Here is a 71103-nt window from a genome sequence, read left to right on the forward strand (position 1 = left end):
GGGGCACTTGAAGATCTTCGATTTTTTTAAAAAGCAAGAGCAAAAATGCTTACATTCACATTCTTTGTTTGCAATTGACCTTCTCATCTATCCAGTAAGTAGGTTTGCCTCCTAACATAAATGAGAAGAGTTAGGCCCTGGGAGCTGAGCAAGGACATCTGACTTTCACTGAGATTAACTCAGTAAAGTGGTCCACGCCTGAGGTGGGGACATGTCTAGACCACCATGTAAGCAAAGGAGATAGAATGAAACAAGTGCTTCCCTTCGAGTCCTAAAGAGAAGCCTGGTCATTGAAGACTAGCCCCTATCTATAAAGACCTGCCCTTGCTCTCAAAAGTAATCATTTCTGATTTTATGAGATTTTGAAAACTGTGGCTTAGGGGGTGCTAAAATGGAACTATTTTCCCTTACGTGACTGCCATGGGAGCTGATTGTTCCCAATGTCACTGAACAATAATGATCGTGTTGACATTCCAGGAATAGAGTAGAGGGGATTGATGGGAAGTAGGAGTCATTTTCTTAAACACACTGAAGTTTCTAAGAAAAGTACCCTAAATTTTGAAATTTATTCTCTGTGTCTGTGTCTTTTTATGCCTTCGATGTGATACATAGCACATAATAATGTCCAATACATTGTTTTTGGTAAATAGGAACTTGATATTATAACATAATTTCATAATAGACAAAAGGGTGTATCTGCCATAACACAGCAAAGAATGGATGCTTGTTTGTTTTTCATTTAATTTGTCTTTCTTTTTTATAATTAATTAATTTATTTATTTATTTTTAAAAATTTATTGGGGTGACAATTGTTAGTAAAATTACATAGATTTCAGGTGTACAATTCTGTATCACATCATCTATAAATCCCATTGTGTGTTCACCACCCACTCAGTTCTCCTTCCATCACCATATATTTGACAATTTGTCTTTCATTGACAGTAAAAGGAAAAAAAGAAACTTTAAAATCTGAACTATTTTAATCTCAGTTTTGGCTGATATGGTTTAGGCAACTGCTGTGGACTTACTCAACTTTCATTCTCACTTCCTTCTCATGTGTCTTTCTATAGTAAAGGGTCTGCAAAATCACTTCTCCGACTTTCTGGTAGCTAGGGTTCCAGATAATCTAGGCTGCACCAATCAAATGCATTTGTGTAAGACTTAGAGTCAAGTAAGAGGAAAAGCATCCATTTTGCTGCCATGGATTGTGGCAGAGACGGGGTAGATGTGGAACCGGAAGACATGCTTCCTGACTCAGGAAGTTTCTGATTCTTCAGGGTCCTGACTATGGCAAGAGTAGTGACCCTATCGTGTGGCTTTGAGAGTCATTCCCAGAAACTCAGCAGAGGATCTGATTCTGTAAAGCATTGAATATTTTATTTTTTAAAATCCCTTTCTACTTAAAATAGGTAGACTGGATTTTGTTGTCTGCAACTAAAACTTAACTAATGCAAGTCCCAAGAAAATAGATGCTATGTTCCAGAGTAAGGCAGGAGACCAGTGTGTAACACATGCAAAAGGGTATCTAAACCTCACCCACATCAAGGGTATAAAGTTATGGGGATTTTGAAGATTAGGAGAGGGTTTTGACGACACTTTTGATGTACTATGACCTTGTGAACAAAGGGAAATGGATGTCTGCCCTTCACCTCAATCCTATGGAGAGGGGATTCAAGGTCACAATTTGGAGAGCTTGTAAGTGTCCCCTGCAATTTGGGAGACACAGCATACTGCTGTCTGAGAACGATAATGGCAGAGACTCCTGAGAGGAAGCTGTCCCAATGGTGGAGTGAAGGAGAAGTGGCTGCATGGGGATTCACCAGGTTTCCATGAGTTTGTCGGGGTGAATGAAATGGGTATTGTCATGCAGCATGGCCTGCGGGGGCTCTGGTCCCGCTCCCCACATAAGAACGCAGGATATGGTGAGGCCAAAAAGGAACACCCACGGAGCCATAGATGGGGGAGTCATACCACTATATTCTCGCTGGCGGCTGGATTCACACGATGTGCGACCAGCTGTCCACTTTCCTGCCTGCCAACTGACCGACTCTCTGCAATCGCTCTTGCTAGCTCAGCCACCATCTTCTTGCCAGCCCTCATTTTCTGCTAGCGTAGCCACGGCAGTTATATTAGTGGCCAATGGCTCACTGGTTACAGCTGACGGCCAACTAGCCACAGCTGATGGCCATTTACTACCTGAGCCAGCACCTTTCCATGTGAGGCCGAGAGCCTGGAAACTGCACTCCTGGTTCTGTCCCCACAGGTATTTACCATCGAGCAGATGTGAGCTGCACATATGTGAGTCCACTGGCATGGGTTGTCATAGATCTTGACCATAAAGACTTTGCCTAAAGGTGAAGGGACCTCAGTGGAAGGAAGCTAGAGGTTGATTGATATAGGGCAGGAAAAATTATTTTCCCTCTGCCCTTCTGAGTTCTTCACTGAGACCTTTGTAATAAAAGACAGACTAACAAGAGAAAAACAAACAGAAGTTTATTACATTCATTATCTCTTCATGTATACATAGGAGACGCCCAGGGAAAAATTAGCAACTTCCCAAGGTGGCTTAGAACTCTGGCTTAAATGTCATCTTCAGCTAAAGGCAAAAGAAAGGTGTGGGGAAGCCATGATGGGGAGATTACCAGGAAAAGCAGGGTAAACCAGGGTAAGGTTGGTTATGCAGATTCAAGTTGGTGATGTTGCTGCCATGATAAGATTTCCCTGTGACTTCAAGTCACCCTTCTCTTCCTGGTACAGAGAGGGAGACACCTTTACAAATGGAGATTTTCTTCATAAATGTACATTTCCCCCACATAAGGATGATTCCCACTCTCTCCCAAACTCTGGGTTTTCATAGTTTCTTTTGTGTCAGCTGTTTGTCAAAATAATTAGCTCAAAATAATCCTATTGCCAAAGAGGCATATTTTCAGGTGGCATATTCTGCTCCCCTTCACTACCAAAGGCTCAAAGAGGAGACTGAAAGAAAGGCGGAAGCAAACAGTCGAAAAAGAGATGCAATTGCTTGTGTCAAAGAAACTGCAGGTAAGAGACTGGCATTCTCTGAAAAGCCCAGAGCAGTGCCCTATCAGAGAGTCGGCTTTAAACCGACTGACCATCAGAGCAATGCCACCAGGTAAGTCCTTTCCTGCTCCCTTCCTCTCCTCCCTTCCACTGCCCCATGCTGGAGGCATCAGAAACTGCAGGTGGAGGTGGAGATGCAAAATAAAGAAAGAGAAGCCAAACTGTGCCTTTCTGTCCCTCTGACACTGGGACAAAATCTAGAGGGTGTGGAGAAGATTTTAAATGGAAACCTTTTTCTCCCTGCTGAACTTAAGCTAGTTTTGAAATAAACTTTTTACTGCTTCCAAAAGGAGAAGGATGCGGGAGAATCGACAAAGCACAGAGGATTTTTAGGGGAGAGAAATGTCGATGAAAATACATCCAGCCTAAGAGAAAGCTTATGAAAATTTATTTGAGTCAAAAGGACGTCAACTGCCGGGAAGCAAAGTCTCAATGGATTGAAAAAATGGCCTTTTTGAAACTTATTTTATACATTAGAATCAAAGGAGGAGGGTTACATGAAATCCATTGGTTGTAGGTTAAGGAGGTTAGAGAAAGCAAAGCAGGGAAATCTCTGGGATTGGATAAAAAACACATCTTTTACATTGGTGGGTACCCAATAGTTAATAGCATTTAACAAGATAACAATGAGGAATTTTGTAGTTTCCTCTTCTGGTGTAGCGGGTTGTACCCCCTGGCAGGTCCGGAAAAAGGGATTACTCTGACATTCCAAGGGTATGTTATCTGAGATGCAAAACGACAAACAGACAGGCTCACTTAAGGTAAAGTTTGACCTTTGTCAAGGAAGCTACAGGCCAAGGACATGACTTCCCGCCATGGCCCACCTTAGTTAGGAATTTTTATGTTCACACCATCCTGTGTGGTTATTTTTAGTCTCCTAAACTTGTCAGGTTTAACATGTGGCCCCCTTTCCATCCACAGAAACTAATCTGTACGCCATTATCATGGCAGATACATGTCATTATACATTTGACCGAATCCGTAGAATGTACACCACCACCAGTGACCCTAAGGCAAACTACAGACTCTGTGTGACAAGATGCGTCAATGTAGGTTCATCAGTTGTAACAAGCGGACCACCCTGGGGAGCGATGTTGATAGTTCGGGAGTCTGTGTGTATGTGGGCACAGGGTGTTACCGTGCTGAAGGTCCCGCTGCTCACTGCACAAAAGACAAAACTCGAGGGACGAGGTTGGTGGAAAGAAAAGCAGGTTTATTCAAAATGCCAACATTCTGGGAAGATGGCAGACTCCTGCCCAAGGCCATTTCCCCACCACCACCACCCCACCCGCCCCCACCCAGCGTGGCCAAAAGGTTTCATAGGCACAGAAGAAGAGGCAGAATAAAGGGAAAAGGATTGGGGTGTGGCTTTGGCCCACAGTAAACAGAGTCGTTGAAAAGGCTGTTTTGTTTCCAGGACAGGAGTGGATCTTATGCAGATGTGAAATCTTTAAGTCAGTGTTCTGGAGGTTTCCTTGAGGAAACAGGGTCCTTGAGCCTGGTTTGCATACGGTCTGGAGTAAACAGCATCATTGAAACTGGTACGCAAGTAAATGTACAGTAAACAAAATCATTGGAAAGAAGGAAAGCAAAGCAAAGAAAAAACTTTCAAAAAGTCTCAAGCTAAACTACACTGTTAAATCGAATTACACTAGAGTTTTAAATCGCAAAATAAAAGATACAGTGTTACCCTTATAAGGGGATATATGGGAACTCTGTACCGTCTCCTCAATTGTGTTGTGAACCTAAAACTGCTCTAAAAAATAAAGTGTTACTACGTTTTTAATGACCAAAAGAGTGATGGGTCTTGCCATAGGTTTCACCGGAGAACCAGATGTACGGAGCAGTAATTATGAACACAAAATGGACTCTAATAATTCTGATTGTTATGTTGGTCACAAAGAGACAGTCATGCCAGAGCACCACGTGAAAGGTGTACCAAGGGAACGCCCTAACCGGATAACTATAGATGCAGGTGGAGTGTGACTGATGAAGGAAATTTCTGTGAGTGCTGGGATTGTGTCTCGTGAAACTGAAGAATGGAAGCACGGACCAAGGAGTGGCAAGGAGCTGTAAAAAAGGATAGTTTATTAAAAGCAAAGGATCACAGCTCCCGAGTGGGAGGGGGTCCCGAATGGGGTGCCCAGCGTGGGGAAAAGGCTCTTATTATACCTTTTCTTGCCCTTTTGAAGAAGGGAGCTGGTGCCTTCTAATGAAATTCGTCTATCGGGTTTTCTCTGTTTGCCCGTCCTGAAGGGATAAACGAAATAACCCTATCAGATCTGCTCCATTTGTCCTGGAGTGAATGAGCCATTCCAGAACCTGGAGTTTCCGGATATGGCTGTCTTTGTTTATTCCACCAGGGATCTTCCTGTCTTCCTATCAACATGTTAACCTGTCTTATGACCATCTGGACGGCTTTATCGGACTGCAGATGGGTGCACCACACCCAGTCTTCAGCATAAAATCAGAGCTCTTTGATGGCTCATCACTCAGGTCTCAACTGATGAACTGACAGTCGCCTTTACACTCGTCCCAGGTGGAGCCCTTGAAGCCTTTCTTGCCTCCTGATGGTCTCACCAGTCGGACCTGATGCCCGAAGCTATGTATCCCAGGGCCGTAGACTCACCGCACACCAAACTCTCTCCCTTTCTCTCATCCTTCTTTCTTTGGTAAGACTGTTCGCCTTGTCTAACCCTATTGCTTGCAAACCTGTGTGACCCTTTTGTGTGACACCACTCTACCTCGACTATTGGAGACTATCCTCTGGCCAGAGCCTTAATGCCCATGGTAAATCGAGTCAGTAGGACTAGATCCATGGCTTTACTCTAAAAATGTCTGACATTATAGAAAGACACAAATGTGTGTGAGACTCCTACTTTGATAGTCACATCCTGCTCACGACAGCCAGAGAAGTCCCCAGCAAAGCAAGTCTGGACAGCAGTAAGGGGACGAATATAAGGTTCATTTGAATTATACTTTGTGAGTCCCAACTGTTGTATTTCCTTGGCCTCTGATTACTTCCCCGGGTCTCTGTCTACCCAGCTCTCCACACTTTCCAGCTCAATACTGTTTTTCTCCCTCTGGGTAAGAGAGGGGCCGGGCAGAGATCTCACAGGAGAAGCATAGGAAGCCTTTTATTTACCTGAGAGAGAAATTTGTTTGTTTGTTTATTGAAGAGAAGTGAAACGTGATGTTTGTTAGGGGAGGACGGCATACCCATCAGCTCCTGGAAGGCTGACTTTGCTGCTTTGCTGGGTTTGCCTCACCTGAGGTGTGAGAGAAATGGACAGTATTTGAAAATGACCCATCCATGCCAGCCCCAGCTTCAGTCTCCTCCCTCCTCTAAAGAAAAGACTGGATTACCTAGCAGCAAAGAATCTCGCCGGCCTCTCCCACCCCCAGGTCTTCCTGACCTGAGGAGCTCAGCCTAACTCCAGTCACAGCATTCCCAGGGCTGGCCCTGCCTCCTGTCCAAAGACTCCTCAGAACAGAAGTGAGAAAGGTCAGGGGACAGGCTCTGAGGAACCCCTGGGTCCCTCTGCACCCACATCTGCAGCTACCATCTGGGTCCCCTCATTCATTTCCACCCCAAGCCTGGCCCGAGCGCCCACTTACCTGAGACCCAGGATTTGCGGAGGAGGAGAAACAGAACTGAGGACACCAGGCCCTTGTTCAGGACGAATCCACAAGTCAGAACAATAGCCAGCATCAGCAAGTTGGAATGGTCAAAGGCAAGCAGCAGATCTGGAAGGTCCAGAGCAAGAATTGGTGTCCTAGGTTTCACCCTCCTAAATCCAAAAAGGTGGGTGTCTGCCAAGTGCTCTGCCCTGACGTTCCGCCTGCTCCCTGCCTCCTGGCCGTGACAGCAGACAAGCAGGGGTTCGCACCCTTTGAAGATGGGCCTTTCCCTTTCCCATGATCCTCTGCCCTGGCTCTCACCCTGAAGGATCCTGCCTGGTCTCCTGCCTCTAATATCTCCCTTTTGCACACCTCCTGCACACAAATACTGGGTCACTCTGCACTGAGCCCTCACTCTTCTCAAAGGGCTAGGGGAAGCCTTTCCTGGTCCCGTCTAGATTAAAGGACAAAGTGCACAAGACTCCATGGGATTCTCATAATCTGAATTGACGGTCCTGCTTTAACCTTACCTATCTCCTCCCTACTCAGCCAAGTGTCCGCCTTTGTAGCCAGCACACTCCGTATATGCATTCCCCTCACCCGTTCCTGCCATGGCGGTCAACCCCTCTTCTGCAGCTATTACTCCTCTGCTACCTTCAAAGTTTTTCTCCTCTAGATAGTATTCCTGCACCCACTTCCAGCCCCCACACCCCAGAAACTCTGGGTAGGGAAAAACTTCTGTCGATCCCTTCTTGAGCTCCAAACAAGAGGCTGCTGATTGCTCAGATTCCATTCACACCTGGGCCCCATTTTCACGGTGATGCCTTATTGGCAGGGGTGTAATACGCCTGTATGATGTTAGCTCCTCTCCTCCGCGGCTGGTGGCTGGGACTTCTGCTGCCTTAAAAGAGTAACATTCAAGGCTTGCATGAGGGCTTCCGGATAGAAGTACAAGTGAACCTCATTCTGCCTGCTGGGGTTCAGGTCTCCCTCAACCTGCCTCCTCTGTGTAGTCCAGCCTGGCTCTCTATAGCCCACATGTGGGGCATAGGCCAAGGGCCCGCTAATCCCAAAGTGTTATTCTGCTTTGCTGTGGACTCGGTGCAGTGACTTTCATTCACTCACAACTTACACTGAACCCAAATTGCCCTGTAGGGGTGGTTCTCTTTAGTAGGTGCTGATGTAGGTGATGTTGAATCTGCCGGCAGTTTCTGAGTGTGGGCGGTGATCATGTCTTGTGAGACCGAAGAATGGAAACACGGACCCGGGAGAGGCAAAAAGTTTTAAAAAGAGGTTAGTTTATTAGGCAGGTAGCAGCTCCCGAGTGAGAGGGTGTGGGGACAGAGCCCCAAAAAGCAGTTTCCAGGCTCTCGGCCTCACATAGAAAGGTGCTGGCTCAGGTAGTAAATGGCCATCAACTGTGATCAAATGGCCAGCAGCTGTGGCTAGTTGGCCGTCAGCTGTAACCAGTGAGCCATTAGCCATGAATATAACTGCCGAGGCTAGGCTAGCAGAAAAAGGGGGGAGCTAGCAAGGAGATGGTGGCTGAGTCTGCAAGCGGCGCAGTGAGGGTTGAGAATTGTGTGGCTCCTGGTTCCTGTGTCTCCAACCCAGCCGCCAGCGAGTATAATGGTATGACTCCCCTACCTATGGCTCCGTGGGTGTTCCTTTTTGGCCTCACCATATCCTGCGTTCTTGTGTGGGGAATGGGACCAGAGACCCCACATGACACCCTGCATGACAGAGGGGGTCCCGCATGGGGGTGACCCAGGACTGAGGCAAAAACTCTGACTTTTATACCTTCCCTTGCCTGCTTGGGAAGGGGAGCGGTTTGGAGAAGGGAACTTGTTTGAAGAAGGGAACTGGCGCCTTCTAATGAAATTCGTCTACCAGGTTTGTTCTGCTTGCCCATCTGTGGGGACAGAGCCAGGAGTGCAGTTTCCAGGCTCTCGGCCTCACATAGAAAGGTGCTGGCTCAGGTAGTAAATGGCCATCAACTGTGATTGGATGGCCATCAGCTGTGGCTAGTGGGCCTTCAGCTGTAACCAGTGAGCCATTGGCCACTAATGTAACTGCCATGGCTACGTTAGCAGAAAAATGGAGGCTAGCAAGAAGACGGTGGCTGAGCTAGGAAGAGCAGATTGCAGCTAGCCAGGGGTCAGTTGGCAGGCAGAAAAGCGGACAGCAGGTCGCACGTCTTGTGAATCCAGCCTCCAGTGAGAGTATAGTGGTGTGACTCCCCTACCTATGGCTCCCTGGGTGTTTCTTTTTGGCCTCACCATATCCTGTGTTCTTATGTGGGGAGTGGGACCAGAGACCCCGCCTGATGACTCCCTGCATGACACATGGCGCAGCGAGCAGGGTCCCCTGCACGACACCATCCTAAAGGAATTAGCAAAATAACCCACTCTTATGTATCAGGTCAGCTCCGTTTGTCAGGCCAGAAGGAATTTTATGATTAACCTAAGGCCTTGTTATATTATGTCCTGGAGCAAAGGAGTGATTTCAAAACCTGGAGTTTTAGGATATGGCTGTCTTTGTTTATTCCACCAGGACCTACCTCCCTGTCTACCTAGAGACATGCTAGCTTAACCTGTCTCAGTGCCACATCCCTGAAGAGATAAAAAGCTCTTGACGGCCTTGAGTGACACTGGGCCCCGACTCAGTGCCCAGAAACGCTTGATGAAGGTGGGACAGCGTACCCTGGGCATGCCAGGCTGTCACTATGACCTGGCTGACTTAATCTGAGATGGAGAAGGACCTCCAACATGTTTGGAACAATTTTTCTTCTACAGGCTGAGCAGCTCTCTCTCAAGCTCATTGCCATGAGACTGTACTCTTCTGAGGGGACAAAAGTTCACAGCATCCTAGAAGATCAAAGGTAAAAGGAGCATTCAACACCATCCAATCTAACCTCCCCAAGGAATAGGGTGGACAGGACACATCCAAGGTTACTCGGTAGAATGCAGCAGAGCCAGCACTGGGACCCATGGCTCCGGACTCCATCGCTGGGTGTTTCTGGGACATCTTGCTGGTCTCAGCCTTCAGAGCCTTGTTCAGAGAGCCTGGCCTAATTCCCTAACTCAGCACCCACGTGCCCCCAGCCAATCACAGTCAAACAACCCTCTCTCAACAACTCCTGCTTTTGCTTCTGACCCCTCACCGAGCTTGTCCATTAGGCAGGGACAACATGGCCTACCTTCCCTCTTTTAAATTCCCATTTCAAGCCTTTCTTCCTACAGTATGGTTGGGTGGAAAATATCCATCACCTCTGAATATCACCGCATTATGTATGTTTCTTTCTGTGGTTATCTGCTGCCATGCCCTCCCCACTTGGAAAAGTAAAGAAAACATGAAGAAGGATTCCCCACAATCTATTGAGGGAAAGTCTGTTTATCTCTGGGCAGGCCCAACGCCACTCCAGAAAGAAATCTCCATTCATTTGTTTTAACCTAATTGAAAAACAGTCCTTGGGTGCCGTTTCCTATCCATGGAATCTCAGTGTTTACTGCAGGTGTCCTTTTCAGAGGATTATAATTGTTTCCCCTGGGAGACCAATAAATTCTTTGGGCGGAAATAATCCTTACTAGACTCAGTTCCTAAGACACATTAACCTAAGTTTTCTCCAATTAATGGAGAGAAGGAATATCAAGCTACTGTCAAAACTCCACTGCCTGTTCTTTGTGGTTTGATGAAAATAATTATGTTTACACTTATCCTGTGTTAAAGTTGATATCATTCTCATTCAACCCTATGGGCTCAGTCATTCTCAATTATTTCTCTTGTCGTCTTTATTAAGACTTGGCATTAAAGAACCAGGCTGCTATTGAATGATGGATTCAGACCTGGGGGAACCTAAGCTGTCTGCTGGAGTGGACAAACTTAGCCAAGAGTAAAATATAAGGCCGTTGTTTCTCTGAACTTAATAAATACAGAGAAACCCAGAGAACTAGAGCCATGGAATGTCACAATGGAGAAAGCCGAGAAGAGGGTGACACACCTGCTCAAGGTAACTGAGTCAGTTCAAGGTAGAGAGGGAATGAAAATCCAGGCCGGTGCACCTCCCATTATCCCACCACAGCCCCACTTACCTTTGTAAAGAGCAACAGTTTTAGTACATACACCTGTATAGGTACTAAGACTAAATTAATAAAATGATCCTGAGTAGAGGGCAATGAAGCTGATTAATTGACTGCATAAATCAGTCTGTTAATTACTGGGTGTCACTGAATGTTCCGCAAGAACTGGGGGATTTTTTTCTAATACGTGGGCCCCGCAGCTTCCCTCCAGACCTGCCTACATCACTGTCATTGTGTTTGGTCAACTCTTCATTTCCAGACACCAGTATGAGCTCAACTTCAGCCCGGCCCTGGCCTGATATTCACATATTCGGGTTAGCTGTGGACGAGCAGTGTCCTACGTGGTGGGGGCCTGTCCAACTCACTGGCTCAAGACGTTTATTGAGAAGCTTGAAGCAGAGGTATTGGGCTCCAGCCTCCTAGCTCTGTCTCCCCATGTGGGTGGACAGGCTTTCTATGGAAGGAAGGGAGGAATTCCCACCAACGAGAAGCAGCTCAAGGACAGTGAAAGGCCCTTCGTTTTGCTGTCTAATATCTATTCCTCATCTGCTTCTTTTTAGATCCCAGAGAAAGGGGACAGTTTTCACTGGGCCCACTTCCAGGATTCACCAAGGACAATCCAATCAGGGGGGTCTCTGCACCTTGTATCAGCTGAAAGACACACTGAGTGACGTGACCGCTTTGAGCGTCTTCCCTTGGACACTGGAGACGGCAGCAATGCTGGGGCCTGGTCGATGCCGCGTTATCCAGGTCCGCTAGCAGGTTCTCTGCCACAGACTAAGAAGAGTTTTGAGATTACCTAGTCCAACTTGCTTGCCTTAACAGGTGAGAAAACTGAGTCCAGAGAGCAGCTGTGACTTTCTCAGAGTCACAAAGCGAGAGAGCAGAAGACCCAGGGCCCCGATTACAAGTGGAGAGCTTCTCCCATGACCCTGCGCTCTCTCTCCAAAGCAGCCCTCACAGCAGACGGGGCTGGGGCCTGGGGCTGAGGAGCTCAGCCTCCACAACCCTTTCCTGTCCGGGCTCTCACTGCTACTCACCTTCACACTGTACCAGCCGAATCCTAGGCAGCAGCACCAAGGGGCTCCGTGATGAGAGGTCAATCACACACTGGTACAGCCCCAAGTCCTGCCTCTGGAGCTCTGTCACTGTGACGCTGACGACGGCGATGGTGGGATCATCCTCCAGGAAGTATCTCCCAACCCGGGCCACGTTTCTGTCCGTGTTTCTAGTGTTCGTGCGTACCAGTGTCTCTGCGGAACCCTGGCTCCCCACCCGCTGCCAGGCCTTGAGGCTGGACTCATAGAGCATGATGTTGTAAACGCAAGATACGCTCAGGTTCCTTCCTTCTTGCAGGCATATTTGCTTCTCCTCTTCACCTACCGCTTCGAATCCTAGAATAAGAAGTCAAAGGGCTTCACTGAGCAGATGTTTCTCTCAGCATCCCCACACCCACACACCGCACCACAGGTACAAGGGCACAGGTGAGTCCTAGTAGCTCCATCGAGCTTTTAGGACTAATTTAGGATTTCTGCAAATTATTGTGAAATGGTTCAGCAGTTTCAGCAATATACACATATGTGGGGCAGATAGGGCAAAATAGCAATCATGGTTCAATGTTTGAATCTAGGTGAGGAGTTATGGTGGCTCTTCTATCAATATTTTGTAGATCAGAAAAATTTCATAATAAAAAGGTAAAAAAAAGTGAAAAAAATACGTAACCAGTTTTACCACCCATGTTCTACTCTACTTGGGGTTCCCCAGACATGTCCCTTGCTTTCCAGTATTCAGTACTTTATCCTAGCTCCTGGTGTCACCGAGCTGAATGCTTCTTCACTCCTCTCCACCCATGTCCATCCCACTTGGTCCCAGAGGGAATCTGCTGAACAGTTCCAGATGACACTAATCTCTTTCTCCCCACAACGTTCCATTTCACTGATCACCCTACACCTGCTTACATCAGCACCGTCATCAACGTCACCCATCATAACTTTTATTAAGCACTTACTAAGCCCGCAATACTGAGCCAAGTATTTTACATCAGCCTGCTGTTTATCGCTTAGGACAACCCTCTGATACAGGTACCTTTTACAAATGAGTACTTCTGAGTGGGGATGATTTACAAATGAGGAAATTGAGGCTCAGGGAGGTTAGGGGACATCTTAAGGTCACATATGTAGAAAGTGAAAGAAATGGGATCTGAACCCAGCTCTGTCTGGTTCCAGCACCCTTACCCTCTTTTCTACACTCCCTCTCTGTGCTGTGGTGGGGTGGCTTCCGTGGCATATCTGTCGCCATATTGTCACTTGGCCCTTTTGTCATTATTGACCTTTTCCTCTGCAAATGCTCCTCCACCTCAGTGCCTAAACATTCCGCTAAGGGGAGACCGTGCCTTACACCGCTTTACATCTCCCAGGGTATCAGCACAAGAGATTGTTTGGTTGATTTCACATAATTTTCTCAACTTCCAGCTTCTGCTTCATCACCCATTCCCGCTAGGTGAAGGTCAACCAGCACAGTCTACATTTATGGCCTTCCTTTCCCCGTTCCCGCCTCTAACACGTACCCGGATCCCATTCCAGTCCCTCTTAAAGAAGTGAGAGAAAACCCCTTTCAGGAAGTACCTCTCCTCGGCCATCTCCATCCCTCTCCCTGCCTCTCCTCACCTGAGACCCAGAGCAGCAGGAGCAGCAGCAGCAGCCATGGCCACCCCCAGAGTCCTGTCCTCTCCATTCTGTCCGCTTCCTGGACCCACTGTGTGCTGGCTGTCCCCAGGGCTCTAGCAGTTCCTGGAGGATTGGCCCACATAAGTGTTTTCTATTTTCCCTGACAGGCTTAGCTGTTACTTGCGATTGAGAAACACTGCGGGAAATGCAATGAGAGCAAACAGCTCAGGAAAATGCAGAAGATGAAAGAGAAAAGAGAGATCGCCACTCTTGTGACAGCTTCCTTCCTGCTTTCACTGTCATATCCCTGTTGGGCAACATTCGATAGCACCCCATTCTCTACCACAGCAAATCTAGACCCACCCACCTGATGTCCCACCTCTGCTCCACTCACTTCTGAGACATTCTCGTCACTGGACACTGGGCACTGCATTCCCGCTAGCCCTCCTGCCACTCTCCCTGTGCGGAAGGAACTATCTATAAATCCACATTTGGTTTGCCCTTCAAGGCCCGGTTCAAACCTTCCTGATGATGTGCCTTCTTTAGTCTTATGCCACACAATGATTCTCAAGTCTGGGCATGTGGCTGAATCACTCTGGAAGCTTGGCCAACATACACATGCCTGGGCTCCACCTCCAGAGACTCTGATTTGGTAAGTGTGGGGAGGGCCCGGAATCTGCATTTTAACAAGTAGCCCAGGTGATTCTGAGACGAGTGGTCCACATAGACGTTGCCTGTAAAAGCTCTGTGTGAGGTCGATGGGCCCACGGCATTCCTCGGGTGCTCTGCCTGTGTAGGAGGTGTGCGCTTCCCTGAGCCCCAGGCTACGCATAGCCATGGAGACCACACTTATCATGGTACTGGGAGTGGCTACCGTGGAGCGGAGGCCTACTGTGTGCCAAGTGCGTGAGTCAGGTGTAATGACCAGCAGAGAAAAGAAGGAGGCGGAACATATGCTGGAATGGGGCTAATTAATTTATTTAGCAATATCTAATCAATTTATTTACCAATATGCAATAGCAAAAGACAAAGGCAGTTAATAGAATGTGTTAATGACAGAAATTAAAGGTGGTTAAGACTAAACTATATACATTGATACCAATGTCACGTCAAAGGAGTACACACACTTATAAGTTTACGAGGTCCCAACATTCATTGCTGTTGATCAAAAATCACTTGGCTAAATACACACATAAGTAAGGAGTATCCAAAAGCAGTGATAAGCTCTATAGGATAGTAACTATTACAGAAGATGCCTAAAGCTCATCAAAGTGGGGGAGAACAGCACTGGAAAAGTCATAAATCAAAACCTTGCCAGGTCTGTAGCTCAGAGAAACTCAGGCGTCTCCCACACCGCTGCTTGCTAGTTCCCAAGAACGCTGCTGCTGTTGGCGTTGTTGTTGTTGTCAGAAGTCAAGGCGTCTTCTGATGTTATAAGCTGCAAGCTGCATACAAGTTCCCAAAGATGCTGGAATGATGACAATTCACCAGTCCATTGAGGCAAGTTCCGATCTCTTACTCTGAAACAATCCAATCCTGAAAAGCATTCCTGAAACAGCAAATCTTCTGAATAGCAATGTCTTGAAACGGCCATCAGTCAATCAATCCACCTGTGGTCTGTCTTATATATCTCTTTAGATTGCATCCCAGAGCCAAGTTTTATGTTCCTGCCTCCCCCTCCGGGAGTGGCCAGTCCCGGGAGGGTCCAGCAGTTACTGATATGAATGCTGCCCATCTGGTCAAAAGGCCAATTCATCCAGATAAGCGATATCTGCTGTTCTTGCTTGGGACCATCAGCCCAAGGTCTTCCAAAGCCTGGCAATGTGCCTGTCACGTCGTCCTGATATAACTTAGTGACCTCTTCACTTCATCTGTTGATGTGGGAGAAACAGACAGAACAAAGAGGGAATTCTCTCAACCCCTGATCGAACTAACCCTAAGCTAACCATCAATCACCTCGCAACACGGACAGGACAACAAACATCGTTTCATATCTCCCCTACTCGAGAGAAAGAGACCAAAGGGGTAACAGAAAAGCAACCTCATCCCATATCTCCCCTGCTCGGGAGAAGGAGCCCAAACGGGGAATTTACTCAACCCCTGATCACAGCACAGAAATCCCTTCATATGCAGGAATAGACAAAAGCTAATAGACAAAAGTTCACATCAACCAACAAAGGCAAGTTTTCCTCAGCCTCTACCCCACATCAGGTTATCTCAATTAATCCTGTCAGCTTTGAGAGGTTGTATAATAAATATTTGTCATCTTTTGGGTTTCAAGCAACCAATGCCTTTTCCATTTGGGGCATATGCCCCAATGTGTGCTTCTCTTAAGTATGGAGGCAGGTATTCTTCCTGCCCCTTTTCCCTGGCACCTATGGTACAGGTGTGTAACTTGACCTAAGCTTGGCCAAATGTGTGATTCTGCCCAGGATTCTGGATCCGAAGGGAGTGACAAGCAGAGGCAGGGCCAGCTGGAGATGACTGCACAGAGGCAATTTCACCAAGAGTCCAGGAATAGTCTGGTGGCAAGTATTTGTTGGCTTCAAGCGTGCAGGGGCATTGGCATCAACGCCAAGTTCATCACTTGACTGTCACGTTATAACCTCTGCTGCGGCCTCTGCTGTCCACTCTCCTTCGGTTTCTGCTGTTTTCTAAGCCTGGTCCTCCAGCCTTCTCATCAACTCTGTGAGCTACTGATACCCTTCTAAATTCCTTTGCTGTTTAAGATAACCAAAATTAGATTCAGTTTTGGTATCGAGAATCCTGACTGGTATTGGTTATTATGCCCCACGAGGAAATGAGGAATATCTCCAGGATGAGGGAGACAGAGACTAACCGAGTCAGTCGAGGTCAGACATAGCACTTCGAGGAAGTGGCTGAGCTGGGATTCAAACGCAGCTGCTGTTTAATCCCAAGGCCTGTGTATTTCACCACATAACACTATGGTATCAGTCAAGGTCCCAGCGAGAAACAGGTGAATCCCTGAAACTGGGTAACTGAGAAGTGTGTGATAAAAGTGTGGTAGAATTGGGGGAAACCTGTAAGGGGTGCCTGGAGTACCCTGAAGCCAGCGATAGTGGTGAGTCATTACCACCTCTAGGCCTAGGGGGCAGAGGGGAGGGAACAATTGCCTGAACTTGGAGATAGTAGCTGTTGGTGAGGAGCTTGAAGAGACCTCCAGTAGAGGAATGCAGCCACTCCACAGAGAGGGAGCCCAGAGGAGAAAGTCCCTGCCCTCATTCTCTTCCCATCCTCTGCTCTGCTTTCATGCGGCCCGCTACCTAAACGCAGCCAGAAGCTGGCAGGCAGGGGAGCCTATTGATTTAGCCCACCTCGGACAGGTTCCCAGGCAGAGAGCAGGAAGGGAAAGATGGAGACGGGGCCTATGGGTACAAACAGGAGAGCATCCAACACAACCACTTGTCTTCCAATGTAGTGCATATAATTTCTCAGGCCAGTTTAATGCATTGGACTTAAATTCGGCTTTGTCTATAATTAAGTTAAGCACGCAAGCACAGCAACACATGCAGGTGGTTACCTCTACAATGAATGTGTCCTGGGGTTTGGTAAGGAGCATGATGACTTCTCAGAACTTTATCCCCCAAATAAGCTTGAGAACCATTAAGAGAGAACCACATGCTGTGGTCCAATAGGTGTGGCCAGGCCCCCGGAATCTGCCTTGTAAACAAATACTCCAGGAGACCCCAATGCGGCTGGTCTAAGGACTACAGTGTGAGACACGCTGCCCTGAAGCAGTCTGCCTCTGCTCCATAGCATTTAACAATGGTACCTCCCTCCCCGTGGCCTTTCTGTCAACTTCCCAAACAGGGGCGACATGGGAACTGCAAAACTTCAGGTGCCACACAGGCAACCTCAGAAAGCCAACACCACATGCTCTGTGGTTACGGCCTCTGAGCCGCTCGGTTCTCTTAGGCAGGAAAATAGATGCACGGAGATGAAGTTTCAGGAACAAGTGTTTCTCAGAAGACATGAGTTCCCTTCACATGCCTGCTAATAGACTCAGAATTAGGGGATCAGAGATAATCTCTCTAAGGTCAGTGCCATCCTCCTGAGCAGATGTTCCGAGCAGCTGTTCTCAGGTTGATGAAAAAGTCCTAGTATGACGGCAGCGGGATCAGCACAGGAGGGGAGTGGACTGCACCTTAGCACTCAGGTACCTTTATTCACAGAACGGGGGGAAGGTCATGCTGGTAGTAGGAACACGTTTTCCTAACATGAGGTGGATTATGTGTGATAATGCCTGTTTGCTCTTGGGGAGTTTAGGATGAAATTGGCCTTGGCCATTGCTGAATTCTAATAGAAGGACCCATCATCTTTGCCCCACCAGTGGGGACCCTTCGCCTTTAGAGCCAAAAGAGGTGGGAAACTGGAAAGTCTTGGTTTAAATCCGTTGGAGTTTGCAAGACACAGGTGTGTCTGCACACCTATTCCATGGGGAATCATGGGAGCTGAAGGGGAGTTACAGGGCAGATCAAGGGAGAAAGAGGACGACAGTGGGGAACTAGGAGTACACATAAGCGGAAGCTTCCAGAAGCCTCATGGTGAGATTTGTCACCCACCGTCCCTGCCCCTTGTGTGATACAAGGAAAAGAGGCACGCAGAGGCCCCTTTATAGGCAGAAGCCCTGGCTATTCCAGTCTATGTGGCTTTGACGAGCTTCGTCTTCAGTAAAAGGAACTCTTCCGTTTTTGTTCCTGCCAGTAAGTGGTGGCTCACTACTCATGTGGCCTCATTCTAGTCACACTTCTCTGTTTTCACAGGGTTTTTCTGAGGATTCAGTGATGACACACACAGCAGACAAATGATATTCTCTATCAGTCCTAACCTTTGGATCCTAGCTCACCATCCCTGTAGTTTCCCAGGATGCAGCATTCTGGTTAACTGGGTTTCTCTTTCTCAATTATGGAATTCACTGCATGGTGTCATGTCTTCCCCTCTTACCATGGTTTTCACACCCTTTTCTGGGATTGTTGGAAAGGGTCACAGATCAAGGGAGAAACCCAAGCATCTGATTCTAGAAGAAAGGGAGGCCCCAGTGTCCAGGAGAGCAGGATGCTTGTGTCATGGAGCTCTGTCCAGGTCAGGCCAAAACGCTATAGTCCAGGGCAAGGACCAAGGCAGATGTAGCAGCTGTGCCCTCTGTACCTCACGATCCCCACGAGACAGTGACAGTGAAAAGCATTGTTTTTATTTAATGCAAATCCTGAGCCTCTGGTGGCATGGAGGTCCAGGCATGCTAGGGGCTATATCGTCTCTTCTGATGGGGCAAAGCACACACCCAAGGTTATTAGTGAAATGGGGGGACTTCCTGGGGCCAGGAAGGTGGGATCCTGAACCTTCGAGACAATCTATGTTACAAACCCAACTAAGTCATTGTCTCCCCCGACCCCTTTCCTTTTACTTCGCATTCTTCTTCCAGCACAGCTGTCAGATGGACATGGATAAAGGTCACAGGTCATTTTTGTGGGTTCACGGGCCTCGATCCAAATGACCTCTGCGTGACAACCAACAGGACAGTGAAAACCAGGCTCTTACTCAGGATTCCACACACCACGAAGACAACGATGCTGATCAGAGAGATCCTGGCAAAGAGAGAAGAGTTAATGCTGCTGCCGGCAACGGCGCTCCTTCATGCTTGAGTTTTACGCTGCAAAAGGCCTTCACACCCCTTACTTTACCTGCATAGATCCTTCTGGAACCTTTCCCCATACTGACGGCCCTGTGCTTTTACTTTGCCCAACAGCCTACAACGACTGGTTAGAAATATATTTAGTAGAGAACACAGGGTCCAGAAGAGGCAGTGGGGAGAAAGGCCAGGCTAATTAAGCTCCTCTTGCTCCACTATGACGAGTAGAGAACAGAGGCGGTTTCCAGAGCCAGGAAACCTAGTTTCTATTCTCAGCATCGGGACCTGCTTCCTGGGAGAAGTACCTCACCTCTTTGGCCAGCTATCAACTGAGGAGAATCCAATCTTTGTCAAAATCCCACCATGAATTTCTATAGATTTTAGCAAAACTGATTCTAAACGTCCTGTGTAAATGTCGGTAGATAACCTAAGAAAGGGACTAAAATGAGTGAGGATACTTGACGTGTCTAGACTCAGTAGATACGGAAATGGATTACAGCACAACCAACCTGCACGACAAGATACGGGGACAAAAAGGAAAACAGGTAGCAGTGAAACAAATTGAAGTCCAGAGACAGATCTAATGTTACGTAAGAATTTAACATCTAAGGAAATCAATCGGCAGCACAGTAGGTGGACAAGGATTGCTTAGTAAATAGTCTTGTGCTACCTGGATAGCAATATGAAGAAAAAGTCATCTTTTCTACAATTCCTACCATATAGCAAAATAATCCCCTTTCCAAAGATGGACTAAACATTGAAACAAAATTATTTAACATAATAGAAAAGTCACCAGGAAATAGAATCAAGCACAAGAAAGGAATAAAGCAAAGCATTAATTTTAAAAATCGACGCATTTGCTTACACAAAACTTAAAACCCAATGTACAAACCAGCAAAGAGCAAACGACATAATGGCGACAAAAAACAGGAAACGGCCCTTTTGCACTGAAAACCACCTCCAGCCTGCGAAACTGTCCTGTGTCACTGGAACTAGCTGTCCAAGGTGGCCGGTCAAGTTCAGCCATTGGTGGCGCTGTTGAGAGAGAGGGGAAAGGGCCTGCCAGCCTGCCCCTCTCTGGCCCTCCTCTGTGAGACCCCTGAGCGGGTTTGAGCCCTGCTGCCAGAAGATCCCAGCTCTGGGCTCAGCTAACTCCACCTCTCCCAGTCTCTCCTGCCAGTGTCCCTCCTTATCCCCTCCCAGCCCTTTAACATATTCATGCCCAGAGCTCCTGAGTGCATCCACTCTCAGAGACCAGCACACAGCCCTTATGGAGACCGCACGTGGGCTGCCAGACGCGTGGGTCCCCACGACCCTCTGCAGGACTGAGCCAGAGTTCCCCGTGTGGATCTCAGCTTGGTTATGACACCTTTTAGGAGGCTTCCTTCTCTCCTGGCCCCTCTTCCCTAATGGTTTTATCTGCGATCGCTTCCTAAAACATTTACACTTTTCCCACAGCCCGCTTCTGGGAAACCCACCCGAAGACAGGGTGACAAGTGGCTTCCTCTGAGGGGCCTCATCATCCATCCCCAGTCTGGGAGTCTCAGCTCTTCCATCACCTGGTCAAACAACTCCCTGTATTAAATTACCTCCTTCTCAAACAGCTCAGTGGCTTCTCATTCCTGACAACTGTGACTGAGAAACCGGTTCACAACTAATTAACAGATAAAGCTAAGAGATAAAAGAGGTACAGACTCCAGGAGGAATGAGGGCAAAAGTTATGCTCTCTCATTCACATACTGGAAAATAAAAGTAATGACTAAAGAAAAATGTTGACTCTCACTAGATCATTTATTTGATTTACTCCCCCCAAATTTAATGAGCACCTACTATGTACCTGGCACTTAGGCTGGTGCCAGTGAAACAACATCAGGGAGAAAAGGCACCTCTACCTGCAAGGAGCTTGTGATCCACAGTAATAGAGAAATTGAAGCAGGTACAAGTTCACATCAAAGTTGGCAGGAAAATTTTAGAAATACTAAACCCTTGTAGGCAAGCCTGCAGTCTCATGGGCTTCACTTACGCCTTATGGGCCACACTGTAAATTGTTTCCAATTGTTGGAAGACCATTTGGCAATATGTATACAGAGCGATATATATGTTCAGATTCTCTCAATGGGAATTTCATTTGAATAAATGATTTTCAAAAAGACAAAGACAGCTACAAGAATATGTTCATCTCACAGTTAATACTATAAAAAATGAAAACAATATCAATGTCTAAAAACAGGCAAATGATTACAGAAGTTATGGCTTCTCCATTGATACAAAAGAATTCAGTTGTTGAAATTCTCATTACAAAGACTAGGCAGCAACAAAGAATAGTTTTAACAGAAAATGATAAAAATATTGATAATTAGAATTACTACTATGTTAAAATATGTATAAACATGAGTAAAGACTAGAAGAGAATATGGAGAAAAAGAGACATGTTAGATGAGTGAGACGATGGAAGAACATTTGTTTCTCTGTTAACTCAATGTTTCCTGATAAACACGCGCTAAGATAAATCAACATGTGAGGATAAACGGTAAAGAGAGGTGTGCGTGCAAAGTCGGCGGTTCTTCGCTTTGCCTGCACGTTAAGAAATCTCCTGAAGATCTTATAAGAACTCCTGAGACCAGTCCAGCCCCACCTCCAAACATCCTGATTCTGTGGGTCTGCAGTAGGGTACATACAACAGTACAAAAAACAAGCCAAAGCGAAAGCACACACTCCAGGTAGTCCTAAGGCAGCAGCTGCTGAGAACCCTTGGGCCGGGTCAGCACTTCCCCCTCTGGCTTCCTAGCTTCCCTACTGTATAGACAGGGACACTGAAGCCAGAAATTGCTCCTGACTCCCTCAAAGTCACTCAGCCCATCAACCGCCTGGCATTAGAATCCAGGGCCCCACACTCAAAATGTTTTTCCACTACACCAGTAGGCCCGGGCTCGGCTGAGGCCCCTTGGAATTCAGCAAAGATGCCGTTTCCCTCTCCTTACTCCTCTGGCAGGCAAGGAAACACACACAAGGTGAGCTGGGGAGAGTGGCAGCCTCACCAGGAGCCTCCTCCTCACTCTGGCACCACCTCCTTCCTCCCCTGGGAATTTCCACTAGACTGAGCTGACTCCAGTCTGCTCCTGTGATCTCCCGCCCCCTCCTCCGCTCCCCACATCCTCTCCACACGTGGACTGGGGATCAAAGGGCTTGGTGTCCAAACCAGGGCTCCGGAGACCTGGAAGCCATACCTGATGACATCTGTCCTTTGTGTGGGGGTGACTCCGAGGCCAGGAGAGGAGAGGCTGGCAGTTACCATGGGCAGGAATTGAGTCACAGTTCTGGGGCTGGTATGAAGAATGCTCTGGGTCTTGGTGGTGTCATGAGGACGGGTGGGAACCTGAGTCGTTTTCTGAGAAGGAGTTTTGTCTGAGGCAGTGGTATCCGAAGGATCTGCAAAAAGACACGTTGGATGGATGGATGGATGGGAAGGTAAATAAAGCTGAGGAGGGAAACGAACATGACCATTCGTGAAACAAGGTTTTCTTTTGCTAAGATTTATAAAATTGTATGGCGTCAGCCTGGGTCAGAGACAGGAAACAAAAAAAAATGAAGAAGCAAAGGAGGCAGAGAAGGTGAGAGTAAGAAAGAGAAAGAGGAAGCTATTTTCTATTCACGTTATTGGAAACGCACTTGCCTGCTATTTGTCATCAATCTATAATGCCCCCAACTTCTTCAGAAATAATCCCTACCATTCACTCTGCCTTTCACTCACCTGTACCTGTGGCATACTGCTTTACAAGTCATCTTTTACTGACAGATCGCATATCTCCTTATCTTCCTTAGGTTTAGAATTCCCCAGGTGCTAGGAATCTGAACCGTCTCTCTTTCTTCTGCCTTCTTTAATTCATCTGATCAACATCTCCTTCGGGCCTGCTGTGTGCCACACACCATTAGTTGCTAGAGATGCAAAGCTGAGCACGGCACAGACCCTCCCTCAAATGCTCAGAGATGAACACTAGAGTCAGTTAAGTGGCCACTACTACCCAGTGAGATATCGCTGTCCATGAGAGGGAACACAAAGTGAACTCTGGAGCCTTCCTACCGATGGACCACAGCTTCAGCATCACCTGCGAGTAGATCAGAAATGCACAATCTAGGTCCCACCCTACACCTATTGCATCAGAGTCTGTATTTGAAATAAGATTCCCAGTTATTTGTGCCCACAGTGAGGTCAGAGAAGCACAGCTTTGTAAGCGCATAGGAGGGTCCTCAAATGCATCTTTGGGAGGAGGAGAGTGGATCACAGAAGCTTCCTAAGGGAATGCCTTCTACCTGGAGACCTGAAGAATCAGACTAAATAAATCCCTGGCCTACCACTCACCTTTCACTGCCCCCCATTTCCTATAACAGCACCCCAAATTAAGAATCTCATACACAGAAACCACTTTTCACTGCTGGACGAAATGCCTCTCAAATGAGAGGCAAGGAGCTTCTGAGCGAGAAACAGGCTGCCAGAAGTCCTGAGCCACAGCTCTGCTCAGGAGCTCAAGTAGTCCTCTCTCAACAAGTCCTGCTTTTGCTTCTGACCCCTCACTGAGCTTGTCCATTAGGCAGGGACAACATGGCCTACTTTCTCTCTTTTAAATTTCCATTTCAAGCCTTTCTTCCTACAGTATGGCTGGGTGGAAAATATCCATCACCTCTGAATATCACCACATTATGTACGTTTCTTTCTGTGGTTATCTGCTGCCATGCCCTCCCCCACTTGGAAAAGTACAGAAAAAATGAAGAAGGATTCCCCACAATCTATTGAGGGAAAGTCTGATTATCTCTGGGCAGGTCCCACACCACTCCAGAAAGAAATCTCCATTCATTTGTTTTAACCTAATTGAAAAACAGTCCTTGGGTGCCGTTTCCTATCCATGGAATCTCGGTGTTTACTGCAGGTGTCCTTTTCAGAGGATTATAATCGTTTCCCCTGGGAGTCCAATAAATCCTTTGGGCGGAAATAATCTGTACTAGACTCGGTTTCCTAAGACACATTAACCTAAGTTTTCTCCAATTAATGGAGAGAAGGAATATCAAGCTACTGTCAAAACTCCACTGCCTGTTATTTGTGGTTTGATGAAAATAATTATGTTTACATTTATCCTGTGTTAAAGTTGATATCATTCTCATTCAACCCTATGGGCTCAGCCATTCTCAATTATTTCTCTTGTCGTCTTTATTAAGACTTGGTGTCATGCAGGGTGTCAGGCGGGGTCTCTGCTCCCGTTCCCCACATAAGAACGCAGGATATGGTGAGGCCAAAAAGGAACACCCAGGGAGCCATAGATAGGGCAGTCACACCACTATATTCTCTCTGGCGGCATCCGCCTTTCATAATCCGCGCTTGCCAGCTCAGCCACCATCTGCTTCCTAGCCCCCATTTTTCTGCTAGCATAGCCACGGCAGTTATATTAGAGGCCAATAGCTCACTGGTTACAGCTGATGACCATGCAATCACAGTTGATGGCCATTGACTACCTGAGCCAGCACCTTTCTATGTGAGGCCGAGAGCCTGGAAACTGTTCTCTGGGGCTCTGTCCCCACACTTGGCATTAAAGAACCAGACTGCTATTGAATGATGGATTCAGACCTGGAGGAACCTAAGCTGTCTACTGGAGTGGACAAACTTTGCCAAGAGTAAAATATAATGCCGTTGTTTCTCTGAACTTAATAAATACAGAGAAACCCAGAGAACTAGAGCCATGGAATGTCACAATGGAGAAAGCCGAGAAGAGGGTGACAGACCTGCTCAAGGTAACTGTAGGGCAGGGTGTCGTGCGGGGCGGCCTGCGGGGTGTCAGGCGGGGTATCCTGCCGACTACGCCAAGTGTCATGCGGGGTGTCAGGCGGGGTCTCCGCTCCCGCTCCCCACATAAAAACGCAGGACATGGTGAGGCGAAAAAGGAACACCCACGGAGCCATAGGTAGGGGAGTCACACCACTATACTCTCGCTGGCGGCTGGGTTGGAGAAACAGGAACCAGGAGCAACACAATTCTCAACCCTCACTGTGCCGCTTGCAGGCTCAGCCACCATCTTCTTGCTAGCTCCCCCTTTTTCTACTAGCCTAGCCACGGCGGTTATATTCATGGCTAATGGCTCACTGGTTACAGCTGACGGCCAACTAGCCACAGCTGCTGGCCATTTGATCACAGTCGATGGCCATTTACTACCTGAGCCAGCACCTTTCTATGTGAGGCCGAGAGCCTGGAAACTGCTTTTTGGGGCTCTGTCCCCACAGTAACTGAGTCAGTTCAAGGTAGAGAGGGAATGAAAATCCAGGCCGGTGCACCTCCCATTATCTCACCACAGCCGCACTTACCTTTGTAAAGAGCAACAGTTTTAGTACATCCACCTGTATAGGTACTAAGACTAAATTAATAAAATGATCCTGAGTAGAGGGCAATGAAGCTGATTAATTGACTGCATAAATCAGTCTGTTAATTACTGGGTGTCACTGAATGTTCCGCAAGAACTGGGGGATTCTTTTTCTAATACGTGGGCCCCGCAGCTTCCCTCCAGACCTGCCTACATCACTGTCATTGTGTTTGGTCAACTCTTCATTTCCAGACACCACTATGAGCTCAACTTCAGCCCGGCCCTGGCCTGATATTCACATATTCGGGTTAGCTGGAGGTGGACGAGCAGTGTCCTACGTGGTGGGGGCCTGTCCAACTCACTGGCTCAAGACGTTTATTGAGAAGCTTGAAGCAGAGGTATTGGGCTCCAGCCTCCTAGCTCTGTCTCCCCATGTGGGTGGACAGGCTTTCTATGGAAGGAAGGGAGGAATTCCCACCAACGAGAAGCAGCTCAAGGACAGTGAAAGGCCCTTCGTTTTGCTGTCTAATATTTATTCCTCATCTGCTTCTTTTTAGATCCCGGAGAAAGGGGACAGTTTTTACTGGGCCCACTTCCAGGTTTCACCAAGGACAATCCAATCAGGGGGGTCTCTGCACCTTGTATCAGCTGAAAGACACACTGAGTGACGTGACCGCTTTGAGCGTCTTCCCTTGGACACTGGAGACGGCAGTAATGCTGGGGCCTGGTCGATGCCGCGCTATCCAGGTCCGCTAGCAGGTTCTCTGCCACAGACTAAGAAGAGTTTTGAGATTACCTAGTCCAACTTGCTTGCCTTAACAGGTGAGAAAACTGAGTCCAGAGAGCAGCTGTGACTTTCTCAGAGTCACAAAGCGAGAGAGCAGAAGACCCAGGGCCCCGATTACAAGTGGAGAGCTTCTCCCATGACCCTGCGCTCTCTCTCCAAAGCAGCCCTCACAGCAGACGGGGCTGGGGCCTGGGGCTGAGGAGCTCAGCCTCCACAACCCTTTCCTGTCCGGGCTCTCACTGCTACTCACCTTCACACTGTACCAGCCGAATCCTAGGCAGCAGCACCAAGGGGCTCCGTGATGAGAGGTCAATCACACACTGGTACAGCCCCAAGTCCTGCCTCTGGAGCTCTGTCACTGTGACGCTGACGACGGCGATGGTGGGATCATCCTCCAGGAAGTATCTCCCAACCCGGGCCACGTTTCTGTCCGTGTTTCTAGTGTTCGTGCGTACCAGTGTCTCTGCGGAACCCTGGCTCCCCACCCGCTGCCAGGCCTTGAGGCTGGACTCATAGAGCATGATGTTGTAAACGCAAGATACGCTCAGGTTCCTTCCTTCTTGCAGACATATTTGCTTCTCCTCTTCACCTACCACTTCGAATCCTAGAATAAGAAGTCAAAGGGCTTCACTGAGCAGATGTTTCTCTCAGCATCCCCACACCCACACACCGCACCACAGGTACAAGGGCACAGGTGAGTCCTAGTAGCTCCATCAAGCTTTTAGGACTAGTTTAGGATTTCTGCAAATTATTGTGAAATGGTTCAGCAGTTTCAGCAATATACACATATGTGGGGCAGATAGGGCAAAATAGCAATCATGGTTCAATGTTTGAATCTAGGTGAGGAGTTATGGTGGCTCCTCTATCAATATTTTGTAGATCAGAAAATTTTCATAATAAAAAGGTAAAAAAAAAAGTGAAAAAAATACGTAACCAGTTTTACCACCCATGTTCTACTCTACTTGGGGTTCCCCAGACATGTCCCTTGCTTTCCAGTATTCAGTACTTTATCCTAGCTCCTGGTGTCACCGAGCTGAATGCTTCTTCACTCCTCTCCACCCATGTCCATCCCACCTGGTCCCAGAGGGAATCTGCTGAACAGTTCCAGATGACACTAATCTCTTTCTCCCCGCAACGTTCCATTTCACGGATCACCCTACACCTGCTTACATCAGCACCGTCATCAACGTCACCCATCATAACTTTTATTAAGCACTTACTAAGCCCGCAATACTGAGCCAAGTATTTTACAGCAGCCTGCTGTTTATCGCTTAGGACAACCCTCTGATACAGGTACCTTTTACAAATGAGTACTTCTGAGTGGGTACTATTTACAAATGAGGAAACTGAGGCTCAGGGAGGTTAGGGGACATCTTAAGGTCACATATGTAGAAAGTGAAAGAAATGGGATCTGAACCCAGCTCTGTCTGGTTCCAGCACCCTTACCCTCTTTTCTACACTCCCTCTCTGTGCCATGGTGGGGTGGCTTCCATGGCATATCTGTCGCCATATTGTCACTTGGCCCTTTTGTCATTATTGACCTTTTCCTCTGCGAATGCTCCTCCACCTCAGTGCCTAAACATTCCGCTAAGGGGAGACCGTGCCTTACACCGCTTTACATCTCCCAGGGTATCAGCACAAAAGATTGTTTGCTTGATTTCACATAATTTTCTCAACTTCCAGCTTCAGTTTCATCACCCATTCCCGCTAGGTGAAGGTCAACCAGCACAGTCTACATTTATGGCCTTCCTTTTCCCGTTCCCGCCTCTAACACGTACCCGGATCCCATTCCAGTCCCTCCTAAAGAAGTGAGAGAAAACCCCTTTCAGGAAGTACCTCTCCTCGGCCATCTCCATCCCTCTCCCTGCCTCTCCTCACCTGAGACCCAGAGCAGCAGGAGCAGCAGCAGCAGCCATGGCCACCCCCAGAGTCCTGTCCTCTCCATTCTGTCCGCTTCCTGGACCCACTGTGTGCTGGCTGTCCCCAGGGCTCTAGCAGTTGCTGGAGGATATTGGCCCACATGTGTGTTTTCCATCTTCCCTGACAGGCTTAGCTGTCACTTTGTGATTGAGAAACACTGCGGGAAATGCAATGAGAGCGAACACCCCAGGAAAATGCAGAAGAAGAAAGAGAAAAGAGAGATCGCTGCTCTTGTGACAGCTTCCTTCCTGCTTTCACTGTCATATCCCTGTTGGGCAACATTCGATAGCACCTCATTCTCTACCACAGCAAATCTAGACCCACCCACCTGATGTCCCACCTCTGCTCCACTCACATCTGAGACATTCTTGTCACTGGACACTGGGCACTGCATTCCTGCTAGCCCTCCTGCCACTCTCCCTGTGCGGAAGGAACTATCTATAAATCCACATTTGGTTTGCCCTTCAAGGCCCGGTTCAAACCTTCCTGATGATGTGCCTTCTTTAATCTTATTCCACACAATGATTCTCAAGTCTGGGCATGTGGCTGAATCACTCTAGAAGCTTGGCCAACATACACATGCCTGGGCTCCACCTCCAGAGACTCTGATTTGGTAAGTGTGGGGAGGGCCCGGAATCTGCATTTTAACAAGCAGCCCAGGTGATTCTGAGACGAGTGGTCCACATAGACGTTGCCTGTAAAAGCTCTGTGTGAGGTCGATGGGCCCACGGCATTCCTCGGGTGCTCTGCCTGTGTAGGAGGTGTGCGCTTCCCTGAGCCCCAGGCTACGCATAGCCATGGAGACCACACTTATCATGGTACTGGGAGTGGCTACCGTGGAGCGGAGGCCTACTGTGTGCCAAGTGCGTGAGTCAGGTGTAATGACCAGCAGGGAACAGAAGGAGGCGGAACATATGCTGGAATGGGGCTAATTAATTTATTTAGCAATATCTAATCAATTTATTTAGCAATATGCAATAGCAAAAGACAAAGGCAATTAATAGAATGTGTTAATGACAGAAATTAAAGGTGGCTAAGACTAAACTATATACATTGATACCAATGTCACGTCAAAGGAGTACACACACTTATAAGTTTACGACGTCCCCACATGTGTTTGCTGTTGATCAAAAATCACTTGGCTAAATACACACATAAGTTAGGAGTATCCAAAAGCAGTGATAAGCTCTATAGGATAGTAACTATTACAGAAGATGCCTAAAGCTCATCAAAGTGGGGGAGAACAGCACTGGAAATGTCATAAATCAAAACCTTGCCAGGTCTATAGCTCAGAGAAACTCAGGCGTCTCCCACACCGCTGCTTATTAGTTCCCAAGAACCTGATGCTGTTGGTGTTGTTGTTGTTGTCAGAAGTCAAGGCGTCTTCTGATGTTATAAGCTGCAAGCTGCATACAAGTTCCCAAAGATGCTGGAATGATGACAATGCACCAGTCCATTGAGGCAAGTTCCGATCTCTTACTCTGAAACAATCCAATCCTGAAAAGCAGTCCTGAAACAGCAAATCTTCTGAATAGCAATGTTTTGAAACAGCCATCAGTCAATCAATCCACCTGTGGTCTGTCTTATATATCTCTTTAGATTGCATCCCAGAGCCAAGATTTCTGTTCCTGCCTCCCCCTCCGGGAGTGGCCAGTCCCGGGGGGGGGGGGGGGGTCCTGCAGTTAAATACTTAAATTCGGCTTTGTCTATAATTAAGTTAAGCATGCAAGCACAGTAACTCATGCAGGTGGTTACCTCTACAATGAATGTGTCCTGCGGTTTGGTAAGGAGCATGATGACTTCTCGGAACTTTATCCCCCAAATAAGCTTGAGAACAATTAAGAGAGAAGCACACGCTATGGTCCAATAGGTGTGGCCAGGCCCCCGGAATCTGCCTTTTAAACAAATACTCCAGGAAACACCAATGCGGCCGGTCTAAGGACTACAGTGTGAGACACACTGCCATGAAGCAGTCTGCCTCTGCTCCATAGCATTTAACAATGGTACCTCCCTCCCCCTGGCCTTTCTGTCAACTTCCCAAACAGGGGCCACATAGGAACTGCAAAACTTCAGGTGCCACACAGGCAACCTCAGAAAGCCAACACCGCACGCTCTGTGGTTACTGCCTCTGAGCCGCTCGGTTCTCTTAGGCAGGAAAATAGATGCACGGAGATGAATAGTTTCTGGAACAAGTGTTTCTCAGAAGACATGAGTTCCCTTCACACGCCTGCTAATAGACTCAGAATTAGGGGATCAGAGATAATCTCTCTAAGGTCAGTGCCATCCTCCTGAGCAGATGTTCCGAGCAGCTGTTCTCAGGTTGATGAGGAAGTCCTTGTATGACGGCAGCGGGATCAGCACAGGAGGGGAGTGGACTGCACCTTAGCCCTCAGGTACCTTTATTCACAGAACGGGGGGAAGGTCATGCTGGTAGTAGGAACACGTTTTCCTAACACGAGGTGGATTATGTGTGATAATGCCTGTTTGCTCTTGGGGAGTTTAGGATGAAATTGGCCTTGGCCATTGCTGAATTCTAATAGAAGGACCCATCATCTTTGCCCCACCAGTGGGGACCATTCCCCTTTAGAGCCAAAAGAGGTGGGAAACTGGAAAGTCTTGGTTTAAATCCGTTGGAGTTTGCAAGACACAGGTGTGTCTGCACACCTATTCCATGGGGAATCATGGGAGCTGAAGGGGAGTTACAGGGCAGATCAAGGGAGAAAGAGGACGACAGTGGGGAACTAGGAGTACACATACGCGGAAACTTCCAGAAGCCTCATGGTGAGATTTGTCACCCACCGTCCCTGCCCCTTGTGTGATACAAGGAAAAGAGGCACGCAGAGGCCCCTTTATAGGCAGAAGCCCTGGCTATTCCAGTCTATGTGGCTTTGACGGGCTTCGTCTTCAGTAAAAGGAACTCTTCCGTTTTTGTTCCTGCCAGTAAGTGGTGGCTCACTACTCATGTGGCCTAATTCTAGTCACACTTCTCTGTTTTCACAGGGTTGTTCTGAGGATTCAGTGATGACACACACAGCAGACAAATGATATTCTCTATCAGTCCTAACCTTTGGATCCTAGCTCACCCTCCCAGTAGTTTCCCAGGATGCAGCATTCTGGTTAACTGGGTTTCTCTTTCTCAATTATGGAATTCACAGCATGGTGTCATGTCTTCCCGTATTTCCATGGTTTTCAACACCCTTTTCTGGGATTGTTGGAAAGGGTCACAGATCAAGGGAGAAACCTAAGCATCTGATTCTAGAAGAAAGGGAGGCCCCAGTGTCCAGGAGAGCAGGATGCTTGTGTCATGGAGCTCTGTCCAGGTCAGGCCAAAACGCTATAGTCCAGGGCAAGGACCAAGGCAGATGTAGCAGCTGTGCCCTCTGTACCTCACGATCCCCACGAGACAGTGACAGTGAAAAGCATTGTCTTTATTTAATGCAAATCCTGAGCCGCTGGTGGCATGGAGGTCCAGGGCATGCTAGGGGCTATATTGCGGCCGACCAGCAGCCACGAATCAACGCGGATCCTGAAAGGGGGAGTGGGAATGAAAAGACACTCACAATGATGATGATGCGGCCAGTCTCCAGTGATACTGAAGCACGGAGTTTACTTTCCTTTACCAATATATACCACCTGTGTAGGTGCAGCTTAACAATCATGAGTGAGCATTTTCTCATTGAAAGTAAAATTTGCAACTTTTACATATGAACTACAGACTCACTGAAACTCTCCCAAAGTCATTATCTCAATGACAAAGCCCACCAATTACCCTGATAATCATCAGTGATCTGTGTCTGGGAACTGGCCATTCCCACCTCATTCCTCAGCAGCTTGCAAGCACCCTCCAGGTGTAAGCAGAGACAACGCCTTAAGAGCTAAAACTGAGCCAGTCTGCAAGGTTACAGAATAAACAAGAAATCATGGCTCCCCACACTATATCGTCTCTTCTGATGGGGCAAAGCACACACCCAAGGTTATTAGTGAAATGGGGGGACTTCCTGGGGCCAGGAAGGTGGGATCCTGAACCTTCGAGACAATCTATGTTACAAACCCAACTCAGTCATTGTCTCCCCCGACCCCTTTCCTTTTCCTTCGCATTCTTCTTCCAGCACAGCTGTCAGATGGACATGGATAAAGGTCACAGGTCATTTTTGTGGGTTCACGGGCCTCGATCCAAATGACCTCTGGGTGACAACCAACAGGACAGTGAAAACCAGGCTCTTACTCAGGATTCCACACACCACGAAGACGACGATGCTGATCAGAGAGATCCTGGCAAAGAGAGAAGAGTTAATGCTGCTGCCGGCAACAGCGCTCCTTCATGCTTGAGTTTTACGCTGCAAAAGGCCTTCACACCCCTTACTTTACCTGCATAGATCCTTCTGGAACCTTTCCCCATACTGACGGCCCTGTGCTTTTACTTTGCCCAACAGCCTACAACGACTGATTAGAAATATATTTAGTAGAGAACACAGAGTCCAGAAGAGGCAGTGGGGAGAAAGGCCAGGCTAATTAAGCTCCTCTTGCTCCACTATGACGAGTAGAGAAGAGAGGCGGTTTCCAGAGCCAGGAAACCTAGTTTCTATTCTCAGCATCAGGACCTGCTTCCTGGGGGAAGTACCTCACCTCTTTGGCCAGCTATCAACTGAGGAGAATCCAATCTTTGTCAAAATCCCACCATGAATTTCTATAGATTTTAGCAAAACTGATTCTAAACGTCCTGTGTAAATGTCGATAGATAACCTAAGAAAAGGACTAAAATGAGTGAGGATACTTGATGTGTCTAGACTCAGTAGATACGGAAATGGATTACAGCACAACCAACCTGCACGACAAGATACGGGGACAAAAAGGAAAACAGGTAGCAGTGAAACAAATCCAGAGACAGATCTAATGTTACGTAAGAATTTAACATCTAAGGAAATCAATCGGCAGCCCAGTAGGTGGACAAGGATTGCTTAGTAAATAGTCTTGTGCTACCTGGATAGCAATATGAAGAAAAAGTCGTCTTTTCTACAATTCCTACCATATAGCAAAATAATCCCCTTTCCAAACATGGACTAAACATTGAAACAAAATTATTTAACATAATAGAAAAGTCACCAGGAAATAGAATCAAGCACAAGAAAGGAATAAAGCAAAGCATTCATTTTAAAAATCGACGCGTTTGCCTACACAAAACTTAAAACCGAATGTACAAACCAGCAAAGAGCAAATGACATAATGGCGACAAAAAACAGGAAACGGCCCTTTTGCACTGAAAACCACCTCCAGCCTGCGAAACTGTCCTGTGTCACTGGAACTAGCTGTCCAAGGTGGCCGGTCAAGTTCAGCCATTGGTGGCGCTGTTGAGAGAGAGGGGAAAGGGCCTGCCAGCCTTCCCCCTCTGGCCCTCCTCTGTGAGACCCCTGAGCGGGTTTGAGCCCTGCTGCCAGAAGATCCCAGCTCTGGGCTCAGCTAACTCCACCTCTCCCAGTCTCTCCTGCCAGTGTCCCTCCTTATCCCCTCCCAGCCCTTTAACATATTCATGCCCAGAGCTCCTGAGTGCATCCACTCTCAGAGACCAGCACACAGCCCTCCTGGAGACTGCACGTGGGCTGCCAGACGCGTGGGTCTCCACGACCCTCTGCAGGACTGATCCAGAGTTCCCCGTGTGGATCTCAGCTTGGTTATGACACCTTTTAGGAGGCTTTCTTCTCTCCTGGCCCCTCTTCCCTAGTGGTTTCATCTGCGATCGCTTCCTAAAACATTTACACTGTTCCCACAGCCCGCTTCTGGGGAACCCACCCGAAGACAGGGTGACAAGTGGCTTTCTCTGAGGGGCCTCATCATCCATCCCCAGTCTGGGAGTCTCAGCTCTTCCATCACCTGGTCAAACAACTCCCTGTATTAAATTACCTCCTTCTCAAACAGCTCAGTGACTTCTCATTCCTGACAACTGTGACTGAGAAACCGGTTCACAACTAGTTAACAGATAAAGCTAAGAGATAAAAGAGGTACAGACTCCAGGAGGAATGAGGGCAAAAGTTATGCTCTCTCATTCACATACTGGAAAATAAAAGTAATGACTAAAGAAAAATGTTGACTCTCACTAGATCATTATTTTATTTACTCCCCCCAAATTTAATGAGCACCTACTATGTACCTGGCACTTAGGCTGGTGCCAGTGAAACAACATCAGGGAGAAAAGGCACCTCTACCTGCAAGGAGCTTGTGATCCACAGTAATAGAGAAATTGAAGCAGGTACAAGTTCACATCGAAGTTGGCAGGAAAATTTTAGAAATACTAAATCCTTGTAGGCAAGCCTGCAGTCTCACGGCTTTGCTTACGCCTATGGGCCACACTGTAAATTGTTTCCAATTGTTGGAAGACCATTTGGCAATATGTATACAGAGCAATATACATGTTCAGATTCTCTCAATGGGAATTTCATTTGAATAAATGATTTTCAAAAAGACAAAGACATCTACAAGAATATGTTCATCTCAGAGTTAATACTGTAAAAAATGAAAACAATATCAATGTCTAAAAACAGGCAAATGATTACAGAATTTATGGCTTCTCCATTGATACAAAAGTATGCATTTGTTGAAATTCTCATTACAAAGACTAGGCAGCAACATCAAAGAATAGTTTCAACAGAAAATGATAAAAAGATTTATAATTAGAATTACTACTATGTTAAAATATGTATAAACATGAGTAAAGACTAGAAGAGAATATGGAGAAAAAGAGACATGTTAGATGAGTGAGACTATGGAAGAACACTTCTTTCTCTGTTAACTCAATATGTCCTGATAAACATGCGCTAAGATAAACCAACATGTGAGGATAAACGGTAAAGAGAGGTGTGCATGCAAAGTCGGCGGTTCTTCGCTTTGCCTGCAGGTTAAGAAATCTCCTTAAGATCTTATAAAAACTCCTGAGACCAGTCCAGCCCCACCTCCAAACATCCTGATTCTGTGGGTCTGCAGTAGGGTACATACAACAGTACAAAAAAACAAGCCAAAGCGAAACCACACACTCCAGGTAGTCCTAAGGCAGCAGCTGCTGAGAACCCTTGGGCCGGGTCAGCACTTCTCCCTCTGGCTTCCTAGCTTCCCTACTGTATAGACAGGGACACTGAAGCCAGAAAGTGCTCCTGACTCCCTCAAAATCACTCAGCCCATCAACCGCTTGGCATTAGAACCCAGGGCCCCACACTCAAAATGTTTTTCCACTACACCAGTAGGCCCGGGCTCGGCTGAGGCCCCTTGGAATTCAGCAAAGATGCCGTTTCCCTCTCCTTACTCCTCTGGCAGGCAAGGAAACACTCACAAGTTGAGCTGGGGAGAGTGGCAGACTCACCAGGAGCCTCCTCCTCACTCTGGCACCAACTCCTTCCTCCCCTGGGAATTTCCACTAGACTGAGCTGACTCCAGTCTGCTCCTGTGCTCTCCCGCCCCCTCCTCCGCTCCCCACATCCTCTCCACACGTGGACTGGGGATCAAAGGGCTTGCTGTCCAAACCAGGGCCCTGGAGACCTGGAAGCCATACCTGATGACATCTGTCCTTTGTGTGGGGGTGACTCCGAGGCCAGGAGAGGAGAGGCTGGCAGTTACCATGGGCAGGAATTGAGTCACAGTTCTGGGGCTGGTATGGAGAATGCTCTGGGTCTTGGTGGTGACATGAGGACGGGTGGGAACCTGAGCCTTGTTCTGGGAAGGAGTTTTGTCTGAGGCAGGGGTATCCGAAGGATCTGCAAAAAGACACATTGGATGGATGGATGGATGGATGGATGGGAAGGTAAATAAAGCTGAGGAGCGAAATGAACATGACCATTCATGAAACAAGGTTTTCTTTTGCTAAGATTTAAAAAATTTTATGGCGTCAGCCTGGGTCAGAGACAGGAAACAACAAAAAAGGAAGAAGCAGGCCGCCCCGGTGGCTCAGGCTGTTAGAGCTCCATGCTCCTAACTCCAAAGGCTGCCGGTTCGATTCCCACATGGGCCAGTGGGCTGTCAACCACAAGGTTGCCTGTTCAATTTCTCGAGTCCAGCAAGGGATGGTGGGCTCCGCCCCCTGCAACTAGCAATGGTAACTGGACCTGGAGCTGAGCTGCGCCCTCCACAACTAAGACTGAAAGGACAACAACTTGAAGCTGAACTGAGATTGAAAGGACAACAACTTGACTTGGACAAAAAAGGCCTGGAAGTACACACTGTTTCCCAATAAAGTCCTGTTCTCCTTCCCCAATTAAAAAGTAATTAATTAATTTAAAAAAAGAAGCAGAGGGAGAGAAAGTGAGAGTAAGAAAGAGAAAGAGGAAGCAATTTTCTATTCACGTTATTGGAAACGCACTTGCCTGCTATTTGTCACTAATCCATAATGCCCCCAACTTCTTCAGGAATAATCCCTACCATTCACTCTGCCTTTCACTCACCTGTACCTGTGGCATACTGCTTCACAAGTCATCTTTTACTGACAGATCGCATATCTCCTTATCTTCCTTAGGTTTAGAATTCCCCAGGTGCTAGGAACCTGAACCTTCTCTCTTTCTTCTGCCTTCTTTAATTCATCTGATCAACATCTCCTTCGGGCCTGCTGTGTGCCACGCACCATTAGTTGCTAGAGATGCAAAGCTGAGCACGGCACAGACCCTCCCTCAAATGCTCAGAGATGAACACGAGAGACAGTTAAGTAAACTGGCCACCACTACCCAGTGAGATATCGCTGTCCATGAGAGGGAACACAAAGTGAACTCTGGAGCCTTCCTACCAATGGACCACAGCTTCAACATCACCCGCGAGCAGATCAGAAATGCACAATCTAGGTCCCACCCTACACCTATTGCATCAGAGTCTGTATTTGAAATAAGATCCCCAGGTGATTTGTGCCCACATTGAGTTCAGAGAAGCACGGCTTTGTAAGCGCATAGGAGGGTCCTCAAATGCATCTTTGGGAGGAGGAGAGTGGATCACAGAAGCTTCCTAAAGGAATGCCTTCTACCTGGAGACCTGCAGAATCAGACTAAATTATCCCTGGTCTACCACTCACCTTTCACTGCCCCCACTTCCTATAACAGCACCCTAAATTAAGAATCTCATACACAGAAACCACTTCTCACTGTTGGACGAAATGCCTCTCAAATGAGAGGCAAGGAGCTTCTGAGCGAGCAACAGGCTGCCAGATATCCTGAGCCACAGCTCTGCTGGTGCTCCCACACTACCCCTACCCCCACCCAGCTGGCCCCTCCCCACCCTCTACCTCCCAGTCCCAGGTCACTCACCCTTGGTCACTACCAGGCGCACAGGATGATGAAACAGGATGGGGTGGTCTTTGGCTTTGGGATGCTGGTCAATGACACACTCATATAATCCCGAGTCCTCCACTCGAAGGTTGGTCATTTGGACGTGCAGTATGCCTTCATCGGAGATTTCTTCTAAGAAGCACCTCCCCACCTGGACTTGACTCGGCCCCCCGGACGCCTTGTCTATTAATGCCAATGTCAGGCGTTCCCCTCCATCGGTCAACCTCTGCCACGCTTTCCGGCTGTTGAGGTACTGCCAGATGGAGAAGTAGCAGTTCACAGTAAAGGTCTGCCCCTCTCGTAGGACAAACTTCTCTTCGGCTGATTTAGCTGCAGCTTGGAGTTCTGTAAGCAGGGAATCAGAGTTAGCCTCTGTGAGGAATAACTTTCCTCTCCTTGGAAAAAGAAGAGAGGAAACACCTCTTTTTCTTATTCAACCGCCCATTTTTCAGACAAGATTCTTAAGTCCTCCAGCAAAGGTGCCACTTTCCATACAAACCAGCACCAGGCCCCAGGTCTTCATTGTGAGTAGTTTGTTTTTGTTTTGTTTTGTTTTGTTTTGTTTTTGTTTTGTTTTGTTTTTGTTTTGTTTTGTTTTGTTTAATTACAAGAGATAGACTGCCTATGGTTCCTGCAAATCAACTTTTATAAATGAGTGTTTTTGAGAGGAAGAAATTGCCTGATTGGAGATGGAACATGAGATGTGTTTAAGACCATGAGTGACAGGGGCATGATGGGAGGGGAAAATTATAGAGAAAGACATACAAGGTGAAAAGTGGATGTGAAGACATGATACTAGCAGAGAGTGACCTCTCTGAACGCCTATAGGAACTTCATCTAAGTTAGGGGAAAGATTAGTTCAAGAGACTATTGGAAAAGCCGTGAGGAAGCCATGGTGAGGATCCAGTGACATTGACATCTGACTTTCTGGTACTCCTCTGTGCCTCCCTTGACTATCAGAGCACCTCTTTCTCAGGAGATCCACCCTACGTGGCTTTACTGATGGAACTGCCCACATTCGTAAGGATGGACACACCACACAGTCTCAGTCAATTGAAGAACTACATCACCCTGGCCACTGTGATTGGTTTAGCAATGGGAACATGACTGAGGCTGGGCCAATCAGAATCCTCTCTGGGGCTGCTGCAGCTATTAAAAGCAATGCTTTTTCTTGCTGGTGTTGATAAGTCAGTGGGATATGAAACTTCCACGGGGAGCAATTTTGCCTCTCTGGGGACATTGGGCAATGCCTGGAGACATTTTTGGTGGTTGTAACTGGGAGCCCAGGGTGCTACTGGAATCTAATGGGTAGAGGCCAGGGATACTGCTAACCATGTTACCACGCACAGGACAGTTTCCACGACAAACAGCCATCCCACCCAAAATGTCAATAGTACCAAGGTTGAGAATCCTTGGGTTACAGGGACAATAGTGTCAATGATACACTTGGAGGTTGAACCAGGTTAACCACCTAGCATTGGTCATGACCTTCTCGTGTGGTCGAAGGGAACCTTGCTGATAGAAGGGTCACGTAGAGTGGAAATAAGAAGATCCAGGTCTACGTCTTCAATTGGGCACAACAGGGCTCTGCAACTTTCCTGAGGGACAGCAGCTTATCCATTCAGGCCTGGGATGGCCTGGTGTTCCTCCATGGAACACCAAATCTCGGGCTGGACGGTAATGCTGAATTAAATGATAGGTCAGGCTATCACTAGCTGTAACAACTACGACGACGACTGCTATTAATACTCTTCCTGCAAACACGCACTGTAATCCTTGGGTGGTAGCTCCAAGAGTACACACTGAAAAACGCCCACAGCGGCCTCTTAGACGGAGCCCCTTGTGCAGTCAGCCCAGACTACCTTCATGCCCATCCCAGGACGGGCCAAGAGCTCCAGCAGGCCCAGCCTACCTCAGCCTGACCTTGTGAAGGCCCCGCTCAAGGACTCCTGAGGATTTTGAAAGTGAAACCATGCTGAAAGGCCGGTTCTTCCGGGACCAGACTCCAGTTTCTAAGGAAACCTTGAAAACACACTTCCCGGTGATTCCCATAAACTCTAGTCAGGAACACCGCTCCAAGAGACAGGTGAGCAGAGGCGAGGGGTCATCTTAAACCAAGTTTGGTTCCCTCGTTCATTCCCTCATTCATCTCTTAAATTAACGTTATAGATCAATTATTTGCCAACTCCCTGGGCAAGGTGGTTGTTATAGCCTGAATGTTTGTGTCCCCCCACGATTCATATGTTGAAGTCTGAATCCCCAATGTGGCGGTGTTAGGAGGGAGAGGATTGGGGCATGAGGCCTTTGCCATCGTGAACAGGGTTAGTGCCCACAGAGCTCCTTTGCCCCCTGATACCAAGTGAGGACACCATGAGAAGTCGGGAGTCTGCAAGCTGGAAGAGGGATCTCACCAGAACCCCACCATGCTGGCACCCTGAGCTTGGACTTCCAGCCTCCAGAACTGTAAGAAATAAACTTCTGTTGTTGATAAGCCACCCAATCTGTAGTATTTTGTTATTGCAGCCCAAATGGGCTTAAAGAGTAGGAGTTACAGGAGACTGAGATTGCCTACAAATTTGTCTACCTGTTGTGAATGGAGACAATAAGAAATTAATGTTGATGTGCCATCTGTGTACCATTTTTTCCACCATTGCAAGGAGTTCCTTATAATATGTTCATTGAAAAGATTAACAAATATCACTTATTGTTAAGTGCTTAATATACTATCTCGTTTAACTTTCATCATTTTATCCTTTAATCTTCATAATTTATAAGGTTGATACTGCTATGATTTCTGTTTGAGAGTAAGGAAATCAAATCACAGGTTATTTAATAAATCAGAGGTTAGTGACTTGCTCAGGGTCCCACGGTGGAAAGTGGTAGAGTCAGGACTCAAACCCAGGCAGCCTGACTCTAGCGTCAGCCTTAAACCTCTAAACTCCATGGCCCCCAATAGATGTCTGGTTGGAATTAGAGCAGTCCAGCCCAAGTGTGAATAGACGTCTAGTGGCAACGTTCCCTGGGATGCAGGAGCTAGAAGGAGCTTTTAGTTAACCTGTAACTTACCCCCATAGTACGCAACAAAATGTATACCGTTGGTTTTCTCTCACACAAGTACACAACCTTCACCCCTCCCAGTTCTCCTTTGGAAAAACATGAATAAGACACAAGGAAATGTACTCATACGTGAAAACCAACTCCATCTGCCCACTTGGATTATCACCCCAGCTCCAAGAGGACCCAAAGTAAGTTTTCTGTGTGAGCTCTGGAGGGCAGTCGTCTGTGACCTAGCTCAAGGTGGTGCGTCCCCAGAAAACACCCTCTCCCTGTGGCCTTTCCTGTCTTTCCGAGGCAAACCTTACTATTCACTCACTATTGACATTTTCCCTTTCTCTGATTATTTTCCCAAAGGAGCAACTAAAGCCCCAAAGGTTTCCATTTTTAGTGAAGGTATGAGCTGTGCAATAAGAGTAGAGAAGTAAGGGCCTGGAGATGGAGCAGCCTGAGCAAAGCACTCTCCCACCCCAGCCGAGGGGAGGCCTGGGAGCATACCCTCCAGGAAAGCGGGTGGCAGGTCTCTGTTGTTCACCTCTGTGTCCTCAGCAGTAGCATGTTTCCTGGCCCAGAGGAGAACCCTGGGAGATATTTGTTGAGTGAATTATGTCCTTTGGGTTTAATAAGCTGTGAACAGCAAAAGCATGATGATGGAATATAAGGCAAACACCTTCAAAGTCAAGTAAAAGTGTGATAGATCATGTCCAGTTTTGATGTACTCTATCGTTTATCCCATCCAGGGTTTTTCACATTTCTAACAGCCTCAAAATGCACAGACAGCCTGTTTCCCCATCCCCTTTTATTTCTGTTCTCAGGCGCTGTGTGTTCCCCTGACTCTGCTAAGTCTGAGTAGAGAGCCCCAGCTTGGCGTAACTATTGGCGGGCTCTGCCTCTGGTAGCCATATCCCCTGGAGCTTCAAAACCAAAGGGAAACTTTTCTCATGGTGGGACGCCCTGAGGTCCTAGGCGGAGGCCTCACCTGCTCACGTCTCTTTCTCACCTTACCTGAGATGAAGAACACGAAGAGCAGCCCCTGGAGCCTGACCTTCCTCATCCTTCATGGGCACCAACTCCACTGCCACTGTGGCTCCTGGGACAGCTACAAGGCAATGCCCTAACTTAGAGGCTCCAGAAAGTTGCACAACAGGATATGATGCTATTCCTGGGAGGTTCTGTTTTCGTCACTGGTTGCTTTGGCTCCAGACGTTAAAGACGACGTAGAAAACCAGAGACAGCCTCAACTAAGCTTCTCCAAACCCCCGTTTCCTGTTTCCTGGGGATAATGACAATTGCCTTTGCAACCAATCTCACAAAATTGTAGTGAGAATAGGACTTTTGTGTTACCAAAAGTAAGGTGTTAATATTACCAGGGGAATGGAGGGCAGCCTTGCTTTCCTGAAGCCCACTCTCCATTCCCATCCAGTGCAGCCTAGGTAAGAGTGCCAGGCACATAGAGGGACAGGTTCGGATAATAAGATCTCATTTTTAGGGTTTCTATGAGGACTAAAAGAGGTCCATATGGAAAGTACTCAGTACAGTACCGAACACACATATTATTTCTACATCCTGTCCCTTCTCACACCTTCCTGTTTCCCTTGGCTTTTCCTGATGTGAGGCTCTTCGTCACCAGGATGGCTCACACGCCACACTCGCCCTCAGCATCCTGTCACAGACATGGCCTGGGGGCTCACAGAGGTGTCGGAGACCCAAGAAACAATTCGAGAGGACATTAAACAAGAATAGACCTAGACGAAAAAGCAAAGGAACCGGGTGACATAGGCCAGGAGAGTGATGAAAGATGAAAAAAAAACAGCAGATTCTATACTAGAAGCAATGAAGGCAGATTTGATGGTGTGAACAATCAAATCAATAACAGAGAAGATTCACTTCAGAAATATTCCCAAATGTAAAACGAATACATTTTGAAGAGCTCAGAAATAAATTGGACGATAAGTCATAGAAATTCAACCTACAAATAATCTACAAATAAGAATGTTCTTGAAGTCGAACATATAATAGTGGAACATAAACGAGGATAAAAATATGTATTTTTTTAAAAACGTTAAGTATAGCATATTGACTCTAGCTAATAATACTGCATTGCATACTTGAAAGTTGGTAACAGAGTAAATCTTAAAAGTTCTCAGCACAAGGAAAACAATTCTGTAATTATGTGTAGTGATGGATGTTAAATAGACTTATTGTGGTGATAGTTTCACAATATATACAAATACTGAATCATTGTGTTGTACACCTGAAACTAATATTATGTTGTATGTCAATTATGCCTCAGTAAAAATTTTTTAAAAAATCTTTCTAGATTTGAAAAGAAATCTGTAATTGGGGCTTGAGAGCGTTCAACATGGGCAATAAAAAATTCACAAAGTGAGACCAAGCCTAGAAAGTTTCCACATGAAACATTAAATTTGAATAAAAAGACTTCTGCTGCTAAACAAACAGGAGAAGGGGGAAAAACAAACAAACAGACAAACAGATTTCTCCAAAAGAATTGAAATGAGCAGGACTTTGATTTCTTCTCTGAATAAGAAATACTATGGCACAGTGGGATAACGTGTAAAGAACATTACGACTCTAAAATTTATACTCAAACTGATTGCTGTTTGAGTATGAAAACAACTCAAATCATGTCTGCAAATTAAAAAAAACATTCTAAGGGTAACTTTTTAAATTAAAACTGTTGAATGTAGCAATTTATAAAATATAGACAATAATGAAAAGATTTAAATCCTACTTTTACACCCGTCAGAGAGCATTACATTTGTGCATGAAAAGGGGGCAACACAGGCCTGACAAGCCCAGTGACCCCACAGGATGGTCTGATCGTTGACTCCTAACTGGGCAGGTCACGGTGGGTAGTCGCACCCCAGGCCGATAGCTTCCTTAATAAAAGTTTCATCTTTATTGTAAGCATGCCCTGTCTATTGTTCTTGTACATTTAGGATGACATGTCTTTGGAATGTCAGAGTAATTTTCACTTCCAGACCCCTCAAAATCAGACCCACTGGCAACAGAGCACAAAGACACCCAAACTCCCGTTGTTGGTTATCGTTGCCCACACATCTCTATTTGCTGTAATTGTCACATGTTGACTACTTGGTGCCCATCTATGTAAAAGAAGTGTGTATTTTTCCATTTTACTTTTTATCCCATCCTAGAGATTTCTCCACTTTGCTTTCTCCAGCCTCCTTAATCTACCACTAATAGAGTTCACGTAACTGCCTTACTTTTTCTCTTTTGAGTCTAAATATATATATAAAAAAAAATCTAAAATGGCCATTCTCCAAAGCACTTTCTCAATCCGTGGAGATCTTGCTTCTCGGCATGACCCCAAAATCTTGGCTCAAATAAATTCTTGTTAGGGCTTTCTACAGATTTGGACATTTCTTTTGTTGACATAGTTATGATTATTCTAAAGTTCTCTTTATTCTTTGTTCTATAAGTAATATCGGACACCAGGCTTCCAACTATGCTTGGATTGAAATCTGCCAGACCCACCGTTTGTCTTTTTTGTTTGGCCCACCGGAGGGAAAGTAGGTATAGAGGTTTTGAAATTTCTGACTCAGAGAGGAGCCCACGTGAGTTTTACAGGGATGAGTCAGATTACCACAGTTCATTTAGCAAATCCCTTTTCTTACAACAAACACCTCCCACACGTAAGTGAATAATACAACGCTTTCTCATTTTTTGTATCTTCCCAGACGTTGTTTTGAGAATCAAGTTCCCGGAAGATTAACAGGAAAACAATTTTTGTTTGTTTCAGCTCTATTAGTTTTTGCTTCGTGGACAGTTGACCCTTAAACAACACGGGTCTGAACTGCACAGGTCTACTTATATGCAGATTTTTTTCAATAAATACATATAGCATGTAAATGTATTTCCTCTTCCTTATGAATTTCTTAACATTTTCTTTTCTCTAGCTTACTTTACTGTGAGAATACTGTATATACTACTATAATAATACATATAACATAGAAAATATGTGTTAATCGACTGGTTATCAGTAAGTCTTCCAGTCAACAGTAGGCTATTAATTAAGTTTTTGTGGAGTCAAAAGTTATACATGGATTTTCAACTGCACAGGAAGTCAGCACTTCTAATCCCCGTGTTGTTCAACGGTTAACTGTACTTTCGGGCTCTGTTTTTTCCTCTTTCTCTAAAGCGGTTGTAGAAGTTTCTATCAGCCAAGTCTCTAAATAACTTCACTGAGCAGAGATTTGATGGCTCATTTGCATCAGAAATGAGACATGAGGGGCAAAATTTTGTTGGGCCAGCCCAGTGAGATTCCCAGAGGAAGAGGGAGAAGGATGTCCGTTTTCACAACCTAGCCCATTCTATTACAATGCTAATATTTTATTCAAGCATTGATAAGATAATGTCAGCAATAGATTTGTTTCCTTACTTTTTCGTTTGTGTTTTAGAAAGAAACAGCCTGTTCTATATTTTGACAAGTATACTCGTACATAGGTGTAGAACGTATGGAACTGTGTGAGGGCTATACTTATTCTTCCTCGTTCTTAGCCCCAAAATCTTGGCATTTATTTTGTGGTATTTGTCTAGAGTATCTTCCTATCAGTATGACTTTAGTAAACTGCAAAGAAGCAATTCTGTTCCGACCTCAGGAAGAAAATAGGGAGAGCATCTAATAACTTGAGGGGGAATTTCATATGATGAATGAAAGGGAGAATGCTGACAAGAACAAGTTTTTGAAGCTTTATCTAAAATCCTCTTAGTACTTTATTCCATTGGTCAAAATTACATATATCTGTGTATGTCTGTGTGTATGTGCATTATAATATATATGTGTGTGTATATATGTATGATACATAGTATATATAGTGCCAAAAAAGTATACACATTTTAAGAAAGGAAAAAACTGTATTAATTGTAATACTCAGTATACACCGACAACAAAAGATGAATACAAGTCACGTTTGACGTCTGCAATGACAAGAGGTGCTCAAAGTGGTTACCATCAGCGTCCAGACACTTCTGATTATGGCGAACTACTGCTTGAGCATAGATAACATCTCTTAAAATATGTATACATTTTTTTGGTACCCCCGGTATATGCATGTATGTATGGTATATATTAGATCTTTAATTTAGACTTAGTCCCTAATATATGCCAGTATTAATTTCTTTGACCATAATATATTTTAATTTTGAACTCGTTTCTCAAAAATATTTAGATAAATATATTCATTGCCCCAGTATTAGTCCAAAGTTTATTTAAAAATCTCATAAAATATGACTAGATTATGGTCAACAATCAATTCAATTATATGAAGAATTATTATAGAAATATTACACTTTTAAATTTTTACCAAAAGGTAAATGGTAAAGTGGAATGATAACACCAGTCCACGCAATTTTCATTTTTATATGGATTACAAGAACCAATTTACACAGACACCAGTTACTTATACAATAATCAGCCTCACAATGGCAACTTTAAAATTTTTCATAAAATTTTTTAGCCATGTAAGTTTTAGTAAGAAAAAACTGCCATTCATTCCACAGTAACTACACTATTATCAAATAGAATGAACACAAACTCACTTTTTAAAGAAAAAAGGTTATAAAAATCAGTTTAACAAATTTTCCAAACTCAGACCTTTTTTCAGTTCCCAAATAAAACAACAAAACCTTCGTCACAACCTTGTATAAATCTAAAGTCACCACTAGAGGGAGCAATGTACCTCGTTTATCTTTGGATAAGCTTCTGTAACTTCACATGGCCTACTTAAGTGGGGGTTGGCATTCCACGGGGCCAGCAGTTTTTGGACTCTATCTTCAGGCCTCAATATTCAAAAAGTTATATCTTTTATCTTAATAATATCTTTCACACTAAAATAATTTTAGCCTAAAATATATATATATATATTTTTGCTTAGCAGCTGGCATTTACAAGGTTGGCCCATGGAAGCACAAGGTTGCCTTCTGGCCTGGCTGAATCTTGATTTACGCACAGAGTTTATGGTCTAGGGAGGTCCCAAGGATATGAGGTTCCTTTACAAATGAGTTGTAGGTCTAGTTCTGATTCAGTTAGAATTAGCCAGCTAAATATAACAGAAAACTCCAGTAAAGGTGGCTTAAGCAAAATAGTTTATTATCTCTCACTAAAAAAGTTCCAAGACAGGAACCTCTGGACTGCTATGGTAGTTTTGCATCATCAAGTACTTTGGTTCCTTCTCTCTGTCCCACCATCCCAGTTCATGATCTCTAAGTTCTCATCCTGTGGGCCAAAATAATTGCTGGAGCTCCAGCCATCACATTTGTGTTCTAGGCTGCCAGAAAGTTTTTCATATATACTTCCTTAGCTTCAGTGGGTCTCCGCCTCTGCTCTGGGGTATTAGGGCTTGTTACCGCTACCCTAGTGGCTTGATGCTTTTGTTCCACAGAGGAAAAAGGTCTATTTCCCACTCCTTTTCTCCAGGTTCTCACTGAGGGAGATTCCCTGCCTTCGGTCTTTCTCATGAGCAGCTAGAAAAGAGATTGCAAGTGGGTGTGAACACTCCTTTCATGTCTTGGGATCTCGGGGTTCTACACTGTCATGCTAGCCTGCACTTACCTTTGACAATTTGGTAAATCCTAGCTGAATTTTTCGGACCCACTTGTTTGTATTCTGCATCTCTTCCTCCCTTTCTGCTAGACAGGTGAGCAGGTGCTCACATCTCAAGACCCCTTGGAGTGGCTTGTCTTTCCTTGGATTTTAGGTTACTTGGTGCCTTGCAAATTCAGTTATCTTACAAGTTCAGGAAGAGTTATGATTTTGTCATTTACCTATTTTTTTTCTTCTTGTTCAGATGGGAGCTCTACTCACTTGAGCTTTCTACATCCTAGGCATAAACTGAACATGAGAGGCAATATATGAAGGTGTAATGGCTGAGAATTTTCCAGAGCTATGAAACATCATTAAGCCACAGATACCCACTATCATACACGAGGCAATACAAACAAAAAGAAATCCTCATCTCAGCATATTGTCAAGAAACTGCAGAACCCAAATCAGAGAGGAAGCAGCCATCAGTTATGAAGAACTTTTAATAGGCTTCTCAAATGCAACAACGCAAGCCAGAAAGTAAGGGAATAATGTCATAAAAATGCCTGAGAAAAGTAACTGTTAAACCAAAATTGTATACCTAGCAAAACTGTCAATAGTGAGAGCTGTGTTCAGTAGAACTAGGTTCAGCTATAAAGAATAGAAAAACTCCAAATAGCAGGGCTTTGAGGTGCTTAGAGGTGTATTTCCATCTCATGTGAAATCTAGAGCTGTGCTGTGTAAGGGATGGATGGGGCTGTGCTCCACAAAGTTCTCAGGCTCTGGCTTCCTTCTGCGCAATATGCTACCATCGCCAAATGTGGTACTTATACTCATGATCCAAGACAACACTCACAATTTCAAAATCCCTTTTCTTGAAAGAAAATGGTGGCCACCAAAGATGAAAGTAATCTTTTTATAAAATAAAAATTTGGCTGTATGTCAGCATGTAGCATGTATTACGAACTGCTATTGGTCTGAGCAATACACAATTCTGGGAGCTGTGGTTCAAAGTCTAGAGAAAGAACCTGGCCTGAACTTACATCCTGGTGGTGGTGGGAGTAAGACCAGGGCCTCTGTCTCTTTCCCATTAAACTGTAGAGCACCTGAAAGGATAGCAAAGCTGTTGTTGTCTACTAGTGTTTCCAGGCTTGAAGACACTTCCTCAGCCATCATCAGTTACTTCCATCCTTTTAAAACTCTCACGAAGCACTGCCCCCCTACATGCTCCTAACTGGTCTGCTCCTTATTTCATAGTTGCTATATTTTATTAAAATATTTTGTATCTATATCCATGAGAGATATTGGTCTGTAGTTTTCTTGTGACGTCTTTGTCTGGTTTTGGTAATTCCGGCCTCATGGAATGAGTAAGGAATCGTCTCTCTGCTTCTGTCTTCTGGAAGAGATTGTGGGAAATCGGTATAATTTCTTCTTTAAATATTTGGTAGAAGTCACCAGTGAACTCATCTGAGCCTTCAGTTTGGAAAGTTTTTAATTGTTGATTCAACTTTAATAGATATAGGCCTATTTGGATTGTCTGTTTCTTCTTGTGTGAGTTTTGGCAGATTATGTCTTTCAAGGAATTGGACCATTTCATCTAGGTTTCAAAAAGACAGCTTTTGGTTTTATTAACTTTCTCTACTGAGTTCCTGTTTTCAATTTCACTGATTTCTGCTTTAATTCTTATTATTTCTTTACTTCTGTTAACTTTGGGTTCTTTTTCTAGCATTCTAAGATAGAAACTTAGATAAGTGGTTTTAGATCTTTCTTCTTTTCTAATATATGCATTCAATGCTGTTATTTTTCCTCTAAGCACCACTTTCACTGCATCCCACAAATTTTGATAAGTTGTGTTTTCATTTAGTTCAAAATATGTTTTAATCTCTTGAGATTTCTTCTTTTAGAAGTGTGTTGTTTGATCTCCATGTATTTTCTATTTATCTTTCTGTCGTTGATTTCTAGTTTAATTCCATTGTGATCCGAGAACAGACATTATATAATTTCTATTTTTAAAATTTGTTACTGTGTGACTTATGGCCTAGGATGTGGTCTATCTTGGTGACAGTTCCATGTGAGCCTAAGAAGAATGTGTATTCTGCTGCTGTTGGATGAAGGCGTCTATAGATGTCAATTATGTACCATTGACTGATGATGTCGTTGAGTTCAGCTATGCCCTTACTGATTTCTGCCTGCTGGATCTGTCCATTTCTGATAAAGGAATGTTGCAACCTCCAACTATGGTAGGAGATACATCGATTTCTCCTTGTTCGGGGAGGTTTTGCCTCACATAATTTGACAGTCTCTTGTTAGCTGCATGCATGTTAAGGATTGTTATGTCTTCTTGGAGAATTGATCCTTTTGTCATTATGTAATGCCCTTCTTGATCCCTAATAATGTTCCTTGCTTTGAAGCCTGCTCTGTCTGAAATTAATATAGCTACTCCTTTTTAAAAAAATTAGTGTCATTAGTGCTTTAAATATTTCTTCCATTCTTTTCTCGCTTTCTTTTCCTTCTGGTATTTCTTTGCATGCATGTTATACTTTTTGTAGTTGTCCCATGGTGCTTGGACATTCCGTTCTGGTTTTTTCAGTCTTTTATCTCTTTGCTTTTTCAGGTTTGTAAGTTTTTATTGACATATGCTCAAGCTCAAAGATTCTTTTCTCAGCTGTGTTCAGTCTACTGATGAGTTCATTGAAGGCATTCTTCACTTCTGTTACAGTAATTTTTATATTTCTAGCAATTCTTTTTTATTTTTTCTTAGAATTTCCATTTCACTGCTTACATTTCCCATCTATTCTTACATGTTGTCTATTTTTTTCATTAGAACCCTTAGCATATTCATCACAGTTGTTAAAATTTCTGATCCGATAATTCCAGCATTCCTAAATGTTTTTCTAGATTAAAAAGTTATTTGCTGTATGATATGGCTGCATTAAAAATAAATGAACAAAATGGGAAAAGGGACATATAGAGTCATATATACATCTGCTGAATTTTAGTTTTCATGACTCTTAAATTATAAAGTCATATTTTTCTACAGTCCCACATCTTGGTTTATAGTCCAACTCTGCCTCTTATGAGCCATATGAATTGAGTATGTTGCAAAACCCCTATTAGTCTCAGTTTTTTCATCTCTAAAACATTTAAAGTCAGTGGTTCCCTTTGGGTATTTATTAATTATATGAGTTAATCCTTTCATTGGACTTAGAGCAGAGTCTGGTACATACTATTCAGTAAATTCCAGTTTAGTAAATATTTAGTAGATATGTGTTATCTACTGCTATACATCAAGTGCAGTTCTAGGACTGGGATACCAGAATAAACAAAGTAAACACAGTTGCTGCCCTCGGAGAGCTTACATTCTCATGGGGACATAGAGACAAATAGATAAATAAACCATGTAACCATGTATCACGTGGTGACAAGTGCTATGGAGGAAAAAGAGGAAGGTAGTGGGGAGACAGAAGTTTTCCTGGTTTTGTACTGTATCAGCTTAGATAAGCTGTCACTGCATTTCTCAGAATCCCCTTCCTTCTAGGGTTGCAGGCTAGGGTTTGCCGCAGAGCAAATTGCATGAGATTTGGAAGGCAACAGTGAGGCCGCAGGCATCCTGCCCTGGAGGTTGGTGTCGGTGCTCCTGCAGCTGAGGCCCCTGTGCCTGAGTTGAGCTTGTTGGCCTGGGGCAGCCCCTGGCCTGTAGCTGCTTCAGCTCAGTCTCCGGGAGTCCTGGGCCCGCATGTGTACAGCTCTGCGGCCACATGCATCAACACCCCCTGCAGTCCACCGTCCACATTGAAGTTGAGAAGCCGTCTCCCCCATCACCCTTGTAAGAAATCAACCTTTATTCTCTGCGATCGTGGACTATATCTGCTATAGCAGCTATGATTATCCTAATTAAGACAGGTAGAAATCAATTAAACACAGAAATGAGAACGAGAGAGAGAGAGAGAGAGAGAGAGAGATATGAACAAAGTAAATGTTTTTCTTGGGGATAAAACAATAAAATATGCAAATATCTAGCAAGACTAAACAAGAGAAAAGTTTAAAAAAAAAATTCAAATAAAAAAAGAAAGAAAAACAAATAAGAGATACTTTGGAGACCTAAAAGAGATTGCAGAATAAAAGTGTTATGAATAATCAATTTGATAACAAACAAAATGCACACATTTCTAAAAATATAAAATTTCAAAATTGGTGTAAAAAACTAAAATCGTGACTCGACTAGAAACAGCTTAAAAATAAAAATCCAATCATATGATTATTATGGAGTGTGGGCAGGGAGAGGCCACCCCAGGCCAAGAAGCATTTTTGAAGTACAGATATTTCCTAATTCATACAACTTATACCAGGAATAAAACATACAGAAAAGCTGCCTGTATCACTTCTGTGACTAGAACAGCATTAATTCCAAAACCATGTAAGAACTAAATGAGACTAACAGGTTATGAGTTCATTTATTTATGAGCATAGATCCAGTAATCTAAAATCAACATTCAGACTCTCGGGTAAGGCTGCCAGATGGAACACACACCCTGATGTTTGCTCCCTCCTGAAACCCACTAAAAAAAACGTAAAGAAATGGGGAAACACAGGGATGAGGAGAACTAGAAGATAAAAGAGCAAGAAAATTGGGAGAGCTGAAAAGGATACAAACAAGTGAAAAATGACTTAGCAGAACTGAGAAAACAGACTCCTTTGTGAGAATTGAGGAAAATGCAAATCAGAGCTTACTTACACTGCAGGATCTCCAACATGGCTGAGGAAGTGGACGGGCATTGCAGGCATCCGATGGAGAAGAGATGGTAGGAAGTCATGTAACCAGTAAGGAGGTCCCCAGATCCTCTTGCCCACTTTCTGCGTTTGCATGACTGACTTTTCCCCACCTTGGAAAAAGGACTGACTGTGAATGCCCTACAGAGCTTACAAAGAGGGTTTCTTGGCAAGGTGGGAAGGGGGTAGGTGATAGGCGGGGTTGAGGATGGTGACTAGAAGACCAAGGGATTAGTGAAGAACGCATACCTGAGTCTGAGAAACTTCGCAGCCCTCTTCTATTTACATTCCAGAAAGTTGGCAGCCAGACCCTTCTTCCTCCAGAGAGGAGACTGGCTAGTCTTCCCTGGGGATCCAAGCAGCCTGAGAGGGAAGGCTGAACAACGTGACAAGGGTGTTTCTTCAACAAAACAGCCAAGGACATCAGCCTCCCAATGCCCCCAGTGTTCCCAGGACACAAGCCCCGCCAGTGGCTCAGGGCGTCCAATGATCTTTGAAATTTGAACAGTTGACCTCCTATTGCCACATAGCTAAGGAAAAGCTCTCCAGTGAAAGAGAAAAGAAAGAACTGAACGGAGCGTGGGGAAAGGAACTTGGAGGAAACAGTGGCCAGCAAGGGAGTCATGAATAAAAACAGGTAAACAATTTACAAGAAACATTCAGAGAACTAAACCAGCCCTTGGAAATTGAAAATTATGTATGACAGCAGAAATTTAAATTTCCATGAAAGGAATGAAATATAAAGCTGAGGAAATTGCCCAGAAAATAAGAATAAGAGAGGAGGGAGGGAGAGGAAGAAGGAGGAGAGGGAGAATGAGAAACAATGAGAACAGCAGAGAAATGGAAGAGAGAAAAAATAATAAGACAACTGGTCCAAGAGGTTACTATCTGAATAAAAGGCGCTCTAGAAAGAGAAAACACAGAGGGGGAACTCATTCATGAACTAATTCAAGAAATTTCCCCATGAATTTCTAGATCGAAAAGGCCACTCATTGTGCTGAGCAAATGGATGGAAATAGACACACACTGAGTCTCGTCCCTGTGGCATTTCAGGGCACTGGGAACAAAGAGAAGATACTAATAAAGTGAAAGCAATAGATCTCATATTATCATAGTTATCATAATGGTCAGACTTTTCAACAACCATGGAGGCTAGAAGAGACTAGAGCAGTGCCTTCACAATTCTGAGGACAAATAATTTCCAGCGCAAAACAGTGCATCAAACTACTAGTTTCAAGGTGAAAAAAAGATATTTTAGATAGAAAGAGCCTCAGAATGTATTTCCATTCCCCTTTTTTCTGGTTGTTGCTGAAGGATATGATCCACCCATACAAAGAAGTACACAAAGGTACAAGAAACAGGAAAATGCAGGGGGAGACGAAGGGAAGCCCCAGATCATGAGGGAAGAGAGACCCCAAATGACAGCTGTGTACCAGTGGTGGAAGGCAACGAGTCCAGCCTTCCGACTGAAGGCTGCAGGAGTGACTTTGTAAAAAGAGAATCAACAGAATACCTGCTATGTCAGAATGTCTTGAGAGGAGATTCAGACATGTGACCAGGAATTTGGGATTGGATTATATCAGAACATCAACAAGAAAAAAAATTTTTTAAGACATTTATTTAAATTCCAGTTAAAAAAAATTATTACACAGGAAAGGAAATTGTAAGGGTTTATCACATGGGAGAAAAGTGCACAAAGATCAACCCAAAGGTTTTCTCAAGATTGCCTGGAATTCACACTAAACACTGGGCTTCCACCCCACTGGCAGAGCTTAGCGAAATGGCCACTTGTACCCACCAGGGAATCTGGACACCATTCACTACACATTCCACCTCAGAATATATGCCCACATTTTGCAACCATGATGAATTTAAATTAGGAATAAATGGCAAAAATGTAACTAATAGTAGATATTGGAAAAATTAAAATCACATTTCAAAATAACTCATGATGAAAATTCACAGAGGAACAGGCTGCTGTGTGCTTTCTGCTTGCCTGGGAGCAGTGGATGGCATGGTGAAAATCCTGGATGGAAATGTGGGAGTATTGCCTTCAAGTTCAGGAGCATGACCAGCAGACTCATTATCACCTCTTCTAGTCATCACTCCAGTGAAAAGCTGAAGCAATACCTAAGACAAGAGCAAAGGAAGGCCTAAGGAAGGAGATAAAATTAGCATCTGCAGGTGATATGAAGAAACTCCAAAGATATATACAATAAGGCATTAGAAATAATAGGAGAAACTATCAAGTCACCAAATACAAGATCAATATGCAAAACTCAATTACATTTCTAGGCACTAGCAACAATTACAGACGTAAGTTTCTTTATCTTTAACCAGAATTACAGCAGTTACTTGAGCTTATCTTTAGTCTGACTAGTTTCTGATTTACTCTGTTTTTTTAAACCACAGCTTTGTCATTTTGTTTTTTACTTTATCTCAGTGAACTGAATATCATTTTCAGTGTATATTTTTAAGTAAAAATACCTTAGGTTCTTTCCTATGCAAACTCTTTGGGTTGTCTTTACAAAATTAGGACAATTTAATGAGGCATAAAATTACTAGATCAAAATGTTTCCCCTGTTCTCAAGAGAGATTAATTTGTCATCTTCTAGCATTTAGTGCAGCGGTAGAAAACTTTGAAACCAAAATTTTTTATGAAGTCCTTTGCAAGTCACTCTTTCTTCCTTTGAACATTGGTGATTATAGATTTTTTTCTTAATAGTCATAGAAGAATAAATTTTGCCAGCTGTGCCTAGAGGCGGTATTCAATTATCTTTCCTCCTACACACTTAGGAGAATCATATTTCTCAGCCCCCTTGAAATTCGGCAAGATAGTCTGACTTGTTTTGTCCACAGAAATGTACATGGAAGTGTCACTTCTGGATGGGAGCATTTCATTGCTTCTCTTCCTTCTCTTGCTGTAGAAACACTTGTTGATTTGGAGAGGCCATAAGCTTGAAGAACCAAGCTTGGAGGACAGTGTACTGGAAGGATGGATGGATGGACCCTCCACAGACATCGCACAGGAGAAAAATAAACTTTTGTCATGTGATGCCACTGAATAGCTCCAGCAGAAACAAGCCTATCCTGACTGACAGGATATAGATCTCTTTTTATTAATTTCGTCTGGGATGCAGTAAGTCCTTTTAATCAGCACACACGATTTTCTTCACTTCGAGAAAGTTTTCTCCTACAACATCTTAAATCATTAATTCTATTTTTATTCTACTGGCTTGTCCTTCAGGAAAACCACTTACACATCTGCTGTCTCCCTGTTCCTTATTGTTTTCTAGATGATCATTTTAAAATTAAATTACTTTTTCTTTCCACATTCTGGGAGATATTCTGAAGTTGTTATTCCATATCAATGATTACTTACCACAGCAGCAACTGTGATTTAAGAATACTAGCAGCCAAGTTATCCCTTGTCTACACCCCAGATAGGAATGTTAGCAGATTCATTTCTGGGGGGAAATGACTAGTACACGAGAAAAGTACTAGTGATGCTGAGAGCTGTACAGAGGCGATCAAAATGTACAAAAAAGTACAGAGGCAATCAAAAGGGCAGCGTGAGGTGAGCCTCTGTAAAACTCCCTGGAATTTACAACTAATCGAACAACAATAACTCCACAAAGGTCTCCCTGCACAGTAGACAGGCAAGACGAAGAGGCCCACTACTGAATTCACCAAAAGGTGGGCAAATCGCGCGAGCAGGGGAGGAGGTAAGGGAGAAGTGCAGAGACAGAGCCTCGCGGGCGGGCACAGGACGCAGACCTAGCTCCGTGCTCCGAGCTCGCTGCATCCCGGAGCTACCGCAGCTGCGGGAGAGGGAGGAACTCGGACTGCTAGGGCTCCTCCGCTTATGGCCCACAGGGCTGAGCGGGCCGCATATAACACGGCTGAACCCAACGCTCACGGCAGAGACCTCAGAGAAAAGACTGAGGGAAGGAGGCTGAAAAAGGTGGTTTAAGCCCTCACTGCTTCAGAGAACGGAAGACTTAGGCACTGAGACTGGCCGCCCCCTCCCGACCCTCCCAGAGCTTGTCCCGCCCCCACCTGCCCGGTGCTAGAAGCGGAACAGTAGCTGTGTCAGATCAAAAGAACAGAACATTTGCTGTTCTGAGAACTGTGGACCGCAGACAGATTCGCAGCCCAACTAGTTCCGGCAAAGGGGAGGGAGCTGTGGAAGCAGGACCGGCTGTGGTGGTGTCGCCGCCATTGCTCTGGGCCACCTCTCACAACTCACCCCGCCCTTGGCCCCACCTATCTGGGCGGATCCCTGCAGGAGTAACCAGAACTGCTGAAACATATGGGCTCTGAACCTGGTGCAGGAAGAGCTTTGGAACTTCAAAAGCTGTCCGCATACCCACACGGACACTGCGCCCTGTGACCCGGGCAAACTATTAACAGAGGAGAAGCCCGTCTCCCAGGGAATCACCCCATTGTGTGAGAAGCTGGAATAGTGCAGAGAAAACATAGCACTACCGTGTGAGAGAAATAAAAAGCTGCAGTCGGAGAGAAAATAAAACATTCTACCAACAAGTACTGGAAAATAAAAGAAAGACCTCTTCCTATCAACCTGTTGCAGAGGCCACTCCTGTAGATGTCTAGGAAGAGAAATAATAAATCAGTAATTGCCATGAATAACCAAGGCAACAAGACAGCTCAGAAAGAAAGTGAAAAGTCTCCAGAAAAGGAACTTAAAGATATGGAAGGAACTATGTGACTTAAACGACAGAGAATTCAAGATTACTGTTCTGAAAAAACTCAACGAGATGCAAGAAAACACAGAAAAACAGTTTAATGAACTCAGAAACGCAATCAAAGAACAACATGAGCATTTTACGAAAGAGATTGAAATTTTAAAAAAGAACCAAATAGAATTTCTGGAGATTAAGAACTCAATAGAAGAAATTAAGAATGAAATAGCCAGCTTAGGTAGTAGAGTTGACCAGATGGAGGAAAGAATCAGTGACATCGAAGACAGAAACCTGGAAATTACACAGATGGAAGAAGAAAGAGACTTGAGACTTAAAAGAAATGAAAGAACTCTACAAGAACTTTCTGACTCCATCAGAAAGAGCAATATAAGAATAATGGGCATACCAGAAGGAGAAGAAAGAGAGAAGGGAACAGAGAATATATTCAAACAAATTATTGATGAGAACTTCCCAAACTTGTGGACAGAACTGGATCCTCGAATCCAAGAAGTAAATAGAACACCTAATTACCTCAATCGCAACAGGCCTTCTCCAAGGCACATTGTATTGAAGCTGTCTAAAATCAACGACAAAGAAAGAATCCTCAAGGCAGCCAGGGAAAAGAAGACAGTAACCTACAAAGGAAAGCCCATTAGATTATCATCAGATTTTTCAGCAGAAACTCCACAAGCCAGGAGGGAGTGACACCAAATATTCAAACTATTGAAAGAGAGAAATTATGAGCCAAGAATAATGTATCCAGCAAAGATATCTTTTAGATATGAAGGAGGAATAAAAGACCTTTCCAGACACACAGAAGCTGAGGGAATTTTCTAATACATGACCTGCACTACAAGAAATACTAAAGGACGCTATTCGACCACCATCAACAGGGACAATTTGTGGCAACCAAAACATAAAAAGGGGGAGAGTAAAGGCCTGAACCAGAATATGGGAATGGAGAAAGGAAGTGTGCTAAAGAAAATGGAATACTCTAAACTTTCTTTTACTTAAACTTAAACTTAACCACTCAAGAAAAATCCAGAACTGAAATACATACTGTAATAAAAGAAGAAACAGAGGGAAACATCATAGAATACCACCATACAGAAATAATGGACAACAACAAAAAGGCAAAGAAACAATGGAGACACAGCCTTACCAGAAAACTAAAGGTAGAATGACAGGAAATCCTCACATAGCAATAATCACCTTAAATGTAAATGGACTGAACTCACCAATAAAAAGGCACAGAGTAGCAGATTGGATCAAAAAACTAAACCCAACCATAGGCTGTCTCCAAGAGACACATCTCAGCTACAAGGACAAGCTAGACTCAAAGTGAAAGGGTGGAAATTGACACTCCAAGCAAATGGTATCCAGAGAAAATCAGGTGTAGCATACTGATATCAGATGAAACAGACTGCAGGGTGAAAAAAGTAACAAGAGACAAAGATGGACATTTCATAATGGTAAAGGGGACTATACAACAAGAAGGCATAACAGTCATCAATATTTATGCCCCCAATCAGGGAGCACCGAAATATACCAAGCAGGTACTCACAGAACTAAAGGGAGAAATTGACCAAAACATAATTATACTAGGGGAGCTAAATACATCACTGACAGCTATGGATAGATCATCCAAACAGAAAATAAATAATGAAATAGCAGCCCTAAATGACACATTAGATGAAATGGACATAATTGACATATATAGAGCACTTCATCCTAAAACATCAGACTATACATTCTTTTCTAGTGTACCTGGAACATTCTCAAGGATAGACCATATATTGGGACATAAAACTAGCCTCAGCAAATTTAAGAAGATTGAAATCATACAAAGCATATTCTCTGATCACAAGGCTTTGAAATTGGATATCAACTGCAAAAAGAAAGCAGGAAAAAACACAAATACATGGAGATTAAACAACATACTTTTAAAGAACGACTGGGTCAAAGAAGAAATTAGAGGAGAGATCAAAAATACATAGGGGGGGAGACGTCATAGGAATGGCGGCAGCAGGGCGCACTTTCTGAGTTCTCCTCCGGATCTTATTACAAACAAGACCTATAACCCATCAAAGAACTCTTTGCTCATCACACAGAACAGCTAAGAGACTCGTGGATTACTTGAAGCTAAGGATTACTTGAAGGTGCGCTAATTGGGCGAGCAGGGAAAGGAAGGAAGGGAGCGGAGTGAAAACGCCTGGCCGGCGGCGGCGGGAAATCCCAGCCCGCAGCGGAGTCTCAGCCAGCGGCGGCGAAAACCGAAAACCACGGTGGCACCCGCAGTTCCGGGCACGCACGGAATCCCAGGGCGGAACGGAGAGCACAGAGACCAGGAGGTGGGCTCTTTACCTGCGTCCCACGGCTGATTTCTCCCGCCAGGAGGGCGGCTACTGGGCCCTTGGGCAGACAAAGAACACAGACTCCATACCTGGGCCCCTCCCCCGCCCCTCTCTTCCAATCCTACCTCGGCCCTTCCAGAGACTTAAACTGGCCCCTGAACTGAGGAATAGTGTCAGATTACAGAGGAGCCGTAGTAGTGCTCAGGCTCCGGGAAGCCTGACAGGCAGCCCTGACCCAGGGAGACTGGGAAGTGTGTGATTTTGGCTGGGCTAGGAGAGAAGAGACTCCTCCACCCCCAGCCACCACCTTTTCTGGCCTGCGGGAAGAGGGTGACGCGCGGCTGGGCTGGGAGAGAGAAGACCCCTCCATCCCCAGCCCCCACCCTTTCTGGCCTGCCTAGGGCGGGGCAAGTGCAACTGCAGAGACACACCCAGAGATCAGCAGTAAGGCAAGCGCAGCTCTGGGCTTTCAGCAGATCAGAAATCTCCCGCTTGCACCCCCCATACACACACACACTGAAGAAGTGCCCTAAGACTCAGGAGTACTGGACACAGGGCTGGCGGTGCTACTTTCAGTGTGCATAAGTGCAGGCAAGGGCAGAAACTGCACTGACTTTGTGAAAACTATCATCCAGGCCCCTCAGGCCCACGCATTTAAGTCTGCAGTCCCAAAGTCTCTCTGGGCACCAGGTGACCGGCTCTGCCTGCGCAATAAGCAGGGGGCTCTTTGGTACAGCAGAGGACAACCTGGACATTGCTTGGTGGGCTCAGGCCAAGACGGTTGCTGCTTTTTGTTTTGCTTTGTTTTGTTTTGTTTTGCTTTGTCTTTATATCTTTGATATCTTTGCCTGTGTCGAGCGGGGGTTATCGGCTGTTTTTTGCATGTGAATGTACTTGATTTTTTTCTTTGCTGTTGTCGTTGCTGTTGTGCTTGGTGATTTGCTTTGTTCTGAAACTGCCCTGCCGGGGCCCAGCTTGAGAGGCACGGGATTCAGCATATCCAGGGGCCAACTCCAGACCAAACCGGAGTGCTGCCGGGTTTGACCTGCAGGTCACACACCCAGAGGGGGTTCTCTGCAGGCACTGGAGCCCATAGAGGCCAAACCACATTAAGGTGGTCAACCCTCACGCAGCAGAGCGCCCTGCGGGGGGCAGAGCCAAGTCTCACAACGGGTCAGCCCAGGAGTTAACTCCACCTACTCACAAGCAAAAAGCAATTAAAGATCTTCTTGAACGGGACAGTGTACACAACACAAGAGTCACCTTTGGAGCACACGCAGAGGAGAAGGACGACGTGGTGCGAGTCAAATATAAAGGACACATACTACATAAGATAACCTAGCAAGAACTAAGAACTCTAGGGGATCTACCTAATATATCAAAATAAACACAGTCAGCCAGAATGGGGAAACAAAGATACACGTCCCAAATAAAAGAACAGAAGAAGCCTCCACAACTGGAACCAAATGAAGCAGACGTAACCAACCTCTCAGAGACAGAGTTCAGAACACTGGTGATAAGAATGTTTAAGGAGCTTAGAAAAGACATAAAGAAGGATGTAGAAATCATAACGAACAACCAGTTAGAACTAAAGAACACAATTACCGAAATTAAGAATTCACTTGAAGGAATTAACAGCAGGTTAGATGAAGTAGAGGATCGAATCAGCGACTTAGAAGACAAGGTAGCAGAGATCACCCAAACGGAACAACAGAAAGAAAAAAGAATAAAAAACAATGAGGATGGCTTAAGAGACCTCTGGGATAACATCAAGCGCAACAACATGCGCATCATAGGAATACCAGAAGGTGAAGAGAGTAAGCAAGGGATTGAGAACATATTTGAAGTAATAATGTCTGAAAACTTCCCCAACCGGATGAAGGAAACTAACATACAAGTCCAGGAAGTGCAGAGAGTTCCAACCAGGATTAACCCAAATAGGTCCACACCAAGACACATTATAGTTAAAATGGCAAAGCTTAAAGACAAAGAGAGAATCCTAAAAGCAGCAAGAGAAAGATGGAGGGTTACATACAAGGGAACTCCCATAAGACTATCAAATGATTTTTCTACAGAAACATTGAAGGCCAGGAGGGAGTGGCAGGAGATACTCAAAGTGATGGAAAACAAAGGCCTACAACCTAGATTGCTTTATCCAGCAAGGCTATCATTTAAAGTTGATGGAGAGATAAAGAGCTTTCCAGAAAAAAATAAGCTAAAGGAATTTATTACCACCAAGCCAGCATTGCAAGAAATACTAAAAGGACTTCTGTAAATAGAAGAAAGATCAAAACAACCTAACTACAAATTTAAAAATGGCAATAACTATGTACCTATCAATAATCACTTTAAATGTAAATGGATTAAATGCTCCAATCAAGAGACATAGGGTGGCTGACTGGATAAGAAAGCAAGACCCTTGTATATGCTGTATACAAGAGACTCACCTCAGAACAAAAGACACACACAGGCTGAAAGTGAAGGGTTGGAGTAAGATATTTCATGCAAATGGAAACGAGAAAAAAGCTGGAGTTACAATACTTATATCTGACAAAATAGACTTTAAAATGAAGAACATGCTAAAAAATAAAGATGGGCACTTATAATAATAAAGGGATCGATCCGACAAGAGGACATAACCCTAGTAAACATCTATGCACCCAACATAGGAGCACCTAAATATCTAAAACAGGTACTGACTGACATAAAGGCAGAGATCAACAGTAACACTATTATAGTCGGGGACTTCAACACACCTCTGACCACAAGGGACAGGTCTTCCAGACAGAAAATCAATATGGAAACAACAGCCTTAAATGATACATTGGACCACTTGGATTTAATCGATATTTTCAGAACATTTCACCCCAATGCTGCAAAATACACGTTTTTCTCAAGCGCACATGGAACATTTTCCAAGATAGACCATATGTTAGGCCACAAAATTAGTCTTGATAAATTTAAGAAAATTGAAATCATACCAATTGTCTTCTCTGATCACAATGCTATGAAATTAGAAATGAACTACAGGAAAAAAACTGGAAGATACACCAATTCATGGAGGCTGAATAACTTATTACTAAATAATGAATGGGTCAAGCAGGAGATCAAGGAAGAAATCAAAAGATATCTCGAGACAAACGAAAATGAAAATACGACGACCCAAAACCTATGGGATGCCGCGAAAGCAGTCCTAAGAGGGAAATTCATAGCTTTGCAGGCCTACCTAAAGAAACAAGAAACATCACTAATCAACAGTTTATCTTCACACTTAAGGTATTTGGAAAAAGAACAGCAAAATAAGCCCAAAGGGAGCACAAGGAAGGAGATAATAAAGATCAGAGCAGAAATAAATGAAATAGAAACCAGAAAAACAATACAAAAGATCAATGAATCCAAGAGTTGGTTCTTAGAGAAGATAAACAAAATCGACAAACCTTTAGCCAGACTCATTAAAAAAAAGAGAGAGAGGACCCAAATTAATAAAATCAGAAATGAAAGAGGAGAAGTGACAACGGACACCGCAGAAATACAAAAAGTTTTAAGAAGTTACTATGAGCAACTATATGCCAACAAATTTGACAATTTGGAAGAAATGGACAATTTTCTAGAGGCGTACAACCTTCCAAGGCTAACTCCAGAAGAAACAGAAAACCTGAATAGACTGATTACCACCACGGAAATTGAATCAGTAATCAACAGTCTCCCAACAAACAAAAGCCCTGGACCAGATGGCTTTACAGGTGAATTTTACAAAACGTTCAAAAAAGAATTACCACCTATGCTCCTCAAGCTCTTCCAAAAAAATCCAGAAGGAAGGAAGACTACCAAACACTTTTTACGAAGCCACTATCACCCTGATCCCAAAATCAGACAAAGACACCACAAAAAAAGAAAACTACAGGCCGATATCTCTAATGAACATAGATGCAAAAATCCTCAACAAAATATTAGCGAACAGAATTCAGCAATACATTAAAAAGATCATTCACCATGATCAAGTGGGATTCATCCCTGGTATGCAAGGGTGGTTCAACATCCGCAAATCAATTAATGTGATACACCACATTAACAAAATGAAAAATAAAAATCACATGATCATATCAATAGATGCAGAAAAAGCATTTGATGAAATCCAACAGCCATTTATGATAAAAACCCTTAAGAAAGTGGGAATAGAGGGATCATATCTCAACATAATAAAGGCCATATATGACAAACCCACAGCTAACATCATACTCAATGGGGAAAAGCTAAAACCATTCCCCCTAACATCAGGAACAAGGCAAGGTTGCCCACTATCTCCACTTCTATTCAACATAGTACTGGAAGTTCTAGCCACAGCAATCAGACAAGAAAAAGAAATAAAAGGCATCCAGATTGGTAAGGAGGAAGTAAAGTTATCATTGTATGCAGATGATATGATACTATATATAGAGAACCCTAAAGACTCCACCAAGAAGCTATTAGAGCTGATAGATGAATTTAGTAAAGTAGCAGGATACAAAATTAATATTCAGAAATCAGTTGCATTTGTATATACCAATAATAAAACATCAGAAGGAGAAATTAAAAAAACAATCCCATTTACAATCGCTCCAAAGACTATAAAATACCTGGGAATAAATTTAACCAAAGAAGTAAAAGATCTGTACTCAGAAAATTATTAGACACTGAAGGAATGAAGGAAGATATAAATAGATGGAAACACATATCATGTTCATGGATAGGAAGAATTAATATAGTTAAAATGTCCATACTGCCTAAAGCAATATACATATTCAACGCAATTCCTATCAAACTACCAACGATGTTTTTCACAGAAATAGAACATATAATCCTAAAATTTATATGGGACCATAAAAGACCCCGAATAGCCAAGGCAATCTTGAGAAATAAGAACAAAGTGGGAGGTATAACAATACCTGACTTCAAATTATACTACAAGGCTACAGTAATCAAAACAGCATGGTACTGGCATAAAAACAGACACATAGATCAATGGAACAGAATAGAGAGTCCAGAAATAAACCCACGCCTATATGGCCATTTAATCTACGACAATGGAAGCAAGAATGTACGATGGAGTAAAGACAGTCTATTCAATAAATAGTGCTGGGAAACCTGGACAGACACATGCAAAAAAATGAAGCTGGACCACCTCCTTACACCATATACAAAAATAAATTCAAAATGGCTTAAAGACTTAAATGTAAGATCTGAAACCATAAAATACCTAGAAGAAAATATAGGAAGAAACTTCTCAGACATTACCCGGAGTAAGATTTTTACTGATATATCCCCTCGCTCGAGGGAAGTAAGAGAAAAAATAAACATGTGGGATTATATCAAACTAAAAAGTTTTTTCACAGCAAAGGAAACCATCAATAAAACAAAAAGGGATCCTACTGAATGGGAAAAGATATTTGCCAATGATATATCTGATAAGGGATTAATATCACAAATCTATGAAAAACTCACTCAACTCAACTCCAAAAAAACAAACGACCCAATTAAAAAATGGGCAGAGGACTTGAAGAGACATTTTTCTAAAAAGGACATACAGATGGCAAACAGACATATGAAGAAATGCTCAACCTCACTAACCATCAGAGAAATGCAAATAAAAACCACAATGAGATACCACCTCACCCCAGTCAACATGGCTATCATCAATAAATCAACAAACAACAAGTGCTGGCGCGGATGTGGAGAAAAGGGAACGCTTGTGCACTGTTGGTGGGATTGCAGACTGGTGCAGCCGCTATGGAAAACAGTATGGAGGTATCTCAAAAATCTGAAAATGGAACTACCCTATGATCCAGTAATTCCACTCCTAGGTATCTATCCGGAGAAATCCAAAACTCCAATTCAAAAATCTTTATGCACGCCTATGTTTATTGCAGCACTATACACAATAGCTAAGACATGGAAACAACCAAAATGCCCATCGGTAGATGACTGGATTAAGAAACTGTGGTACATTTATACAATGGAGTTTTACGCAGCCATAAAGAAGAAAGAAATCTTACCATTTGCAACAACATGGATGGACCTAGAGAACATTATGTTAAGTGAAATAAGTCAGACAGAGAAAGATAAGTACCATATGATCTCACTTATATGTGGAATCTAAAGAAAAGAATAAGTGAATGAACGAAACAGAAACAGTTTTGGAGACAAAGAGGAAAAACTGAGGGTTGCTAGATGGGCGGGGGCGGTGGGGGTAAGGGGGAAGGTGAGGGGATTATAAAACAATCAGTAACCACAAGATGGCCACGGGGTTTGAAAATTAATCTGGGGAATGTAATTTAGTGGTTACCAGAGGGTAAGGGGGTTGGGGGGTGGGAGATGAGGGTGAGGGGGATCAAATATATGGTGATGGAAGGAGAACTGACTCTGGGTGGTGAACACATAATGTAATTTATAGATGATGTGATACAGAATTGTACACCTGAAATCTATGTAATTTTACTAACAATTGTCACCCCAATAAATTTTAAAAAATATATATTCAAACTGGATATTATTAAAATAGATGCAAAACCACTCTTCTCATCAGATTGACAAAAGTTAAAATAAACGATGCTACACAGCGTTGAGGAAATTTTAGGGAAAAGGCAATCACGTGTTCTGCTGGGTAAAAGTCATTGTTACCCCCTCTCTGAAAGACAGCTCAGTGAGATTAATCAAAACCCATTTAGACGAGAAATCATCTTTGACTCAGCAATTCTAAATCTAGGAATTGGAAAAAGGTACAATGGCTGTTGTTGCAGTATTATTTTGTTTTAAAATTTCATCAAAATAATGCAGGTATGTATTTTCAAAACTTGGAGCCAAAAATTATGTTATAAACTCATATTAATAAAAAGGTAGCAGTTCTATGCTCCAACAGTACAACCCAATTCCCTTTCTTCCTAAGGAACCCCTTTGAAGCATTTTCATATTTATTGTTTTATTTTTTTTAATTTTTTTTGTTGTGGGGGAACATTGGCAAACAATGTGTTTATCCAGGGCCTATCAGCTCCAAGTAGCCGTCCCCCAATCTAGCCGTGGAGGGTGCAGCCCAGAGGGAATCGAACCAGCAACCTTGCCGTTGGGAGTCCGCGTTCCAACCAACGTGAGCCATCCAGCCGCCCCTCCGGAAGCCCAGTGGCCACTCGTTGTCCTCAATCCAGCCGTGGAGGGCGCAGCTCACCGGCCCATGCAGGAATCGAAGCGGCTACCCCGCTGCTCAGAGACCGCAATCTAACCAACTGAACCATCCGGCCGCCCTCATATTTATTCTTTATAGTGATACTTTTTTGTTTTACTGTTTTAGGTATTATCCATTAAACGTGAACAATGGCAGGTGACGATTGCTTCTCTTTTCCATCACTCTCAGGCCTGTCCCTTTCCCCACCTTTATTCTTCCGATAGTGAAATCTAGTTACCAGTATAACTAATTCTTAACTTTTATATTTCATGACCACGTATACATTTTTCATAGCCTAACCGCATAGTTTATTATGATTGCATTTCCTTTTTGGTACAACTTTTTATTTTCCATGGAGTTATGAGTTATCTTATTTTTCACTTGCTTCATATTCTATGTACTGTCCTTACTTCATCTCTAAACGCTGCCTGCAAATTTAAATTTCATCTTACTATGAACATACCAGTTCACAACTGGTTTTGTTGCTCCAGCCCATCCCCCACGTGGTCTAATGTCTGTGTGCCCCAATTTGGACTAGTTCCCTCTGGGCTTTCGGCACAGCTGCCTCTCCTGACTTATCCGGACCTCGCCTCCTTGGGAGCTCCCATGGCCCCATCCAGTGCTGTGGGAGCTCTCTCTTTATCCCACGTCTAACTCTTGCTTTGTTTGCTCTCTCCTTCCAGGGCGAGGGTTGCAAAATTGCAGTCCTTGAACCAAATTTGATCCACTGCCTAAATTTGGAAATAAAGTAACTGCAGACATTCTCCTGCATTTGTGTATTATCTGCAGACGTTTTCCTGCTGCCATGGCAGAGATGAGTAATTGTAACAGAGATCATATGGCCCACAAGCAAAAGATACTTACTGTCTGGCCCTTTCCAGAAAAAGTTTACCAACCTCAGAGATGGAAGATGACCAAGAATGGAGAGGCAGCCAATGTGCTTCTGAAGGAGAGGCCAGAAGAATGAGAACACAAGAATGAGATTTAATGGAAGAAAGACTTTCCGAAGTGACAGAAGACATATGTGACACTCTGTTAACAATTGCTGAAAGAGGTGTAAACTATCTTTCAGCAGACGCCAGATTTTGCCGGAGTAATGAACAACCCCAATTCAGTGGGTTCATACAAATAACGTTTCTCCTTGCTCCTGTGAAATCCAGCACCGTGACCGGATGGATGACTGTCCAGGGCGTGAGTTCTCTGTGGGTCAGTTCGGCATTGAGGCTGGGTGATCAGACACTAACGGGGGGTGTTGGAGGATGAGGAACTCTATCAGTTATGGAGGCTCTCCATGCAGGGTCTTCACCTGCAGTGTGGGCTGCACCTCCGGTACCTGGCCCCTGGAGGACACAGAATTAACGCTGAGCTTTAGAGGGTGCGTGGAGGAGTGCAAGGAGCCCTGACTCAACCAGGGACCCACTCCTGATTAGTCTGATTGTGTGTGGGCACGCCTGTGCTTGTTTGGGGTGGGGAGAGTGGTAGGAGGTGTTGGGAAAGAAGGAGCTCAGACCCACTCAGCTCTAAGACACCTGGCGCTGAGCATTTTCCTGGGCCGGTAGAAACCTCTGGAGGGGACCCAGAACAGAGGGCCTCAAACAGGAAGACCCAGGGAAGAAAACATCTAAGGGAAGGCTTTTGGAAGTTTACCCTTAGGTTTTGCCCTCATTGACTTGGTGGGACAGAAGCCATGATATTCCTACTTTATAGACAGAGAAACTGAGTCCCCTCTGTCCCTGTAGCCATACTGAGAGGGAGGAGTGGGCAAGTAGAGGTGCTTTCCTTACCCCTCCTGGGTCTATTGTGGTCTGAGCTTCTCCCAGATTCTTCTCATGTCGTGAATCTTGAGCAGTTTCCTCTAACAGGGCCATCGATGGGGCCATTTCTGGGCAGTGACCCTTATTCCCACATTTCCTGGACACCTCCCATGGCCCAGTTCCCACATAGCCACGTGCCAAGCTCCTCCTGGGAGAGATGCCCCAGTGAAGAGGCAACCTTTCTCAGGATTGGGGACCAGAGACTGATTTGAGGACCTCTCTGCAGTTTCCATTCCCAGGGATTTCACTGCGTTCTGCCAGGACCCAAAGCCCAGATATGGGCACCGTCTACACCCTTGTGCGGTGGAGGTCTGAGGCCCGGCTCTGCACTGGCAGTGTTCACCCCACCCACACTGGTGGGGAGACCACAGTGCAGAGACATGGTGACTCCAGCCTCCAAACGCTCATTGTTTGTTGAGAAAGGAGAACTCCCTCGTCACACAACAAAGAGCAAGTTAGAAGGACAGGGGCTCATAGGAAGTAGAGAGTGGGAAGAAGGTGGTCTTGAGACACTGCAGGGAGGAGAAAGGGAAGTGAGAAACGGCAGCTCTGTCCACGCGGGGAGTGCACACGCAGGCTTGCGGTCACAGCATTCTCTGGCCAGCAGGAGTCAGGGGCAGCCCTGCTCTCAGGGCTGACCCTCACCCCGTGGCAGAGCTACTGACCAGCTCGGGCTGTGCCTCCTGTCCTGCCCAGGGCTGTACTGGCAGTATAAGGAGCTCTATGAGTGGAGGCCCGGCCCCCCGTGGTGCCAGCAATTCCCTGGGGAACCTTAAGGGAACCACCAAGTCTCTCCGTGCTTCAGTTTCTTCACTGTGGAAGGGGGGTAGTGACGACAGCTGCACAAGTATTTTGTGGAAATTAAATTAGACCAAGGGTTCCCAGACTTGTTTGCACATTGGGCTCAACTGGAGCTTCAAAAACACGGATGCCTGGTCTCTCTGCACTGGGCTCACACCATTAGTCTGGTTGGAGGCCTGGGCGTTGGCAATTTTTATTCTTATTTTTTTAAAACAATCTCTGGGTGATTCTCAGATGCAGGAGAGTTTGGGAATTCCAGAGTTAGATATTCTTGTGCCCAGGCTTTGTAAACTCCGAGTTGCAAATATGTTCTTACTCTCTTTCTTAAGGTCCGTCCCCCACCCCCACTTTGTTTCCATAAAATTCAAATGCCATCTCGTCTTTCCTGTATCTCCTAGCTCCGCATAACCTCTCAAAATGAAAACTGCAGATTTCCCTCGCGATCTGAGCTTGCACTACTCAAACATTCACTCTTACTCTCTGTACAAAGTTTACCCAAAGTGAGCTGATTGAAAACCCTCCTATGACAAAAGTCTGAGCGTCCCGAGGGAGACAGCCGGGGTGCCCTGAGTCCAGGAGAGAGCTGCATTCGGATGTGGGTGTCTGGGTGGTTTGCCCATTGGAATAGGTGCTTAGGGGTGGAAGGTCGAGGTACCTGGTGCACAGCCAGCCCAGGTCCAATTTAGATAAAATCCTTAGTAGCTTTAACTCCCTATTTCATGTTTATTTACATCACAGTCAATGTTCCTTACAGGGGAGACAGGAAATGTATCCAATATCATGTCGAGTTCATGAGTTATGCTTACAAACCTACTCACTAAAGAGACTATTACAGATGAAATAATGTGGCATTTGGCATCCTGGTATTTAATACTGTGCCGTACTTCTTGGAGCTGGTAATAGCGGCGTGTAATGGGGAAATTACCTGAGGGTGGAATGGCCTGGGGAGGCTTTTTAATGGTTCCTATTTGTTGTAATAAATCCAGACTCATAGGACACCTTCACTGGGGCTGTGAGTGTCTGAGCGTAGCTGTCCCCCGTGTCATTTCAGCCACGAACCCTTTAGGCCAGGAGGTCCCTGCTCTCCCTGGGGACCAGAGGGGCTTAAGGGCCGATCAGGTTTTAAACATTCCCCCTGAGTCCCTAGCTGCCTTCGGCCACTCCTTTCCTTGGGTGTTGGAGGTGGGCAGAGAAAGCCAAGGTTCTGGAAGGATGAAGCAAAAAGGAGAGAGATTGAAAGAAGGGCAGCTTCTGACTTTCATCCAGTAAATGCTGGGCCCGGGTAGGAATGAGTAGGGGGAGCTGAGCAGCAGCCACCGTGCCTAGGCCATCAGGCTTAGCACGGCCGAGGCCTCCGGGGGCAGAGATACTCCTAAGAGCTGCAGGTTTCTCCAAGGTCATCCCAGCCTCCTGCTGCCCTTAGAACCTGCCCTGCAGGCCTCGCTCACCCAGTCAGTGCCTCTCCTTTCTCAGTCTTGTACCTCAACGTGCGGAGGCCTCTGTGCAGGGTCAGGCCCAGCTCCTGGGTCTATCAGTCCTAGAACCATCACGCTGCACTCTCCACTCTGCACACTCCAGCACAGGCAGGAGGCAATATGGCCTGTGCAGTCCCCACGGGAGACCTCCTGAGCTCAGACAGTCAGGCCTCTATCTCTGCCAACACCCCGCTCCCCCCACTCCAGCCCTGCTCTCTCTCCAGCAGCTCTGGGAGAAGCTTCCTCCCTTGGGGCCCCGGTCAGTCCTGGCCTGCAGAACCCTGAGGGGCTGGCTCTGCCCCCACTTCCTCACAGGACGCTGGGGCTGACCCCCTCTCCCTTTGGGGACTCTGGGCTGCCATTGCCTTCTCTGTGTTGTCATCAGTCACCAGTGCTTTTCCAGTGACGGCCACGCCAGCCTCCATCAGTGGCTCTGAGCACAGGTAGGTCTGGGCTCTCACCAGAAGGGAGGGGTTTGGGAAGGGCTGGACAGGTGGCTGTGTGGCCTCTGACTCAGGAAGGGGGAGACTGGGGGTCATAGAGTCTGAAAGGGGACCCCGTGTCTCAGCTCAGAGCTGGGCTGGGCTGGGGTGAAGGAGCAGCTCTCAACGTCCCCCCGATGGAGCTGGGAAATGGCTGCTTATCAGACATGAAGGGCCTTCCGTCAGTGCTGCTTCACAAGTGAGGACAGGAGGCCTGGCCCGAGGCACGGGGCTCCTGCAGGGCCGAAGCAGGACTGGGACCCAGGCCTCCTGTCTCCTGGTCCCGTGCTTCTCCTGGCTCCTGGCTCAGGTATTCTCCAGGGCACCTCTGGGTGGTCCCCATCCAGGTTTGTCTATTGCAGATCTGGGGGCTCTCTCCCTCTGTTCTTCCCTTGGGACCCAGAGCTCTGTGCTGTGGCCCCTCTGACAGTGTCACCCAGAGAAATGAGAACTCT

General features: G+C 45.1%; 3 protein-coding genes across 5 annotated transcripts; all 3 read right to left on the reverse strand.

Moving 5' to 3' along the window:
* Positions 1–5077: 5077 nt before the first annotated feature.
* Positions 5078–13657, reverse strand: LOC117020834 (triggering receptor expressed on myeloid cells 3-like). 3 transcript variants are annotated; one of them, XR_004422738.1, is made up of 4 exons: positions 13448–13657; positions 11822–12175; positions 6227–6350; positions 5078–5331 (listed from the first exon to the last, which is right to left on the reverse strand). XR_004422738.1 is itself a non-coding variant. In XM_033103592.1 (4 exons), the coding sequence occupies exons 1-4, from the start codon at positions 13587–13589 to the stop codon at positions 6304–6306; spliced, it is 672 nt and encodes a 223-aa protein (XP_032959483.1). In that variant the 5' UTR covers positions 13590–13657; the 3' UTR covers positions 6215–6303. The 3 variants fall into 3 exon arrangements, 2 of the variants coding, with proteins under 2 accessions (XP_032959483.1, XP_032959485.1); XM_033103592.1 differs by lacking the exon at positions 5078–5331 and adding an exon at positions 6700–6828 and having other exon boundaries at positions 6215–6350; XM_033103594.1 differs by lacking the exons at positions 5078–5331; positions 6227–6350 and adding exons at positions 6507–6562; positions 6700–6828.
* Positions 13658–18637: 4980 nt separating this feature from the next.
* LOC117020755 (triggering receptor expressed on myeloid cells 1-like) lies at positions 18638–28354 on the reverse strand. Its single transcript, XM_033103407.1, has 4 exons — positions 28107–28354; positions 26479–26832; positions 22325–22526; positions 18638–19053 (listed from the first exon to the last, which is right to left on the reverse strand). Exons 1-4 carry the CDS (start codon positions 28261–28263, stop codon positions 18927–18929), a joined length of 840 nt encoding a protein of 279 aa, XP_032959298.1. The 5' UTR covers positions 28264–28354; the 3' UTR covers positions 18638–18926.
* A 3733-nt stretch (positions 28355–32087) lies between these two features.
* LOC117020756 (triggering receptor expressed on myeloid cells 1-like) lies at positions 32088–41629 on the reverse strand. Its single transcript, XM_033103409.1, has 4 exons — positions 41498–41629; positions 37418–37783; positions 35686–35887; positions 32088–32420 (listed from the first exon to the last, which is right to left on the reverse strand). Exons 1-4 carry the CDS (start codon positions 41544–41546, stop codon positions 32294–32296), a joined length of 744 nt encoding a protein of 247 aa, XP_032959300.1. The 5' UTR covers positions 41547–41629; the 3' UTR covers positions 32088–32293.
* Between the last annotated feature and the right edge of the window lie 29474 nt (positions 41630–71103).

This window comes from Rhinolophus ferrumequinum, chromosome 3, assembly GCF_004115265.2.
Source record: "Rhinolophus ferrumequinum isolate MPI-CBG mRhiFer1 chromosome 3, mRhiFer1_v1.p, whole genome shotgun sequence".
Lineage (NCBI taxonomy): Eukaryota > Metazoa > Chordata > Mammalia > Chiroptera > Rhinolophidae > Rhinolophus > Rhinolophus ferrumequinum.

Bases quoted from the DNA above. Each gene is read 5' to 3' on its own strand.
- LOC117020755 (XM_033103407.1), bottom strand. From the start codon at position 28,263: ATGGAAAACACACATGTGGGCCAATATCCTCCAGCAACTGCTAGAGCC. The intron at 26,833-28,106 runs GTGAGGAGAGGC...TTCTTATTCTAG, and splicing joins CCTGCTGCTCTGGGTCTCAG to GATTCGAAGTGGTAGGTGAA. The intron at 19,054-22,324 runs GTATGGCTTCCA...TCTCTTTGCCAG, and splicing joins CAAAGGACAGATGTCATCAG to GATCTCTCTGATCAGCATCG.
- LOC117020756 (XM_033103409.1), bottom strand. From the start codon at position 41,546: ATGAGGAAGGTCAGGCTCCAGGGGCTGCTCTTCGTGTTCTTCATCTCA. The intron at 35,888-37,417 runs GTGAGTGACCTG...GTCTTTTTGCAG, and splicing joins GCGCCTGGTAGTGACCAAGG to ATCCTTCGGATACCCCTGCC. The intron at 32,421-35,685 runs GTATGGCTTCCA...TCTCTTTGCCAG, and splicing joins CAAAGGACAGATGTCATCAG to GATCTCTCTGATCAGCATCG.
- LOC117020834 (XM_033103592.1), bottom strand. From the start codon at position 13,589: ATGTGGGCCAATCCTCCAGGAACTGCTAGAGCCCTGGGGACAGCCAGC. The intron at 12,176-13,447 runs GTGAGGAGAGGC...TTCTTATTCTAG, and splicing joins CCTGCTGCTCTGGGTCTCAG to GATTCGAAGCGGTAGGTGAA. The intron at 6,351-6,699 runs GTAAGTGGGCGC...CTCACACCTCAG, and splicing joins CCGCAAATCCTGGGTCTCAG to GTGAGGCAAACCCAGCAAAG.